The following is a 53,536-nucleotide window of genomic DNA, read 5'->3' as shown; positions in this document are numbered from 1 at the left end:
TTTTGGGAGCTTGGTTTTCCAAGTACTTTTTTTTTTCTCAAGAAGCTCACACTCCCCCATCCATTTTGTCTTTCTGTTAGGACTCTAATTACGTGCTTGATTTTATTTTTTATTAGGGAACCTCTATAGCCACTTTCTCAATAAAGCTCTATTGACTTTCTACCCAGATCCCCAAATCCCCATTCAACTTAGAAAGTTTTGTAATGTCCCATTGACCAAGATGTATTTTGGTCCTGCTATGGATTGTCCCCATTTTTAAATGTCTCTGCATTGATTCAATCTCTATCGGATACTAGGATATAACAATGTTAGCTAGTGTTTTTTTTTTCTCAAAAAAAAACTTACACATGACTGATCATCTAGCAAACTGGTGAACTCAATTCCTTAGTTCAGCAATACATACATAAACTACATATTTATATGTACAGAGACTACTGCAAAAGGTCTATGAGTGGCTTATGCTAAATACTATTTTTCACTTTTTTCATTTTTGTACAGATGAAGCTCTGAGAAGATTCAGGTGTTTTAAGCTAATAAAAGGTGTCGAGACTCGAGAGGTCGTGGAAATTGTGTGCTAGAGACTCTCTGCAGTCATTGAGGAAGCATTTGTCAGTAATTTTCTTACCATGAGTATGTGCAGCCATGTTTACCATTGTAATGCTTTTTCGTATATAGCTAGTTTTGTCTTTGGGAACGTCATTGATCATAATTGAGTGTTATTGACTACGTTGATGTCCTGCTTCTATTGTCGCCGTGTTAATTTATGTGCAACGTTGTGCTTGTTGAGGAATAATACATGTTTCTGTGTGCCTTTGATTCTCCTTATTGAAATCATATCACCATTTTGTACCAATCATAGACTTCGTCGTTCTTACTTTTCTTGCTTGTATAATAATTGAATAAGAAAGGAGACGAACAAATAGAAAAAGACAAGTGTTTAGATAATTTGTCCAGTTTTTGTTATAGCTACTATTTTTTTTGTGTATTTGAGCACCAAATGAGACTGAAATCTTCGGAGAATGTGGAACCTCTCCGAGTTAAGGTCACAATGGAGCCACCATGGAGAGTAAACCCCAGATACACACAAACCCATAGCATTCGAAACTTTTTGCTCTAATTAATTACTAATTGTTGTTGGATAACTTTTTTGTTCACATGTTCATATTAGCCTGCATGTTGCGTAAAGCATTGAAGAAATGTATTCTTTAACCAGTGGTTCTCATGCTGAAAATTCCAAGAACTTTTAGCCCATTATAGAAGTCAGCTTTCTTATCCTTCTGCTATTTAACTCTAGGAATATATGTTGGTGATGAAAAGGGTATCCACTTCACTCGAGGCACAGCCACGCAGGGCAGGAAATTGGGACAGTTTTTTTTTTGAGTAGAAGTACTAATACAATATACGACACACCATCAGATCAAGCCTATGAAAGTACAGGTGTCAACAGGACTCACGCAGGCCCACGCAGGGGCAGACTATCAAGCCCACGAAGGGGCAGACGAAGCCCACACACCTCCTTGTAAATATTCGGAGGAGGTGAGACTAGAACCCATGACCTCAGTCAGGGACATGCAAAGTCATTGCCACTCAACCAATGGCTCATTTGCAGGAAATTGGGACAGTAACTGTGCTAGATCATGTTATTTTCTGCCCCAAGTGTGGTGACCACCTGAGTTGATGGTGTGATTTCATCTTTTATTGACTGTTTCCTCTATGGTGGCGATCTCCATGGAGGAACCTGCACTCTTGCTTCTTCTGACCCGTAAGAGGTTGTTCTTCATCGTGCTTCTTTTCTCCAAAATGATTTTGGTGTATATAACATTTTCAAGAAGCGAAGATTTCAAAATATACTGCAAGACTGGTTTGCTTGTTATCACTAGTCCTCGTGTCTGTTAGAGTGGACAGGCATAGTCATTTCTAGCAACTGTTGGTGTGATTTCTTCCCCGCTATAATATTTGACAACCAGCTTTAGAAGATTGGCAGCGGTTGGTTGTGGCATGTATTACTTTAGCAGGTTGGTTTCATATATGGGCATACGTCGCCATGTCATTAAGAGTGCGTTTGGATTGAGGGATTTGGGAGGGAGGGAGGGAGGGAGGGAGGGAGGGGAAGGGAAGGGAAGAAATAATACTTTTCCCTCTCTCATGTTTAGATACATAAAAAAAGAAGGAAAGAAAATTAGTTTAATTTAATAATTTATCCTTATTTTTATATTTTAAAATGTTATGTTACAAGGGTAAAATAGTTTTTTAACATATAAACAACTTAATTAGTCATCCGGTCCCTTCAAATGACTATTTTGGGGAGGAAGAAGTTTGACTCAAATTTAATGAAATATTCCCTCTAATTCCCTTCAAATCCCTTCTCTTAATATTTTTCATAAACTATCCAAACAAGAGAAATAAAATGAAATTTCGTTTCCCTTCTTTTCTTTTTCCTCCAAATCCCTCAATCCAAACACATTCTAAAGTCTCTGTTGAAGATGTCATTAGGCTCTCTCTCTTGATTGTTTACAATGGTGATCAAATAAAATCACCCACTTATGTATTTGCTACTTCTTTATGAGTTGAATTGTAATTCAGATAAATAAACAAGAATAACTCACTATATTCTCTCTTTTTGGAGTATCACAACAATTGTAGTTCTTTCTTTCTACAACCTTGAGGGTGAAGAAAGCGTCATTCTCTCCTAGTATTTGTCGTGTAACTTATCTAGAATTGAGTGGTTATCTTCAAGACAAACTTATTTATATGCCCTTTTGCTATAGAGTTATCTTTATCTCACAAAGAGACAAACCAATTGACCTCGTATTTGGATCTAGCCCATCTTGGGTGATCCAACTACAGATGCCCAACATGAAGTATTCACCTCTCTCATGGATGGCCCTTTGTTGGTCCTACGGTTTAGGCACTCCTATGAAAAACACCAACACTTAAATATTGTTGGATTTAGACCAAAATTGCTAGAAATAATGACTCTCCTTAAATAGACAGGTATGTGTGTGTAGTCTGTAGAAATGATAATCTATAATCAAGAATTTGTTGATAAGGGCCGTCGACAACCTGTAAAAAGTAGAGAGAATGTGACAATCATAAAATCCCTGACACCGGTGGGGTGTCGACCAATAGACCTCTAACGGTCATGTCAGTATTGAGAGTAGACAGATAACAAGAGACAAAAGAAAGTAGAATGACATTACCATGGCCTTTTTGTAAGCACAACTTAGGGTGCTTTGGGGAGCACCTCCTTAGAGAGCATTGGTTAGAGTGAACATAGTCGAGAGAGTGCTAGGGACATGGCCGAGTAAGTTCAAGGAGCGTTGCGTAGACCGAACACGATTGAGCGAGTAGTAGGAGCCTCGAGTAGACCGAACATAGGCGCGAAGCCTTGCGTAAGCCAGGCATGGTCGTGGGGATGCTAGGGGATCTCATAGACTTGCATGGTTGAGGGAGTGTCAGAAACATCGCTTAGCCCGAACACAGTTGAGCGAATGGTTGCATCGTCACATGGACCGAGGGTTTAGTGTATATAGGTCACTAAGAGGTACCTTCATTTGCAATTAGGTCACCCAAAGAAAAAAGTTTCAAATTGAATCACTCAATGCTCTAATTTTAAGCAATTAGGCTACTCTGATCTAATTCCGATCAATTTCTTACCGGAATTTGTTGACATGGCACTAATTATTTTTGAAATTTAAAATAAATTTAAGATAAAAATGACGTGGAATATAAAAGATATATGGATTTTAAAATAAAAAATAAAAATGACATGTGGCATATTCAGCAAAAAAAATTAAAAAATTTAAAATTAAACACAAAAAAAGTGTCTGCAACCTTCCCTTTCCCCCTTCACGGCATCTTCTTCTTACGGACAAGTATGGCAACTACGCCATCCGGCGACAAAACGGACCACCATTGGTCTCAAAAGAAACAGTGTACCACAAGGAACGTGCCCCTACCATCCTCTACCCATGTCGTCAACCACAGTCGCAGAAATCGCGCCTCGAATCCGCGGTGGGCTGCCACTTCTGACTCTCGATCCGGCCGATTCTAAGGTCGCCTTTGGCCACCGAAGGTACCATTGGACTCAGCGTATCGAGTACTAGCACTTCCATCCACCCTCCAGCCGAAACTATCGCCGGAGGTGCCAGACCCGGTTGTGACCCGTTTAAAGTTTGGTAATTTTTGGGCATTTACCTTGGTGGGTGCTCTCCAATAGGGCTGTGCAAATGAAACCGAAAACCGGACCAAAACCGGTAACCGGACCTGTCGGTCCGATTTGGATCGGTTAGTTGACCAAGTTTGGTCAAACGGTTTCAAAAACCGAAACCAACCGAGTTAAGTCGGTCCGGATATGGTTTGGAATTTTTGTAACCACCGGTTAACCAGACCGGACCGGTATATATAATATATAATATTTAATACTATAATGTCTTTAAATATGGACCATTGAGATATAATATATAATTACTAATGTTATGTACCATTAGATTAAGTGATTAACTATGAAATATTAATATAATATATATCATTCATTGATATTTTTTTTGAAACATTTTTATCAATCCTTTAAGATTTGCTTACAAAATAGATATTTTACGAAAAACCATAACCGGACCGAAACCTAACCGGTTAGTCGGTTAACCGTAGTAACGGGTTTTGATGGTTTTGGTTTCAGAAAATACAAATCCATAATTTCTGGATTGGTGACGGTTTGGCCTCCACGGTCCGGTTAACCGGACCGTGCACAGCCCTACTCTCCAAAATGGTCCCGGTCAATCTGAGGATGGGGTAGGAAGAAGCTTGACATGCTTCAGAGAAGGATTTGCAAATCTAATGGGTTGTATTGTAACTGGTGGAACTTGAGAGATGGAGATGGACGGTTGAAAATGATCATTAAATTTTATTTTTTTATTAAAAATTACATCATCAAAGAAGCCATATTATTTGGTCCACGTAGGCGATCATCGGACATGTCAGCAATATCCGGCGTCCAATTGACCTGAATTGGACTCTCATGATCTAATTGCTTAAAATTGAAACATTAAGTGACCTAATTTGAAATGTTTTTCTTTGAGTGACCTAATTGCAAATAGGGATATCTTTCAGTGACCTATATGCACTAAACCCCATAGACCAAACATGCGAGTGGAGTGTCACATAACCAGAACATAGGCAAGGAGTGTCACGTAGCCAGAACATGGCGTGGGGATGCTAGTGTGGTCACATAGATCGAGCACTATCGAAGGAGTGTCAAGTGTTATGTAGACCGAACACGGTCGAGCAAGCGATAGGAATGTCGCGTAGATCGATCATGGTTGTTGGGATGCTAGGGAGGTCGTATGGACTTAGCATGCTTGAAGAAGTGTTAGGAACGCCGCGTAGACCGAACACGATCGAGCGAGTGGTAGGATTATCACATAGACCAAACATGAATGTAGAGCTTTGCGCAGCCCAAATGAGGGGATGCTAGTAGGGTCGTATAGATTTAGCATGGTCAAAGAAGTGTTAGGAATATCATGTAGACTGAACACAGTCGAGCTTGGAGTAAGATCATTGCGTAGACCGAACATGGGCATGGAAATGCTAGTGGGGGTCACATAAACTTAGCATGGTCAAAGGAGTGTCAAGAATGTCGCGTAGATCAAACATTATCGAGTGAGTGGTAGGAGCGTCACGTAGATCGAATATGGACATGGAGCATCACGTAGACTGAACATGGGTGTGAGGATGCTAGTGGGGTCTCATTAACTTAGCATGGACGAAGGAGTGTCATGAACGTTGCATAGACCGAACACGATCGAGCGAGTAGTAGGAGCGTCTCATAGATTGAACATGGACACGGAGGGTCATAGATAGACTGTGTGAGATAGCGTAGAGAGTGCCAGGTGCACCTCTATGTATAGCGTAGATAGAAGGTGTTTTGTTGTGGTGTACTTAGTGTGAGAAAGTGGATTATAGAGATATGAAGAGCTTGTTAACCTCCTCCCCTCAATGAAGTTTCCCCCTCTATTTATAAGCAATTTGTGGGACCCATTTGGTGATGTAAGCCATGTCATAGCCTTTGGACCTTTGAGGTGTTTGCTTGAGATGATGGACTTTGGCTCTAGGCCAAGCCTTTGGGTATGTGGAGCTTTGTGAGGCTTATGACCCGATTCATACTTGGCTTACATAGAGTTATTGAGCTAGATTTGGGCCTTGTACCAAATTTGGCCCAAACAACTTATCTCCTTCTACAAGCTAATAGGTTATTGGCTTAGAGAGTAATTACAACATTATTGTATAGTGAATAAGCTAAGGTCGAGTAGACCTTACCTTAGTTTGGTTTATGGATAAACTTCATGGGCCCGTGTTGGGTCGGTTGATGTCTAGGCCATGGTTGTGGAAAAGCTTCATGGGGCATGGCCTATAGACCGATTGTGAAGGCCATCACCCTTTGCTGAGTTGGTTGTTTTCCTAAACCATGGGCATGTTAGGTTTGACTGTATAGGCCTTGGGCCTTTACTAAGTGTATTGATGCTCAGGGCGTGGGCTTGTTGTGCTCGACTGTATAGCTAGCATGGACCTTTATGAGAAGATAGTATAGGTTGTGGGCTTATTGGGGTCGATTGTATATCTTGCGTGGGCCTTATCGAGAAGAGAACCTAGGTCTTGAGTGTGTTGGACTTGACTACATGACTTGAGTGGGCCTTGTTGAGAAGAGATCCTAGGCCATGGTCCTGTTAGGCTTGACAAAATGGCTCACATGGGCCTTGCTAAGAAGATAGCCTAGGTCGTGGGCCTGTTGGGCTCAACTGTATAGCTCGTGTGGACCTTACTAATAAGAGAGCGTAGGCTATGGTCTTATTTGACTTGAATTTATGGCTCGCGTAGGCCTTGCTTAGAAGAAAGCGTAGGCCATGGGCTTGTTGGGCTCGGCTGTATAGCTCGTGTGGGCGTTACTAAGAAGATAGCCTAGGTCGTGGGCCTTTTGGGCTATACTATATGGCGGACCATGCCAATTGATATATGTTGAATGCGAGTATGGCATGTGACATTATTGCAAATGAAGTATGCAATATATTGAATGTGAATGAAGTACGCGACATGTTGCATCGAGTCAATTTACAAGTTGATGTTGACTGGACGAGATAGTCTATATGTTGATGTAGAATGCATCGAGGTAGTCTATACCTCGAGCATTTCTTAGACCAAACATGGACGTGAGGATGCTAGTGGGGTCACATAGACTTAGCATGGTCGAAGGAGTATCATGAACGTTGTGTAGACCGAAGACAGATGAGTGAGCGATAAGAGCGTTGCGTAAAGCGAATATGAGCGTGGAGCATCACGTAGAGCAAACATGGACATGTGGATGCTAGTGGGATCGTATAAACTTAGCATTGGTCGAAAGAGTGTCAAGAATGTTGCATAAACCGAACACGATTGAGTGAGTGGTAGGAGAATCACATAGATTGAACATGGGTGTGGAGCGTCGGGTATAGACTATGGGCCCGTTTGGGCAACCATTTAGTACAATATATTGTCTTGACTCACCAAACAACTTTTTTTTGGCACGTAAACCGATACAATTTTGTGACAATATACTGTCGTTTGAAAAAAAATCTCTATTTGAATAATTTTGAAATTTTGTTGCAACGTTTTTTCATTTGTACCCTCAATTTTATTTGAACTGACCAAATTGTCCTCTCTCCTCTAACATACCCCTCTCCTCTCCCTCTCTTCTAGTGCGATCTCTCTCCTCTCTTCCCTCAAGAGCTCTGCTTCTCCATCCAAGTCTTCTCTTCCGAGAAGTTATTCATGAAATGCTGCTTCCAAAACTCACTCTCATCATGCTTCCAAAACTCCTCTTTTTCATCAAGTGCTGCCTGTGGCAATGAGTTCCCATTTGAAGTAGAGACATGTGATTGGGTTGTGAAACCTGGGTATGGAGAGAAAGGGGTCAAAGATGAGGATTATTTGACGAATTTATTTGTGGGTTCTTCTTATGTGGGAAGATCTGATACAGAAAGAAAAAAAAAAGATGGGGTCTTGGATGTGAGGCTTCACAGGAATGGAGAAACGGAGAAGAAATTCATCTATGTGAGAGAGAATGTGATATTTTGTAATTATTAAAGTAATAAAGAAAATAGAACAAAAATAGAATTGAAAATAAATCAAATAAACATAACGTCACGTGTAAATCAGAAAAGAAAAATAAAGGACGCGTGGGAAATAGTAAGATCAAAGTTATTTTTGGTTTTTTAATATTTTTGCAAAATATAAATAATTAATAAAATATTATTTAATGACTTTTTATTATGTTTATTATTTATTTAATTATTCTTTAAATAAAAAATATTTAATTATTATGTTCATTATTAAAATGCGTAATACCCCTATACGTAATTTACACAACAATATTGATAGCATAAATGTTATTAGTAAAAGTACAACCAAACACATACCAGCATTTCAGTAACCATATATGTTACAATTTATTACTACCGTTTATTATCTGTATGCTACAATATATGTTACCGTCAAAATTGTTCACCGACAGAAGGAGTGTCAGGTGCACCTCTGCGTAAAGCGTAGATAGAGGGTGTTCTGTGTTGGTCCGGTGTTGTAGATAGTGTGAGAAAATGGATGAGAGAGAGCTAGTTAACCTCGTCCCTTCAATAAAATTTTCCTCCATCTATTTATAGGCACTTTGTGTGACCCGTTAGCTAATGTAAGTCATGTTAGCCTTTGACCTTGTGAAGTGTTTTGCTTGAGATGTTGGACTTCGACTCTGGGGCAAGGCTTTCGGCTTATTGAGCCTTGTAAGGCTTATGAGCATGTCCATATTTGACCTACATAGAGTTGTTGAGTTGTGGATTTTGTCCTTCTAAATTTGGTCCTAACATAGTCCATATCTCAAATGGATGAATGACAAATAAAGGGTTTTGTCCCCTAGGATAACAATGTTAAATTAAGGATTAAAGGAGTTATGAATAATCAAATGATCTTTGAACATGCAAAGAAATACATATTATGAAACTCCATTTAATTATGTTTGCAAAATAAGTTAAATTAAGCTTAATTTTTTAAACATATGTTACATGCATTGTTAAATTAAGAAAATATTATTTTTTAACAAAAATATTAATTAATAAATCAAATTCTCTAAAACAAAATAAAATGACCGATTATGAAAATCCAGTAGGTTTCACGCCGGACTGGAAAAAAAGTTTGAAATCCACGATCAACTGAAAGATAAACCGGCGCTGGTTTCAGTTCGGTTTGGCCCGTGAAGCGATATCGGACTCTAAGCACAAGCTTGTAAGAGAAGTGTACTAATCGTAAAACCAAGGAGATTGCGAGACCGATCATTGTTTCCGTCACCTAGGCTTTGTGCAGAGTCTCAAAAATGGTCTGGGCTCTCCTTACCACCGACCCCCTCTCAGGTTTCTTTTTACAACACCATTCTAAGCTTGTTACTCTGTATTCTTGCATCTTCAATGTTTTTGTTTGTCAAAGATTGACTGTTGTTAGTTATTTGTTTATTGGGTTAATGCTGTATGCGCTAAATTTTGACAGGTGAAGACAATTACTACATCTTCAAGAAGGGAATTTACAAAGTGGGTCGAAAAGGTACTCCATATGCTGACTACCTGTTTAAATTTCCTCTTTTGACTTGTCGAATGGGAGAGGCAGCACACATTTGTTCTCCTTTATTTTCTTTGCATACTGAATTAGAAAAGCACTGATGAGTGTAATATGTGATGGAAAAATGCATAATAGGAGACATAGAACCAGACCCATAAAATAGGTAAACAACTCCGGCTCTTGGTGTGCGGGGTGAGGGATAGGATGTACACATACTCACATAATATGTGGAAAGGCTGATTCTGATTCCAGGGATTGAACATGTGCGGGGTGAGGGGTATGATGTACACATACTCACATAATATGTGGAAAGACTGATTTCAGGAATTAAACATGTGCGGGGTGGGGGATATGATGTACAAATACACACATAATATGTGTAAAAGCTGATTCTAGGAATTGAACATGGATCCTTTAGGTTGCACCCTGCAACTCTACTACACATAACAGGACCCATATATGGGAAATAAATTTCAAGGATTTGCACTTAGAGTTGCTCAAAATAAAGATGCTCTTTGTGTGATAATGCAAATTAGCAACATTATCTGTTAGTGAAGCTGCATTTGTAAAACCACATGCTGAGACTTCAATTGATTAGTTGTTCCACATACCTTTAATTTGCTTTGAAGGGAGCCTAGTGAATATTGTCCGCTTGGGGCCAGGCCCCAGCCAGCCCATACTAGAGTGCATGAATTTGTTCTTCTGTAGCACCCAACCTGAGTGGGCAGGGCCACAAGCCTCTGCAATGTCAAGCTTGGTACTACTAGGCGAGCTATCAAGTGGCGAAGGGGCTCAATGCTCTCAACCCCAAATCGCCCCGGGGAAGAAATGAAGTACAAAATATAATAGGTCAAACTTCCCAACCTAATAAGACCGGGTTTCCAGGGCTCAAAGATGGTTCTTGAGAAGCAAAATCCTACGGGCTAATATGGACTGGTCCAAAGCGGACAATATCTTACTAGGCCCAGGGATGGGCAGGCTGTTATAGCTACAATTTATGAATAATTACTTCACCCCTCCTGCACTTTGCTTTTTATTTTTGTAAATTCAAGGTTTCCTTTCTGTAGGTTGTGATATCATTATTAACAAAGATAAAGGAGTTTCTCGAGTCCACGCAGAGATAGTTGTTGATGCAATGACTTCATTGAATCCACTGCATAAGAATTCTGACATATCCTCCAAGGTTCGGATAAGAGATTGCTCAAAATATGGGACTTTTATAAACAAGAATCTTGGGTCAAGGGAAAAGGTTCATGAGTTCCCAAATAAAGAAACAACTCTGACGGATGGGGACCTTGTTTCTTTTGGAACTGGTAATGCAACCTACAGGTAGTGTAAGCCCTTTCCTGTGTTTTATTTTATTTTTTAATTTTCTGGCAGCATTTTTGATTGCATATACCTTTTAGTATATATATAGCTTGACATAGAAAGACTTCCTATGGAGTTCACATGATTATGTTCCATCTGTGTCCCCTGAATTTGCACCACTGTCGTTGAATGATTCCAAAAACATGTATTGATGCTTTCTTTTTTCTATTTGAATATGATTATTTTCTTGTTAACCAATACCTGGCAGGTTCTCTTTTGTTCTGCTGACATTTTTCGTCTGCTACCCTGAAACCTTTGAAATGAACCAGTTGCTGGAAGAAAGAATTACATCAATTGGTAAGTGCACATTACATAAATTCTATTTGTATTTGCAAATATTTTACAGTTGTTTGTAGCAAACTTAATTATTTCCAATTATTGTTGCCGATTCTGTGTGATGCTATTTTTTGTTTGTGACGTTTCATTTTCAATATCTTCTGGCAATGTTCTTCTTGTCAATGTAAGCAGACTGACATACTCTTATCTTAGACACGAGAGTTCATATTTGATCCAACCAAAAGGCTGAATAATTTATTCTTTATTAAAGGGAGAGAAGTGGCTTTTACTGCAATCAAAATTGAAACTTATTCTGCATTTGTGGGCATATGTGTTTGTGTGTGCATGTGTGGGTGTAGGCATGGATGTGTAGGCTAGATCTCCTGTTAGGATGGAGCTTTATTTCTTGATGTGTCTGTAGAGTTTTTCATGATAGAGAGTCTGATGTAGTTTTTGAAACTACCGATGTAGAATTTGTGTAGGATTGAGCAACCAAAACCCTAAATCCCAAATTAAGCCCAAAATTAAGAACCCTAGGACATAAACTCACAATTCCAGGTTTGATTCGTCTGAATATGGAACCAAAATTCTTGAATTTTTTGAATCAAACAAAAACGATCCTGAATCTCTCAGGTAGGGTTGGATAAACTCACCTTCCCCTCTCAGCCTCTCACCGAGCGTGTCTAAGGAATCTCTCCTATAGCAAATTTGTATAAAAACTCTCATTCTTATTTATTCTTGACTTGCATCCATATATATAGACTCCTAGTAATCCTAATTACATAAGAAACTTCCTTGAAATAAAACTAGGATCCCTAAAAGTAAACTAATATGACTCCAATTATAACTAGGACTTGACTTAACAAATAACCTAATAAAAGACTCTCAAAACAAATAACTATTACTAAATTCGAAATTCCAGCACACCTGGAAATTCCGACAATACCCTTACTGTGAAAACTAAAAGAAACTTAGTTAAAATAGACCCGATAATAGACTAACGTATAAAAAACTATATTAACGGTCCTCCTGCATCAGAGTCATCTGTAGACTTTTACATAGACAGCTGCTTTAGTAACCTGCAATTCGGGTGTTCTGATCTTTGTAACAATATTTATAAGGCTTTGAGTTTAGCCTCCTTGTAACTCTTCTTTCTGCACCATTTTGGTGCTTTAATAAATCGTTTTTTCTATTAAAAGAACTGCTTGATGTGTCTGATTTTTGCCTAGGAATTTGTAGTGAATATTGAATTATGCTTTCCATGTGTGAAGTTCTTGACAAATAATTTACCTTAATTGTAGGTGCCTGTCTTACTCAGTTTAGTCAAGAGTTCACGCACATGCTTGTTGATGATCTCACGCCAGTGAAAGAAGTTATACTTGATGCTATTATTGGCAAGAAGCCTTTGGTTCTTTCTACTTGGGTTGAGGTAGATTTTACAAGCTTATATAGTTTGGTTTCAGTAATGCATTTTAAGGTGAAATGTGAAGTTATCACCATTGAATTTCTGGATTTTCTTGTGATTAAATTATTTAATCTCTTAGTGGACGTTTGAAAGCTGGTTGTGATGTCTTTCAGTTAAGGAATTATCAGTATTGTTAAAAGCCCATTGTACAAAGACGCCTATTGCCTTAGGCCCCTCAAGACATCGCCTTCTATTGTCTAAGATGCTAGGTGCCATGTGCAGGGCCTGTTTGAATTGGGATTGTGCTTTATTTCTTTTCTTATTTTGAGATGGAGTTTTCTGATTTTTTTTATCAGTTATGATGGTCAAATATAATTGTGCACTCCAAGATTACCATTTTTTTGCTACCCTGTTAATGTATTTTATATTATTTTTCATTACTCATTTCTGCATTTTGTTCAGTTGCTCGCTCAAACACGCATTTGCTCGGAAATTCCTAGCTGGAGTTCGTAAGTATTATGTCGTTGTCTCGTTTATAACGGAGTTAGTTTATTCTAAACCCTTGATGATCCTTCTTCATCACTACATAAGCTGATTAAATGTGTTTCATATGTCTTTCCCTCAGATATGCTCCAACATTGTCAGTGGATGGAGTATCAGTCAAGGTTGTGGACTCAAAAACTCGTGGAAATTGTTTGGCACGATATAGTTTTCTTTTGGAGCCTGCAGACAAGGTGATACTGTTTTCTAAAGATATTTTAAAATTCTTAAGATTGTCTTCCATACTCATATCTGTTATCATTGGTTCTGGTGGTAATTTTATTTGATTTCTCACATCTTTAAAATGGGGTTTCTTGATTGCTAAATACATGCAAAGTGACGAAAGAGTAAAAAAGGTAAACAATTCCATGCACAAGGCTCCTACAGTGGCCGGTGTCGGGGATAGACAGGATGTGCGCAGACCTTACTCCCACATAATATGATGTGGAGAGGTTGTTTTCAGGAATTGAACTTGTGATATCTAGGTTGCACCACTGCAACTCTACTACTGGGCCACTACAACTTGACGAAAGAGTATTGTAGATTTTGAATGTTCTTGAAGTGTTCTGATGAGTTTATACAAACCAAAATTGTTTTATTGGAAAACCCTATTTATTCTATGGGAATATTTGTGGCTGTTTTCTGATTTTGCCACTTATTGCAGTACTTTTTTGGGCATAGGCTGCATTCACTACTGAAGCTGGGTGGTGCAAATGTGATTACCAAGGAAGAATTTTGTTTGAATAGCCAAGTATGTATTTTTCTGCTCAATTGAGAATTTGCACTTCCATTCTGTTTGTGGCATAAATATTCGTGGATGTTATAGGATGGCCGTAATAATTTGAGACTTATGACTTTGTTCAGTATCATATATTCTTTGATTGATTTCAAGTTTATGAACCATTTATGATATTCCCGCATTTTTAATATGTTTCAGATGTCATATGTGTTATACTAATTACGGTGCTATTGGCAGTCTTTTTTTGTTGTGTAGTTGTGCTGGACACACAATAAAATAGTGGGAGGGTGAGTTGACTTGAGAGAGGACTTTGCTAGGTAAACAATCCTCTTGTCACATATTTGAGGGATTAGGTAGGTTTTCATAAGCAGATCCCTCACTCTGGGGTTGGGATGTGTATGTTGGTATTTTAGCTTCATAGAGCCCTCTACTTTGCTTCTTATTTTTCTGGTTTTGTATCTTTCATGTGTTCTGAGTATGATATTTTTGACTGTTTCAGCACAAAGCCCACTCCTTTTTACAGCATCTTTACGTGAACTACGGAAATTGATCTTTCTTATGTGCAACAGATCATTAGAAAATAATTATTAATGAAATGGACTTAAAGGGTATGTTTAAGAGCTTAAGTTAGTCTAGCGGCAATACAATTTCTTGATAAATTGGCAATGATTTTATAAATTGTTCTGTGGGTTTTTATGTGTTTTTGTTGACTTGTGTTATTAACTCTCTTTATTTGGCAATTAATTCCTTCTAGGGGTTTGAGTATGGAGAAGATAATCTTGTTGTGTGTGTTATCCCTAGAGGATCAGCTGAGTTTAATAGCAGCAACAAATTCAGCTCATTATCTCGAATGAATGAGATGGATTTAGTATGTGCTATTTTGTCCGGACATCTGGATCCATCAATGTTGATATCACCATCTCGTAAGTGTTTTTATTATGTTCACAATATGTGTGCCTTGTTTGCTATAATTCTTTAAGCAGAGTCTTCTTCTTCTCGTCTTTGCCCTCCCTTTATCTTATTTTAATATCTGTGTTTGAATAGTTAATCCAGCTTGACTTGTAGAAGAATTTTTTTTTGGTCTTGAGTCCCTTGCCTTTGGAAAAGAAATCTTACAGCCCCATTCTCCCAGTCATAACAATTCCTTACAATGATTTTGTATTTGGCTACACTCCAGACTGGCTGTTGTAAATCGACATCAGGTGAAATATAAAGTCTTAAAAAGGCAAAAATATATCAACACATTGCTAATACCTAAAGTCGAATACATCTAGAAACTTCAATAATAGTTTATACTAGTTAGTATGCGAAGTGGATAACTACACTAACAAGCTTGTTGAAATTCAAGTGGGGGTCTCATTTCAAATGCTTGGCAATAGCTCTCCCCAGGTAAACACTTTAAACAAGGTGGCCGTGGCCTGTGATGCCGTTGGATTGTTACTCAGCCCCTGTTATTCATACCCTGGGGCGAAGATCATTTTGAACACCAGAAATTGGGCAAGAACATAGACCAAATCTACCTTACCGCCAGACTTATATGAAGATGATCCAGTTACCCTCCATTATCATACTAGATCATACTAGAGTTCTTTAAAACAAAGGCCTTTGCCCACTGGTTGGTGGACACCGTGTCACCTTCAGAAAGAGATATTAGCACCACGGACTCTAATATTCCACACACTTTTCAAATTTCATTGTGATACTTCTCTCTCTCTTTAATTTCTTCTCTCTCCATACTCCCTTAACTAGTCCACCTATATATTTTTTGCTCTATTGAAGCCTCCAAGGATCCCTAGCTTTCACCAACAGCCATCCGTCAAAACTTGGAAGTACCTGGCTGTTCATCTCTGTAGCCAACTTCTCAAATTACTTTCGCTGATGATTGCTCTCTCTACTATTTATCCAAAATAACACTCCTAATTCCCTGAACGTTTACCTGTTGCAGATAATTGAAGTACTCCATTCCTGTGAAGTTCTACTTTCTTCCGGGTTTAATAATTTTTTGTTAGAAGCGTGTTATTTTACATCTCTTGTAATGTCAAAAATCAATGTGTCTGTTCTATGGCATTTTGCAGTGGTTGTTTTGTCATCATGCTCGACAGATGAGACTGTGGTAGCAGATTCTGATGCTGAAGTGGAAACATTAACATCACCCCTTGCCCCTGCTAATGGACGTAAAGAAGAATCCCCCAAGGATGTTAGCAGAGTGGAAATATCAATGGATCATGCTACTGCCAAATTGGAGGATATCCATGCTATAAGTTCTGTGGATAATAGTGGTGGTATGATAGCACGAAATGAGAAGGTTGATGAGTCTGGAAGTTCTGATGTAATTTACAGTCAAGATTTAGTCGTTAGAGATTTGAATCCTGCTGTTTCCATCACATCTTGCATGCCAGATAGTGGTGCTTTGAATTTCAAAAAATTCAAGAAGGTAAATGATATTAGTAGTTCCTTTCCATAAATTAAGATAACAAATTATCTAAGTAGCTGTGTCTATCTTTTAGGAAGCGGTTGGACAAATCAATTTCTCCTACTCTTTTTTCGTTTTCTTGTTCATGGGAAGGGAGCAGAAACCACCATTCGCACAAAAGGGTAGAGGGTGAACCTGTTTGGGCCAAAAAGAGCTATTGAAAGTAGGCAAGTTAAAAAGTTAGTTTTAGGAAAAACAACCCCAACCCTCTCTGTCCTGAGAGGAATATTTGGGGTTGTGGAGCTGAAAGTTTTAAAAGCTGAGCATAAAATAGAGGGAGAGAGACATATATCAGACATGGCTGCAATAGCAAAGGCTAGAGAATAGCAGTTAGCCAAAAATTATGTTTGAAGCGGGACTTTGGTGTTATTTGAGATAGGAGAACGAAATTCAAGCAATTAACTCGTGTTTTTGCTATTGGCAGTAGGTTACTAGGCCGTATCTGGGTTGCCAGGCTCAAGAATTAGGGATTTGAGTATACTGTATCATGGAAGAGAGGGATGTAGTTTTAGGAGACTGGCAAGATTTTGAATCAAATGTTCTGAGGGCTTTATGGTTGAAATCTTTGAGAGCAGATTGAAGAAACCTTTGGTTGTAGCAACAACTTTTTGCCTTAATTGCAAATATTTGGTGTTGGATACATGAATTATTAGTCAAAAAATAAAGGGATCCATATTTTTCTCCCTTGCTTTCTCCTTCCATGGTTTTATATATTATCTCTCTTTTCCTTTGAATCTTATGCTGAATTTTTTTTATGAATTTTAACTTGAATAATCATGTTGTTTGCAACCAATTGTTTTGTCTTTCAGTTTTGTTGATTTATGAAATGACTAATATAATTCTACTTGGTTTGGTATGAATGGACCTGTAGGTTAACATTGAGTCTGGGAATAGTTTCAGCAACCTGATACCATTTTCAAAATATCCATATCAGTAAGATCTTTGCTCCTGAACTTAGCCCATTACATCATTTTTTGTAGTTCTTTTGTATCACAATTTTATTTCCACTGTTTATTGGTTATAGGGATTCTGACAACAGGGATGAGGAAATGTCTGAGTTCATGAAAGAAGAGAAAAAACGAAAGCGACTGGAAGCAACTGCAGAAGATTTATTTAATAACGAAAAGGTGCAGAATAGCTTACTTTAGCTATAAATGGATAATAATGATTAGGTAAACTTGCTTTCTTTTTATTTACAGGGGAAACGACGTCGAGCAGCTGGTTCTCTTCATGGACTTTTCACTCACGGTTGACAAAGGCGGCCTATCCTTTGCACGACTATCTTCCATACTACATAAAAGGATTAGAGTATGTTTTTCTCTTTTCTTTTCTTCTTTTTTATTCCTATGCGAAGTTGCATACTGATGAATACATGTCAACCACCTGATTTTTAGATGCATATCTAACCATAACTAATGCCATCTAGTTTAATCTAACAAAGGGGGCAACAAATTTAATGGAGGTTAGTGTTGGGTTATGCCTTGAATCCATCAAGGCAAAAATTGCTATCCACCTCCAATTTGCACTGAACATACGATTTAATCTTGAAGTGCTTCAAGTCAGCAAGTGTAATCCTCGCATGCTGCTTAACCTTTAAGGGTTCGCTTGGAGTAGAGGATAAAATTCCGTGTTGTATAAAATTATCATTTAATAATATTATCAGGGAGTTTCGATGGAATAGTTTCAGTTTGTCGCCGCTGCTGTTGCAAAAAAGAGATTAAATCAGTTGCATTCTGTCCAGTCGAAGGCACATTCAGCACAGTTGTGTTGTTGTGACCCTGATAAAATTTTGGTAATGAGACTTCACATAGTTTTGTTTGTGTCTGTGTACAACAAACTTATATGGCTTCATCCCGCATTGTATAGCCCAATTTTCTTGTTCAGATTCGTAGCAGTAATCGTCACATCAGACGTGGCGTAGAAGCTGTTATTGTTGTTGCAGAGATCGAATTGGGTGATTTGCAATCTGTCTATTGAGTATTCTGATAGTTTTGGCCTGAACACAAGGGATAGGATGCCAACAGTAATACCAATTTGAACTATCAGAAGCAAGAGGAGACTGACTATCCAACAGAAGCCATGACCCAACTCACCACTTAAACCATCAGGTTGATATTCAGGAAAAACATCAATGTATGTATGTAAGTATACATTTGAATCTTCATCTTTTAAGCAAATTAACTTGGGTAGAGTATACTTACTTGGTTCCTTCCTTAAAATGGTGAATTCATTTCATATAAAATCTCTATTAGTAATGATTTTGAAGATTCTGTACCTTAGCTTCGCGACTTGTGGGATTAACACTCGAGTCATTAATTGGAGTGATAAAAATGGTGTGTATCACCCTGGTGATTAATGTTCGAAATACTTGTGGGATTAAAAATTTATAATAATGACAAAGAAGATATTAGTGTTCAAACTTATTACACTTGTGTGATGTGGGAATTAACTTTATGTGTATTCATCAACGAGAGGTGGCTTGGTTGACAATTAATTGAAAAACTTGTCGATGCATAGAATTGAGCATTCCTAAGGTATCAAATTGGACCTTTATACTCTATTTAGTGTTCTTAAAAGTCTTAACTTGTTAGTTTAGCTTTTGAACAACGTTTCGTTAGGTAAAGAGGCCAATAGACCAAGTTAAGTTCAAAATTGCACGAAACGTGAAAAATTTGTCCATGCATAGAATTGAGCATTCCTAAGGCATCAAAATAGAACGTTATACGTTATTTAGTGTTCTTAGAAGTCTGAACTTGCGAGTTTAGCTTTTGGACGTCGTTTCGTTAGGTAAAGAAGCCAATAGACCAAGTTATGTTCAAAATTGCACGAAACGTGAAAAACTTGTCTATGCATAGAATTGAGCATTCCTAAGGCATCAAAATTGACCGTTATACTCTATTTAGTGTTCTTGGAAGTCTTAACTTGTTAGTTTATCATTTGGACATTGTTTCGTTAGGTAAAGAAGCCAATAGACCAAGTTAAGTTAAAAATTGCACGAAACGTGAAATACTTGTCTAGGCATAGAATTGAGCATTCCTAGGCATATGTGTGCTTAAGATTCGATTCAAATGAAAAACATATTTTTCAGTGATATTTCAAAAAAAAAAAATTATATGTGATTTTACTGTTTAGAGTGAAATGACGGATTTAGAAGCTGTAGTTAGGAAGGATAAATTTTCTGTTAGGGGTGAATAAAATTTTTTAGAGGGGTAAATACACAGATTTATATATTTTGTAGGGTAAAAATTAATAAAATGTAATTTTAAAGGCTTAATTATAAGAATTTAAAAAAAAAAAATTGAGAGGGAGCAATTGGCTAATATCTTCAGTATAATTGCTTTTATATTTTTACTATTTATTCAACTGCGACTTCTCAAATATAGATTTGTATAATTGTAGTGATTATGAGATATGAAGAAGTATATTTAAAATTGGATGGGTAATTAGGATATATTGGGTCCGTTTGGTAAAGCGGTTGGATTGATTTTTAATGCTTGTGGAAAAACTGTGGAAAAAAAGATTAGTTTAACGTTGTATAATATGTTGTGATGTGTTTGACGAACTAAACCCTTACGATAGTGGAAAAATCTGTTGAAATAAAAGAACAGCCATAGGAAAGGAACTTAGGCAGACAATCAAAAGCTATTTTAATGTCCTAATACCCATCTAAGGTCTGAGGTTTTTTTTTTTTTTTGAATTCTTTATAATCAATGGTCAAGTAGAGCGGGTATGAACACCCTTTCAGAGCATGTCATGTGGCGCGAAGTCCTCAGGTCCGAAGGTGATGAGTAGCGGAGCGGTCATTAAGGCTATTACCTGCTATAGTCCTTTCTCCGTAGTTACACCTACTTGCTCGACACTATACTTCGATTCCGCCCTTCGAAAAGGAACATCGGCTCTAACAATCCCGTCACTGTCTACCAAAACAACTGGAAATGCTATTTTAATGTCCGAAGGATGATTTGGAATTATCAATTAAAATATAATGCTATTTTTATTGCAGTTTTTTTTTTTTTTTTTGGCCTGGGCTGATATTTGTTTTAGGCTTCTTTGCTATTGGTTTTCTTTGATGCTCTTGGCCTTCTCTACTGTTTTAGGCTTTGTTACTGACCCATAATGAACTTGTTCGAATAACGCCCGCTGGAACCTTGTGTTGTTAATTGAGGTCATTTACTCGGTAAAACTGTGCAGAAGAAGTTGTGTTGTAATCGAAGAAATTTCTGCGCAATCCTATTTTCCTCGGAGTTTCGGCCTCCATTTCTAGGTTTTTCATGTGTTCTTTTGACACAGGCTGATCAACAACAAAAGAAGCAGTAATGAATCAAATATTTGATTAAAACGAGCAACACTGAAATCAATTAAAAATTGAGAAAACTCTTTTGATATATTTCATTTCATAATAGTAGAAGATAATTCAAAATGTTATAAGATGGTCTTTATATAGATCCGTAAACTCGACCTCCAAATAAATAACTTGACACCTAATACAACTTAAGTAAACTTAAAAACGTAGTTATCAAGTAAACTTAGTTTCCAAGTAAAACTTAGCCACCAAATAATCTTGATGTGCCTTCTAACATTGTGGACTTCAACTAATGGGACTCTTATTTGTTCCATTTAGTGATGTGTCCTACATCATCTTCGATTTTTCTTTTTGTTTTTGTTTTCCTTGCAAATTGCAGTGTTCCTATTCTTGGCATTTAAAGACGGGATTACTATTTCCGTGATCCGTGCTCTCTCTTTCTGTTTTGCCTTGAAAGCAAGATTTAATATATATGCTTATTATTGGGGGTGCGTTTGGTGCACCATATATGGTAGCGTACATGTTACTAATGCACCAAACAATCATTTTGCAATACAAATTTTTAGACAATTTTGAGACAATAATTCAACCCTTTCGAAATTGTTTTCCTGTGGACAATTTCATATTTCATGACCAATATGTCACTATCTTATTAATGGAATGTTGAAAATAACCCTGTCTTATTTAATTTCAAAAATTAGTAAAATTTTACTTTATTTTCTAATTATGTAAAACTATGAAACTGTTAATTTTAAATATTTATAATTATTATAATTATTTATCTTCATTTTCTAAATTGTCTGTTATTTATTTTGCTATTAAAATGCATGATACTCTTACACGTAATTTGTATATGCTACCAACAAAAATTGAGTCAAACATTTTCAACATTTCAGGTAGCATATACTTTATCATTTTTTACCAACATAATATTATCACCATATATTCTGACATATATGCTATTGACGAAATTGTTTGCTAAACGCACCATGAGTTAAATTACGATGACCAGTTCTCATATATTCTAGATTTTTGTTATTTCACTCAAGACTTAATCATGTTGATGGGAGGATAACTACTTTTCTTTTGAAGCTAGATCATAGAGTGATTTAAATGCTAGTTTTTTACTATTAAATTCATTTACCTGACTTTCCTTTTCCTTATTTGATTTGTTTACTTCTGTAGATTTTCATGAATTAAAATATTTGATTAAGTATTTTGGTATTCATAATGTTAAAATATAATAGATTTTGAGAATTTTTTTCTAAATATTAAATTCTAAACCCTAAATCTTATACTCTAAACCCTAAACACTAAAAATTAATTAAACCCTAAACCCTAAAGCCGAAACACTAATTTATAACTCAAAAACTCTAATGTGTCATTCTAAAAAAAATCATGATTTAACATGATTTTCGAAGGAGAATTGGAGTCCAGAACTGGAACCCCCTCCCATTTTGGCAATATTTTGGTCCCAAATGACATTGCTTCACTTAGAGACCGGACTAAGAAGCCCCTAGCTTCTAAGTCGTATAGACATGGGTTAACAAATAACAATAAAGAGGCTTTATTTCTTTGAAATATAACCTATACAAGGTACTTTTACATTATAAATGAATGAAGTTGATTGAATCAATGCTTCTTTTTTATTTCACATTTTTTTTTATCGATTTGATTGTTCTTGGTTGATTTAATTGTGGTTATTATCTTTTGTTAATTTAATTATTCTTTGTGTCATTGATACAGTTACATTTGCGATATGCAAGTGAATATTCTGTGGAACTCTAATTGTGTGGAATTTTTTCGGCCCCTGTGTGGGGTCCACACCCACTCAAGGAATTGTCCACTCTGAACACTTGTGCACTGGTTAGTCCAATCCTTCATGGGATAGATAGGACGGCCTACAAGCACATCAACCTCATATATTTAATCAGGATATCCCGTCTCCTTCACTGCTAGAACTCATGACCTCTTGGTGATGGAAAAGTAAAGATATTAAATTATCCTGAAATTAATGTGTAAGGGAATTGATGGGCCGTAGAGGCTTGGACCAACGGTTAAGGCCCAAGTCACGACCTTGTCTAACCAAAAGATCCACGATACCTTGATGTGAATTGGATAGGTCCCCAAGTCAGGAAAAAGCCCCCCACTGTCGATGAGAATCAATTCTACACAATTGTCAGACAGATATCATCGATAAATTAAGGAGAATTAGGATCACAATGAAAGTGGGTTTAGCATTGGTGTTTCTTATGCTGCATTGCTATAAATATATGAATGGTATATTTTTGGAAGACCTAAATTTGGTTGATAGCTTATACTAAATTATAAAAAATTTACCATATTTAATTAAAGTACAAATTATAAAAATTTACACGAATAAAATTGAAATTATTACTAACAAACTTTACAATTTTTTTTTGTAAGTTTTGTTTATATTATTAAAAATATTTTTGAATTTAAGGTTAAAGGAAAAACCGAAAAAAAAGAAAAAGAAAAAAAGAAAGTGGTGCACCACAGCTTTGAAGCTTGTGAACCGTTAGTGGTACCGCAGCGTTTAAGCTAGTGGTACTGCTAGCTTAATGGTGGTGTTTGGCACTGCTAATGGTACCGCTGTAGGCACTGCCAAACAGACTAATTAATATATTAATGTCCTTAAGAACATTGTTAATTAATGGCCGACTTCTATATAAAGCCTGTAACTTTGTTGAGCATGCATCATGTGCCTTGAAGTTATTTGAGAGAGAGAGACTTACTTGTGAATGAGATACATGTCAATGGGAACTCATACTTGCCTTCTTTCATGGCTTCTCCTACTCTGCCTCGCTTTTAATCTCACTCTTTGCTGCCATGGAATGTCCAATGATGATGATGACCGGAAGGCAAGCATATATATATATATACACACACACACACACATTACTCTCACATATCTCTTGCTTCCGCTTTTGTATATTAACTAATTGCATGCCCAAGCTTCGAGCGGCACATATTTTGGTTGGAAAATAGAGATGTGTGAAAATTTTTCGATACTTTGTTAAAATGAAGAGCAGTAAAGCTTTAATTGTAGAAAATAGAGATGACTGTGAGATGAAGATAAAATATGTACAATACCTTTTTTTTAATTTGCTAAGAAAATTTTTTTCTAATGGGGTGTAAGAAATTTGATGCATAAGAAATAAGTACGCTAAGAGTGTATCAATTATTATTTGCGTCGCTAGTATCTACAAAGTGTTATAGGTCACCAAAGACATATTTATGAGACAATATTGTATGGTTAGTACAACATTCTCTACAAACTAACATTCAATATCGAGAAGTATAATCTAGCATAAGTAGTATTTTTGAAATTATATTTTTAGAATAAGATTCTTAATATTTTTAGAATAAGATTTTTGAATTTATATTTTTGAAATGTTATGTATGACTGGTAGATTTATGTCTATAATCACTTTGACCTTCAACAACTCATTGAATTCTACCATACTTTCTTGTCACCACTTACATGTTCCAATACCAAATGGGCTGAGTTTACTTACACATTAGAACAATATAGCATGAGAAAAGCCTCTCATGTTGTGTATGTTGCAATCCAAACAAACTACTAAACTTGACCTAACTCTAAACATGCACAATACGTCAACTAAATACTACAAAAACACACAAAATACATCAAAAACACACTAAAATAATGATAAAAACACACTAAAATTCCCACAAAAATGATGGTAATTAATGCCAAAAACACACAAAATGTTTTCAAACTAAATACTACAAAGGAATTTCATTAATTGAGTAATATCAAAAGACTCTCATAATTAACAATACATGGCCTCTGTGAAACCGAAACAACATCAAACCACTCCCATGAAACATTAAATTCCCATACAATTCAATATGATTTTAAAATTATTTGAATATTATTAACCGTATGTAGTTATGGGTCTTAAAGTTTTTCAATATATTTTAATTTTTTCGTTTGTCCGTTACATTTTGTTTTTTTGAATTAATTCTCATCACTCAAGTTGCCAATCATTCCCTTTTATCATGTTTGATTAGAATGTGTAGGCTTTTTTGTAGAGACATCCACGTGGCACCAAGAATTAAGGAGAAGCTTTGTGGATCCTCAGTTATATATATATATATATAGATTGACGAATTTTGTCCCTTTTTTGGGTCTCATTTTTCATTTTCCATTGTATTCAAATTTATGGGTTGTCCATGGTAGGTCATCAATCCATTTTTTTTACATAAATTTAACCAGCTGATCGGTTATTGTTAGTTTTTCGATTTTTCGGTGTCGGTTGTTTAAAGAAATATGTAAATTTTTTTGAAAATAGTCGACCGATCGATTGGTTCGGACATCATCAGGTAATTTTGGACAATCCTAGTTGGGTTTTGTGTTGGGGGTGAGAATTTGGATTTTTCTTTTCCCTTTTGATGTGGAAATCTAAGGGTTTTTTTTTTCTGGTTAAGAACTATGTCAGGTGCGCGTCCATACACACACCCAGTAGGTTCATATTTTCCTCAAACAACCACACAAGCCCAATTACTACCCACACATGAGTTGGTTGTAGCCAACAAACCTAATAGGCCACTACTTAAAAAATTTGTTGGCTAATTGAAGAAGACATTTGTCTTCTTTATCAATAGATCACAAGTCCCCTATCTAAAGCAATGTGGGATATTCGCATCAGTGATTACCTAGACTGCAAGGAATTAGGTCTGAAGTAGTAACATATCTGGGTCTGGGCCTGCAATTTATTTGGGCCTTATTCATGTGTGGAGGCCCATTTTGAAGCCCATAACTTGATTAATTTTTGATGGATGCAGGGTTATGTTGTGTACATGGGTGACCGTCCCAGTGCTGATTTCACTGCATCATCCCTTCATGCCACCATGTTACAACAAGTTGCAGGCAGTGGCAGGTCATATAGAAAATACTTCTATAATCATATTAGTTTAGCTTTTTTGATCATTTTAAACATGGTTTTATGTTTATCAGTACTGATAGGGATCTCAACGGTTGATATCTCAATTATCTCAATTGCTGAGTTGTATGTGGAGCCCACGAATTTATTTGGATCTTGTGTATCCAACTCAACAACGATGATAAATGGGATATCAACTATTGGTATTTTTATCATTTTTCTCAATGATGGAGTCACATGGGGACCAAGAGGCCCGGGGCCCTTGATTTTTTTTAAAAAAAAATATAAAATACTAAGTCATTTATTAATACAGGGTATCCATATATTAATACAAAGTATACCATACATTAAGTCTACACTTCGTACTTGTTATATAGCTTGAGTATATTGTTGCAAAATAGTTTATTAACATAAGGTATACCATATATTAATACGAGGTATATCATACATTAAGTCCACACTCAATACTTGTTATATAATTTGAGATTGTTGCAAAATTTTAATTTTTTTAACAGATAAGGAAAAATATTTGATTAAAAGGTCAATTCTGATGTGGATCACAAAATATCATGTGTGGAATGTGGAACGTGTGGTGATTATGTTGTTCTTGTAAGTACATGGTTGCATTCAGAGATACTTTTATTTTTCACATTGATTTTGATATAATCAATGAGAAATTGAGTAATTTTTCATTAAATAGCCTTAATTTTTTTTTTCATGGACTTTATTCTCAAACCCCGTCAACCTCTGAGCCCCCTCATATAAATTCTTGGCTTCGCCCTTGATTTTCGTATGTTTATTTAAGAAGGAAAATAATGATGTTATTTTTGTTCATTTCTTATATATATATATATATATATGTCGTATATTTATAAATAAGTTATCGATTAATTTTTCCTTTTCAACGTCCGGAACAGTGGTGCATCAGAATCTATGATAATTCACAGCTACAAAAGAAGCTTTAATGGTTTTGCTGCAAGGTTGACAAAAAATGAGATGCAGAAAATGGCTGGTGGGTTTACGGTTTTATCATATTTTCGTTTGCAAGTGTAAGTGTTTCAGCCAAGATTGTCAAAATCGATATTTTACCTAAGATCGATAGAAGGCAGGCAAGATCGAATCATAACATCAAATCGATTTTGATAACCATGGTTTCAACTTTGATTAATAATTCCACTAATACATTGGGATTTTGTCTGCAGGCATGAAAGGAGTTGTGTCAGTGTTCCCTAATGAAAAACTGCAACTCCACACAACAAAATCATGGGATTTCATAGGTTTTCCCCAAAATGTTAAGAGAGCTGCAACACTTGAAAGCAACATCATTATTGGAATGATAGACACTGGGATCTGGCCTGAATCTCAAAGTTTCAGTGACCAAGGATTTGGTGCACCTCCAACAAAGTGGAAAGGCAGTTGCCAGAATTTATCAAATTTCACATGCAACAAGTAATCAAATCTTTAATCACACAAATATATATATATAATTTGCTAAATCAAGTTTATTATTAACTTTCAGAAGCATGTATACCAGTGTTACTAAAATTGGACTGTGCTGGCCGTTTGGACCGTAAAATTGATAATCAAGTCGGTACAGTTTTATCAAAATATCTGTTACGTAAGTGACCCCAAAAAATGGTCAAATCGGTCGATTTTTCTTAAAAACCATTGGACCATGCCGGTAAACCCAGACAATTTTTCAAAATATGTTTTAAATTTTGTATTTTTTATTATATATTGGTAATTTATGATGTGAAACTTGATTTTTATATATATTGTGTGTGTTGTTCTATATTAAATATGTGATATGAATTTAACCTTCTAATTCTTAAATTTTTATAGATGAACATATAATATATTATGGTACTTATTTTTAGCATTGTTAATATTAATATATTTTTATTTTTAATTAAATCTATGGTTCGACCAATGATCCATTGGTTGAACCAATAATCAGTGACCCCGTCCCTCCTCCGAGTCCATGTTTGACACAATTTTTATAACATTGATTTACATATACTACAGTAAAATAATTGGAGCGCGCTACTACCGAAGCAATGAAACTATTCTTCCAGGAGATATTCTATCTCCAAGAGATACTGATGGCCATGGAAGCCATACATCATCGACGGCTGCAGGTGTCTTAGTTAGCGAGGCAAGCTTCAAAGGCTTTGGGTTTGGAACAGCTCGAGGCGGGGTTCCATCAGCTCGTATTGCTGTCTACAAAGTCTGTTGGGTAGATGGTTGCTATGCTGCTGACATTCTTTCAGCATTTGATGATGCAATTGCTGATGGTGTAGATATAATCTCCATTTCAGTCGGAATGGAACCTTCGAATTACTTTCAGGATCCAATTGCAATCGGATCCTTTCATGCAATGAAGAATGGTGTTCTTATGTCGGCCTCTGCAGGGAATGATGGCCCTAAACCTGCTACTATCTCGAATAAGGCCCCTTGGTTGCTCTCCGTGGCCGCTAGCACCATCAATAGACAATTCGTGACCAAGGTTCAATTAGGCAATGGTGAGATTTATAAGGTAAGCTAGTTCAACAGTCTCACGAATTCCAGTGTTTTTTTGTCCTAGTTATCTCAAAAACAGAGATGAATGCATACGATTTTAGATGGATCATGTGAGAAGTGTAGGACCCACAATTTCACACAAATCACATACGTTCATCTCATTATTTTGTATAGCTGGGACAAAAAAAAAATACTAAGATCTTTAGCATTTTCGAAGCCAATTTATCTGTGATCAATATGCATGTTTCATCTCTTCATTTTAATCAAAACGATTTTACACTTTTTCTTTTCTTCTCTAATTTAGGGAACATCTATAAATACCGTTGCACTTGATAAGCAAATGTATCCTCTCATTTATGGTGGAGATGCCCCAAACACTATAAAAGAATTCAACTCCTCTTTATCCAGGTAAAAGTATATGTCAGTAGATTCTGATAATTTATTTCACATATACAATTGAGAAGGTAAATGTAAGCAATGTATCAACAAATCCAGGTTTTGCCAAGAGGACTCGTTAGATAGTACGAAAGTGAAAGGGAAAATTGTGATTTGCGATGTGTTGACTAGTACAGAAGCAGTAGAAGCTGCAGGAGCAATTGGTGCTATAATGCGGGATGAAGACAGATGTAGCTTATCTATTCAACATACCAGTTTCTCATTTGGATTTGAGTAGTGGAAGTCGCGTTTCAGACTACTATAAATCAACTAGGTATATACTATTATTCTAGCATAAAGCTACAGCGTATACTCTATCTGCGATACTGTGTACCGAACAGATCCTAAGATAACAATCTCTGTTTGAAATGTGAACAGAAACCCAACAGCAATAATATTCAGGAGTATTGAGACTGGAAATGAACTTGCTCCATTTGTAGTTTCCTTCTCCTCAAGGGGGCCTAATAATATAACATGGGACATTCTCACAGTAAGTTAAATCAAAGCTTTTCTTCCTTAGGTTTTGATCAGTTGAGTAATGTTGACTTACTATATATATATATATTCCAATATTGTAGCCGGATATAGCCGCTCCTGGAGTGCACATTTTAGCAGCTTGGCCTTCAATTACAGGAGTAGTGCCATACAACATAATCTCTGGCACTTCTATGGCTTGCCCTCACGTATCTGGGGTTGCAGCCTACATCAAGACATTTCGAATACAGCTTATATTGCCTGTCCAGACACCTACTTAACTTGTCAAACAAATTGCTCTCGGGAGTGATTTGGGACCAAACTGTCCTGACGAAGCCCTAAGGTGTCTGGACAGAAAGTGCAGAAAGCATCTCCACCTAATAAATTCTTTTTTGTTGGAAGGGATCAAATTACCTATATTTGGTGAACGACATTGACCTTCTAAACGCATGTATTTGTTGTCTCTTCAGCTTCTTCCATGAATGGCAAAAATATTGATGCAGAGTTTGCATACGGAGCGGGCCATATAAATCCTCTAAAAGCTGTCGATCCGGATTTGGTATATGACGCTGGAGAAGTCGATTACATTAAGTTTTTGTGCGGGCAAGGATACAATACTATAAATTTAAGAACCATTACTGGAGATAGCAGTAGATGCAACCTAGCAACAAGGCCAACTGTATGGGATCTAAACTACCCTTCCTTCACAGTCTCTACCTCTCTTCGACAATTCGTGACTCGCGTATTTCATAGAACTATCACCAATGTTGGTTCAAAGATGTCCACCTACAAAGTAATCATCAATGCTCCAAAAGGGCTAAGCATCCAAGTTAGTCCTAGTGTCCTAACCTTCAAGTCTCTCGGAGAAAAACAATCGTTTATTGTGACGGTTGGGGCGAATCTTAGTACATCTATGATCTCGGGTTCATTGATTTGGGATGATGGGGTACATCAAGTGAGGAGCCCCATTGTTGCATACATTCCCTTGAAATGACTTTAGAAGTTCTAATTTGTTATACACCAAAAGATATGTCCTTTTTTCAATAAATAAGACATTCACATATAATTATGTGATACATTGTATACAATGTGTAATTCAAAGGTCACATATTCAAACTCTGAAAAATAGCCCTGCATATAATGCAGGGGAAGGGTGTATACTATTGCAAGAGTCCGCGACCCCACCTATGCGAGAGTCTTGTGCACAAGAGTTTAAACTCTTTTTATATGACATTCACAGATAAGGAATCTCCATACCAAACTGAAGCGGTAGAATTTAAAACTTTTTATTCTACCATACATGAGTATGAAATTCTAAAACACAATATCAAATAGGAAATGACATGCTTGAAAACTCAGAAGACGACACTTAATATAAGAGAAACATGCATTCATGCAACTTTCTTGCAACGCAGACACCCTTAAGTAAAATGGGCATAACCCCATGTACAAAACTCCAAAATAAGAACTAGGGTTTCTATTCTTTGTTGTGTTTATTTAAAACATATTTATTATATTGTAAATAAACCCAAAAAAAATACAAACTGTACGGGCTCGGTAGTTAAAAGTTTGCTAAACCAAGTAACAACATACTTCTTGGATTATTTTAAAAGATAGGTTGATGCAGGGTAGCGTGATGAAAGGAATGATCTATTTGGACCTATTGATTCGACTTACGAATACAAAGAACAAGTTTACTTAAATCTATTGATTCGACAATTGAATACCAAAATTAAGACTTCAAATCTTATTTTTGCGAATACTAAAGAATTGAAAAAAGACTAACAGTCTCTTAATTTTATTCAATCAAATTATTCTCTAATGAGGATTTCTAACCTTAAATAGAAATATAAAAAAAACCCTAAGGGCACCCTAATTGAACAAAAGAAGACTTTAATTAAATAAAAGGAAAAAAAATATATAAAACAAAAAATCTCAAATCACGTTCAGCACCCAGTCTTCCTCGAGCACCAGCTCTAGGAATTGAAGGGCAATTTGCTTTAACAAGTGTATTTAAATTTGTTTGTATCTTCAAGCACAATTGTTTTATCATCTTCGCTAATTACGTTTATGGTATATTTGAAATATCCTTAAAAAATGTGGGCTATTCTGGATATTTGAAGGTTAACAATCAAAATGCTCCAAAAAAATATTACTATTTCAAGTGAGACTTTTGGTTACAAAGTAGCATATACTTGAAATGCTATACCAAACAAAGCCTAAAAGCTCTTAGTGGAGCATGGGTCGGATGCTAGTTATGCTTGAAGATTAAGAAAGAAAATGTCAATGTCTTGGAATTCATTTGTTGGATAACTTCTTCTTCTTTCTTTTTTTTATTTTTTATGAATTGTTGGATAACTTTTTAGTATAGGAAGAATATAGTTTGTTTACTTTTTAAATAGGTAAAAAAATTTTAGCATTGTACATGTCCGTAAATTTCTTGAAATGTTAAATAATTTGATAATTTATTATTTTTGTTTTATAGTGATTAATTTGTCTAACATTTTGAATAGCATGAATGCTATCAGTAAGAATTAAATGAGTCACATAATTTTAGACAGAATATATATATACTAACATTTAATACAATATTTTAAAACATGTATACTATTTTTCAAATGTTCTACCACATTGACCACCCAAGTCTTTAACATGGTCGTCAACAATAATCTTAAAAACTAGTAACGAAAAGCCCTCTTTAGTTTTGATTCAAATTTTTTTTTCCATTATTGTTTTCGACATAAGTATCCAGAGTCGATTTCAATCAATTTTTGTTGTTTTTGATATAAATTTAACCTATCGTTCCATTTTAATCAATTTGTTTTTTGGTTTTTCGATCATTCTTCACTAATATACATTTGATAATAACCGAACAAATGTTTGGTTTGCCGATTAATTAGATTTGACACGATTTTTTTTAACCGCACCAAATAAAATATAAAAGTAATGCACAACAATCTAATAAAACAAGGGAAATATTTATTTTTTTAAGTAACAAAATGGGAAAGTAGGTGGCACGTACGGAGGTCAGAGTTAGAGGACCCAACAACATAAGAACTAGATCCCATCCAACGGCTCTCTGTCTCTCTAACGGCTCTCCTTTCTCAAATCAAACACATAAACTTTCTTCCCCTCTTTGTCCTCAAAACATTTGAATTCTGTAACCTCTATCTCTTCTCTGTCTCTCTCTTTCTCTCTCTATTCTCTCTCTCATACAAAAACGCATTCAATTCTCCCCAATCCAGAAACCCCAAATCGCTAGTGCGTGAACTGAAGTCTGTATGCCATTTGGTTCAAATGGGTTGTTGTGTAAGCAAGAAAGAAGTTGTTGGTTCTTCAACTGTTTCATCCATACCACCAACAGCATCACATTGTTCCTCCTCGATTGATGCCCATAAGTTGGAGGCTCAGATTCAAGTCCAGAAGAAGAAAGTTCAGCAACAAGTGGAAGAAATCAAGGAAGTTCATGAAGTGAAGAGACCAGAAGCAGTAGGAGGAGGGGAAGCCAGAGTGAGGAAGGAAGTGTTTCTGATTAAGCACAGGAAGAGTCATGAGAAAGAGAGACCTAAAGAGATTGAAGATGAGGTTTGCAATGTTGGTAAGGTGAGGACATCAAGCTGTAGCAAAGACGAGGTGGATGCGATTCTTATACAGTGCGGGAGGTTGAGCCGGAACAACTCGTCCGGGAAGGCTAATTCTTCTGGTGGAAGAAAGTATTCCGGATCGAAGAGGAGTTATGATTTTGATGTTGAAGAAGTGAAAGGGAGTGATGAGGGAGATGGGGAAGAGAAACGCCAGCATCGTCAACGCGAGCGCAGGCATAATAGGCCTTCTTCTTCTTCTCCGAGTGGGAGGAGGAGGACACCTAGTAGAGAAAGAGACCTCAATCAGCAGCAGCAGCAACAGAGGTCTGGAAGCAAAGAGAGAAGTAGCGGCGGCGGCGGAAGTAGTAGTAGAAGGGTGAGTCGATCTCCGGGGAGAAGATCCGACACCAATAATACAAATGCTAATGGCGCCATGGGTATTGCAAATAGGCCGGGGAAGATGGTCTCGGTGCCTCCTACAGTTTCTTCATCGTCTCTGGAGAGGAGCAACAATGGTGGGGAATCGGCTGCAATTAGCAGGATCTCGGTCAAGAGAAATGTCGGTAGCGAGGCAGCGACTAGACGTGTTGTGTCACCGCGCTCTCAGTCCCCTGCAAGAGCAAATGCCAAGGAAAATCAACAGCAGCCATCATTGAGTTGCATCTCTTCTAGGAAAGCAGAACAATCTCCTCACAGGAGGAACCCATTGAGTGAGATTGATCCCAATTCACTTGCATACCCACAAACATCCATCAACGAGGCTCCAGGTAGCAATATCAACAAATGTAAAGAAATTGAAGCAGAAACTGTCATGAAACAGGTTTTTTTCTTCTTCCTTTGCCCTTGCTAATAGTTGCATTATAATGGGTGTTGAATGTTCTTCTGTTTCATTCAATTGCCACTTTGCTTGAAAGTTTCCATTTATGATTAATGATATTGAATGTGATCCAGAAGCTGAATTTGAAGATGAACAATGATAGAGTAGTTGGTCAAGGGAATAATCATAAGAAGGGTAACAGAGGGACACAAAACATGAAGGATGTGAGTCCAGATTGCTTGGTGAAAGAACAGCAACAGGTTATGGAGGATGCTACGAGACAGACTTCCAATATTACTTCTACCACCACCACTGTGATACCTGCAGGAGCTGCTGAGAGCCTGAAACCCCAAACACTAACGAGAAGCCGGTCATCTCGTCAGTCCCGGGACCTAGACATCAACCCTGAAGCTCTGTTGAATGCTGAATCTTCTTATACTAGGCTGTTGCTTGAAGACATCCAAAATTTCCATCAGAAAAACACAAACATTCCTTCATTTTCACTACCAGCATGTGTCTCCAAGGCCTGTTCCATCCTTGAAGCAGTTGCTGACCTAAACTCCACAACAAGCTCCAATCTGTCATGTGCTTTGTCTGTTAACAGAAGAGGCCTTCCAACAGATCAATCCAACTCTAACAAGGCAGCTGGCTACAGTTTTTTGGGGAAGAAAGCATCAGAAGCTAAAGACCCTTTTGTAGAATCTGAGGTTGTTGTTGATGATGACCTAATGGAGCCAAGCTTTCATAAGTATGTGACAATGAGAAGGGGTGACACGTTAGGACAGGAGGATGATATGGAGGAGCAAGAGTCCTCCGGCAGCAACAGCTATTCGGGCACCGGTGCTCAACAGAATTGGGGGATGTCTTCCTCTTCCTGGGAGCCAAGTTCAGTTGACTCAAGATTCAATGGCAGAGAGAAAGATCACATTAATGCTCTGGCATTTCAAAGGCAAGGGTTCTCCGAATCAGACCATGAGGCTAGGAGGGGTGTCAATGGTAAAAGGAATCGCGGAATTGGGCGTAACATGGTTGTTTCTGGTGATGGTTTTCTTGCAACTCCTATTGTTGCTGCCACTGCTTCAATGTAGTTTTAGGACATGAAACTATTCATTCATGTGTAGCTCTTCAGTTGCATACTTGCAACCATTTTTCTTTTCTTATTTGAAGCAATTTGATGATTGTCTAACGGATTAAAGGAGATTTCTTCAGCTCTTGCATATATTCATTTTCCATATTAATTGTTAGCTCCAATTCTTCATGAAGAATTGTTATTGAAACTCTTTCTCGCAAAAGAAAAACTCCCAGATAAAACTACATTACATATAGAAAGCCTTTCAAAATCTCTTTAGTGTACCACAGGAAGCAAGATCTGTGATGACCCAAGATTTGATAGGAGTGTGCCAGAGAAAGTCTCGCTTGGAAGATTGGACTTTCCATGAATCTGCTTCAACACTTTCCAAGAACTCCACTTTCTGCGAGAGTAACACAGAGAACACAAGCAAGGAAATATATTAGGTCCGTTTGACAGTGTCTTGATGTTTTGACCACCTACGGTGAGGCGAGTTCTAAAACTGTAGTGAGGTAAAGTGAGTTGTAGTGAAAAAGATGTTTGGCACGTCACTAAAATATTGTGGTGATGTGAATAAATGTTTTGATGAATTTATTTTCGTAAGAATATAAATGAAATAATAAAATTGATTGAGCGTAAAATTGAAAAAAATATATATCGTGTTTTGATATGAAAATATGGTCTAATGTGTTGCGTCGAGAGTGGAAGCAACCTCCTACAACTTCAGTTTCAAACTCACTGTAGTGCGGTGATATCGTAACATACTACTCGGCCAAACACTTATTTGTCTGAATACGGTGCGTTCAAGCCAAAAATGATGTGTTTGGCAGGTACAAATATACTGTCAAGCGTGAAGTTATACTAAAAATATTGTCAGATGCCTCTTTCACCTGTAGAAATCCACATTTGCCATTCCCAATCTAATGGTAATGGATGAACTAAACTACTATCTGCACTTACAATGTGAAAAAACTTCAATTTGAGCTCCAATCTTCTCATTCAATAAACAATCAAAAATTTTCAATCATAAGTTGCTTATGATTGCCATTCCCAATCTCTTGTTCTCACTCTATATCCTAAAGTGAAAATTGTTTCATTATGCACTCTCAGACATATTTTCGATCTTTCGGGTAGTCAAACTATTGATGTGTCATAAAAGGTTAACAACATTTTGGTTTTCTTACTGATGTGGTCTGATATTGAAAGCAACTGTTCCAAATTAGTTATTAAAAATCCGATTTCCAAATCGAGACAATTAAAAATTTGGTGATCGAATTAGATCTGATCAACTCTTTCAAACCAAAAAATACACTAGCCCCTCTTTTTCTCATGCACTTAAGTTTTCTCTAGTTCAAATGCTTCAGTGAACAAGGTCCGCCCATTAGGCCCAATACGCATTGTTGGACTGCAGGCCTTCTCTAAATTAAGTGGGCCCGACTTGTGGACCCAGTACTATTAGCATTGTTGGACTACGGGCCTTTTCCAAAGTAAGTGGGCCGGGTCACAAGCCAGGCCTTCTCCAACATAATGGGTATATCCATATGTTACAACACTCGTCCTTTATTTTTCTTCGACGGTGAAAGCCTGAAAGGTGCTGGAGCTTCTAGCGAGACGCCGACTCAATCGATACCTATCTCTGCTTCTCTCGATTCATGCGTTCTCTTCTTTGGCATAGCTGCGCTGCCTGAATTCAATCAATTACTGGTTTTAGGCTTTGTACTTCTATTGCTGGTTTCAATCTTCGATATTGAATTTAGGGTTTCGATTTTTGATTGTCTGCTTGTCTGAGATTCGTTTCTTTTTTTACTGCTGTTGTAACGCTACGACTGGAGAGATATTTTAATATGGAGATACAAACTAGTGGAAAACCTATAGATTCATTGTTAGAGAGGGTGCTGTGCATGAACATTCTGTCTTCTGATTATTTCAAAGAGCTGTACCGGTTGAAGACTTACCATGAAGTGATTGATGAAATCTACAACCAAGTCGACCATGTGGAGCCGTGGATGACCGGGAATTGCCGTGGCCCTTCGACGGCAATCTGCCTTCTGTACAAGTTTTTCACTATGAAGCTTACTGTTAAACAAATGCACGGCCTGTTGAAGCACACGGATTCTCCTTACATCAGGGCGGTGAGAACTAGCTACTCTGCATTGCTTGTGCATTTACAAATCCTATTTTTTGCTATTCATGTTAATGTTTTCTAAGAAATGTCATTGTTATAGATCATTAATCCAAGAGCAAGTGTAGATGTCTATTCATGGCAGGCACCGTGAGGATTTTAAGCACAGTTTTCAAGGGGTACATAACTTCTTGCCGAGCTAATTTGAGTAGAAAGGAGGAAAATTTGAGTAGCTGCAATTATCTTTATATACTGTCTGATCTCATCTACTATTAATAAAATATGGCAGCCCTTATATTAGTTTTTAGTTTAACGTTGCATATAAAATTTTGTTATTACCATTAACGTGAAAATTTGTGGAATTGATGGAATTAGTAAGACTTGGGGTCTTATCTAATTCATTTACTGATATCCGCAGTTGTACTTTTATAGTATTTCAATTGTAACCCTTTTAGTCGTGGCTTTATATTGCCATTGATAACTTAAAAACCTACATGATTTGATTTATGGTTCTTTGGAACTAGGATCAGACCTTTCATATATGATTTGGCAGTTGGCACCAAGGCTTAAATTTATTTCCTGCATGTTATAAGTCTTTTAAGGTTATGATGCATTCATACTATGAAATTTATTTCTTAAAACTTAATTGCAGATTGGATTTCTCTACTTGAGATATGCTGCTGATCCAAAGACACTGTGGAATTGGTTTGAACCATATGTTAAAGATGAAGAGGTAGGTATATTTTGGAAGTACCCCACTTGCTTTTCAGTTTTTGTCAATTTATCTGTAGTACTTTGGCCTCTACATTGGGTTTGCTTGAGTTGGGGGTTATTGAAGTCCTCCCCCACTTTTTTTCCCCTTCCTTTTCTTTTAAGCAAGCAGTGAATGAGACATCCATGTCTCTGGTTTTAGTTGAATATCTTTGATAGCAAAGCATTATTTAATTTGTTGAACGTCGCTTCGTGCTTCTGCAGTAAAGCTTGTATTTCCTGCCTTATATCTGGAAAAAGTCCTTCCTAGTCTAAAGCTATGCACGTATCTTTATATAGGGTTACTGTGCACATAAAGTGTTTTTTTCCCCTGTAATACTTAATATTAAGCTTATTTGGAATCAATAACTAGCTGAAGAATGTGAAATATCAGATTATTTTCATGTGTACTCTTAAGCCAATATGGCCTAGTGGTGGAGTTGCATTGTTGTCACCTAGAGGTAACAGTTCAATTTCCGCCTCTCTACGGACTATGTGGGGGTATGGCTTGTGTACATCCTGCTTGTCCCCGGCCCTGCCCAATGCTGTAGCCTTGTGCATGAGAGTCATTTACTTTTTTACCTCTTAGCCAAACCCATCACGATTTGCTAATTATTTTCAAATTGTCTGATTGTTTGTAGGATGCGATGCTTTTCTGAATCACTTAGGACTTTGAAGGATTAATTAGTTTAATATTGTTAGAGATTGATTTTCCAACTGGGGGTTGATTTGATGATAAACGAGAGGGGAAGCAACATACATGAATCAAGAGAAATCAAGAATCTAGTTAACAGATTAACATTGGGTTACCTAATATTTATTGAGTGCCTCAACTTGACATGATTGATTGAGCTAACCACATGATAAAGCTAGTATAATAACTTAGAAAGATAGGATATAAGTTCTTGTAATTGAACTTGGAAATGATGAAATGGCATTCTTAAATTGGCTTGCCATTATTGGTTAGTTATTGATTGTCATGACGGTGGAGTAAGATCTAGAAGGATGGAGCTTGTGTGATTGGCAAAAGTTTGGAGGACTGCAGTTAAGGCTGATGTTTGATGAATGATACTGATGGGCACTTTGGTATAGATGAAGCCAAGCTCTTGAGAGATGCAGTGCACATGCCCCCAATATGTCATGAGAATTTGCGGTGAAGTAGTCTTTATTTGCAAATAAGGCTGCATTCTGCAGCATAGTTGATGCAGATAAAAAAATGAATGAATTCATCGATCGTGATATTTTTAGGGTTATGGCATTTGTCTGACACTTCAGAGGCATTTTGATAAAACATTATGCAAGTCATTAGTCATGCTATAAACTTATAAATGCAGTAAAATGTTATACTTTTGTCTTGGATCATGTTCTTTTCTCTAGTGCTTATTAAACCGTGTTCAACTATTTTGAATATTTCCCGACTTGAGTTGGTCCACAACCACAAGCCACGTACTGAGTTTGTCATTTTTTTTCAGGAGTTCTCTCCAGGATCTAGTGGACAAATGACTACAATGGGAACATACGTGCGTGATCTGCTTCTGGGACAGGTTGTTTTTGCAAACCATCAGTTCAATTGTCGTATGAGTTTGTTCCTATTGCAAGCTTTATTTTGCAAACCAAAAAAGAAGGGATCTTGATTAGTTGATTGGTTTGTCTTTATGTTTCGCTTATTCACTTATGCACGTCATTCTACATGTGGTTTTTGTGTTTGCATCGGAACATAATCACCTTGTATATGGGTTATCCCCCCTGGGTCTATAGATAAGAGAGTAGCTTGGTTGCAGTATAACATCCCCCAAGCTGCAAAACAAAAGACACACACACACACGCGCACATAGGCCAGGGAGATGACAGATTGGGAAAAGTGAGGGTGACTGGACAGATATTAATGTAAGGAAAGGTTCAGAGAATGGTATGGGGAAGATCCTTGTGCTCCTTCCAGGATAAGTTAAGAAAGCCAAAATTTTGCAAGAGGATTCAGATGTTAAGGCTCTATGTCTGGGCTATCATTGCAAGTTGTGTTTAGACATGAACCTTATTTTTCCATGAATAGCAAATGATTTGGATGCTATAATCCCAGAACATAAATATTTGGATGCTCTCTTTTGCTGTATATTTCCTTAATGGTTAACAATATGCTTGCAATGCCAGGTGCTTATCAGGGATTCTTGCCCTTGTTCCCATGCAAAGGGGAAAAGGGGGAAGTAACTCCATGAGGTTATACCTGAATTTAGATACAATCTCAATTGTTCTTATAATTTCAGTAGTTTATTATGTTTTCCAAACATATGAATGTCATATCAAATAATTATCTCCTCTACTGAGAAGCCTTTTTATGTACTTAATGGAGAGCTATTTTTCTGAAAGCGAAGATATGTAAAAATGGGTGAATTTTTTTTCCAATAACATCGTGTCTGAATTTTCTGCATCTGCGCATTACCTTCGCTATTTTGATTCCAATTTCTTGCTGTAATAATTAGATTATTTATGTGATGGATGTTGTGTTTCATTCTCGTGTTATTTTCATTGTATTTTATTTGACTCTTACGTAAAATAAATTTTCTGAGAGCTCTTCTTGCTTTGTATTCGCTATGGTAGGTAAGAAAACTATGAAAAGTAGCTGGGATTACTATTAATTGAATAAAATTGTCTGATTGGGAAATATATATCATTATATCTGATTGAGATGATGATGCCTCATCCAGACTTTGGTTAGGTGAGAATTTCCTATATCGAAGCCAAAACCTAAAGTCATCAGTTCTACATCATGAAAGAGTGTGTTTTGTCTAAGATCAAGTAACCTACTCTTTTTGGTAGTGGTCTAGTTCTTGATGTATGGCTGGTTTAGTTTATTTTATTGTGTTATAAAACCATTGGTATTTTGCTATTGTATTTATTTGCTGGAAAAAGTTTTTAGTTCGGTGAATTAGGTTTGTGTCAAAGAGTTCTATCAATTTATGATTCCTTGGGAAGAGTTTACTACTCATCATGGTAGAATTATGTGTTCATGTTATCTTTTGGGCTGCACCCTCCTGGTGCTGATTTCTCTACTTGTTATTGAAATATCTAAAGAACAGGATATTGAAATTCCATTTTTCTCAGCTTGAAGCATGCATGACCAAGGACCAGTATAATTTTTTGTTGCTGAGTTGCATTTCCTGATAATGTTTTTCATAGCTAGATTTCTTGGTCTTATGTTTCTTAGATCTTAGTATTATCTGAACTGCAATTGAATGTTCATAATCATCTGCATTCTAGGTGGTTGTTTTATAGTGAATAGCTGTGTATTACATTTGTTTCTTGTTTTCGAGTTTCAGCACATCAATATGGAATGATCAGATAGCATGCTGCATTTATTATCTGGCTTATTATCAACAATTTGATGCTCTTCAATCATCACTGTCAGAGAGAGGAATTAACACCATGCTTCTTTTTTGCAGTATTACTTTGACACACTCTTTCCTCGCATCCCTGTTCCTGTAATGCGTCAGGTTGTATCTAATCTTGAAAAGATGAAGCTTCCTAGCAAGCATGCTGGTGTGACAGGAGATACCACCCGTCATGGATCTGAGGAGACTGCTCGCCGGCCACCTTCAGTAAAGGCTTCTCTTTCAGTTTCGTTTGGTCAACGTGCTCCACATCGTGCATCAACCAGGGACTCATCACCTGTTCGTCGTACCCTACCGCCACCCCCTTATCACAGATCCAGTGGTGATGATGGACGAAGATCTCCTAGCCATAGAAGCCAGAGTTTTGATAACTCTGACAAACAATATGTAGACAGAGACCGGGGTCGAGACAGAGATCGAGATCGGGACCGGGAGAGGGGAAGGGACAGGGATCGTGGTCATGATAGGAACAAGGGCAGGGATCGGGATCATGAAAGGGAGAGGGACAGAGACCGAGTCAGGGAGTTGGAGAGGGACAGGGAGCGGAGGCATGATTATGATGGGAAATACAAGTATTCTGACAGAGATAATGGAAAGGATTATAAAAGAAGCAGCCATTATAAAGAAACTAGTTCTCATAGAAGCCGCAGCAGGAGTAGGAGCCGGAGCAGGAGCAGAAGTAAGAGCTTGCAAGCTAGTGTTCCACACTTTGATTCTCGTTCAAGTCCATGGAGAGATGGAAACAAGGATAAGACAGATGCATCTAGCAAACTGGCAAAGCTTAAAGATATCTATGGTGATGGGGGAGAACGGAGAGGAGATGGTGGCATGGAAAGGGTTCCTGGAAGAGACAGCGGCGAAGAGGTGATCAGACTTGGTGGTTCTACATGGAAGTAATGAAAATGGAGGTCGGTCAGATGAAATCCATGCATTTTGAAATGCAGCATCACTCTTGAGATGCGGATTCTCTGTCATCTGAACCAAGAATACAAACTTCTCAACCTACCCTTTCTCTTAGCAGGCATGGCTTTTATGCATGATCTCTGTTCCACAACGTTTGGTTTATTTGCTCGTTACTCTTCTGCATGTGTATTACTGTAGTTGTTCTTTTCTGTCCTTTTGCACTTGGGAGGAAAACAAAGAGGGAATTTGGTTGTTTTCATTTCTACATACAATTCGATATTTATCAGGATAAATTGTGCGGGAAATTGACAGAGAAACATGCATAATTACTTGTTATGTTTCTTTTCTTTTTATCAATCATTTCTGCTAAGTATCAAGTATCTCAGTCTGGTTCTGCCATATCATATGATGTGGTCTCGTTGGCAGTACGCCTTTAAAGTTACTTGCCAATGTTCTCCATCCTACTTGTTTAGCCTATCAGATGATCCCACTGTTATTTATTTTCTTTGCATAAAACTAAATAGTATAATACATTCAACACCATTGTTGGTAACTAATGGTATACCAGTTCCCTTCAAAAAATCTCTCTCTCTAAACTCTCTCAACTACTCCAGCAAAAGTGCAGCCGTGGAGGAGGACTCCTCCCCCACTCACCTCCACACCCACCCCCAACCACCCCCACTCCCTTTCTCTAACCACCTCCATACCCACCTTCACCTCCACAACCACTTTTCTCCAACCTCCAACTCTACTTTTTAAATTTTAGTCTGTTTTCCTTTGTTCTGTGTTTGTCCCTCTAGATCTGATGGATTTTCCTTCAGATCTAAGGGTTTTCGTCCACCTATATGGTGGTTTGGCTCCTCTCTTGTCCAGATCTGATTTTCTTGGACAACGATGAGGCTTTATCTGGCGGCGGCGGCGACGATGACAACGACGTCCGTCTTTTGACTACTCTGCATCAGGTTGTAAAGAATTTGTCTCAAGACTACAGTACATGCTCATTCTCTGGCGAGGTTTCAAGGCAATCTTTAATCGGGCTTTTGCTGCTTTCAGGCTCCTGCCTGCCTCTTCAAACGAGTTTAAACTCTATTTTAGCCTGTTTGTGGCATTTGTTGTTGTCCTGAGTCAATCATTTACCCTTGATGTAGTGGGAGTGTTTTTATTTTTATCTTGTAATCGAGGAGTCTACTCCTCTATGTATGGTGCTGCGATGTTTTAATAGAAGTTCGTATTTCTCTCAAAAAAAACAAAAAAAACACCATTGTTGGTATTTTGGATTTGACCAATAATTGAGATTAAAGACATTTTGAAAATAATTTCAAAAAATTATTGTCGGCGTCAGGACACCAAATATTACCGTTTTGACAATTAACAAGCCAAAAAACTTCCACCGGCCTCCTTAAGCAAAACTTGGCCATCCCCGACCATCAGTTTAATTGGAATATTACTTGAAAATCGCAAACCATCTAAATTGAAAATCGATAAATGATCTAAATTCGATCGATTATCGTTTCCAGCAACCAACACCATCAATAGGTTGGTGTAGGTGTTCGAATCTGCAATTGTTGAACAATCAACATAAATTTATTTGAAGGTCTTTTACAACGTGATCTTGAAAAACAAAACAAGGTTGAAATCAAAGGACTTGGGCATCGATTGGGTACCTGTCAAAGAGCCTCCGACTATCAAGTCAGTCAACTGAAAGAGGTTGACCAAAGCAAGTATAAGAGAATCGTAAAGCATGAATGCTGGTATGAAAATGGTGGATGCAAGGTACAAGGAAGCTATGAACGAGCTGGAGGTTGAAGAATACGAGAGCACAGGCCTCAGAGTGCTGAATGTCCAAGTTCGCGTCCCCCGCTCCTGAGGAGGAGAGGGATTTTTATAGTGGAGTAACTTGCCGACCAAGACTGACATAACAGGTACTGAAGTACAATTTGCAGGCAGATATGGGAAGGTGGTGTCGAATGTCAGAACACGCGGCCCATTTTGATTGGCTGAGATCAGGGTTGTGTAGTCATTAGGAGGCTCGATGTCAGGAGGTGGCTACATACTGTCTGATATGACGTGCTAGGCTGTTTGATTTGTCGGGGTTAGGTTCAACAATGATCTCAGATGACCGTTGCCTTAGGGCGGCCAAGTGAGGATAGGAGATAGTGGTTTAGGTGTACGATCAATATGGTGTGGAACATATGTATGTATGAATATGGTGTAGGATGCATACCTGAGGCGTACGTGGTCTTCATCCGTTGACGATTAATGGCGTTGAACGTCTCTGGCTTGAGCGCCCTTTCATGGGCTGCCGAAGGCGTCGGATGTCCTCAGCTTGAAGTATGTTGATTGTTGGTTTGACTGACATGTGTCATGTTGCCCATTTTACCATTCACCGCCCAAAAATTCATTGGAAACCGAAGATTCGATTGTTACCCATTTTTATTATCTTTAATCTCAGTAGTTGTTGAATAAATGGAACGTCCGTTAAAGTTTATGGGCGTTGGAATTGGAGCACAATATATATACATAATACATTTAAGGCACTTGCAATGGTAAAGTGTTATTATTGGGCCAACAAAGATGTTACCTTTTATTGATGTGGCTGTATTGTGAAACGTGTTTTGCTTATGTGGCTATATTGGGAGAAGTGTTTTGCTAATGTGAATGTATTGGTATTTTTGTGTTTTGATGTAGTTTTGTTGTGGATAATATGGAGGAATGAAATGTTATTGACCTCCACATTGGGTAGAAAAGGAAAATGTATAGGAATTTATGTTTTGCTGATGTGATCATATTGAAAGATGTGTTTTACTGATTTGAATGTATTAGAATATATGTTTGACTTAATTTTTCTTTATAATAAAGATGAGACTTATGATTAATTTTGTTGGGAATATTAGCACTTGTAATAGTGCAAATGCCCTTGTATGTTATTACGCAGAAAAAGATGCCATCGGGTTTGAGCAATCATATTGAGCACGTTGGGATCTTAATAAAATGACCGATGGCATTTTGTTGATTCTTTCAAAAAACCATCTGTACCAATCACATGTCTTGTCCCAACAAAATAAGATATTTAGTTTAAAAAAGCTCATTATTAACATACACACGTAACATTACATGCCACACTTTCCTTTCACTTTCCATCAAACCAAACACAAACACATATCCAAATCCAAATCCAAATCCAAATCCAAATCCAAATCTTCATATATTTCATTTCCAAGCTCAACACAAGCACGCATCACTACATTCTGCAAAATCCAATCGTCAACCTAAGTTTTCCATTCCAAAATGACGTCGTCCTCGCAGGAGAGTACCGGCACCGGACCAAGCACTCACCATACTCGGCGACGGAAGCCGCCTCGGCCTTCCCGCCAAGCTTCTTTCAGAGGAGATTTCGGCCATGCAGCAGCTGAGACTTACTTGGTCACAGGCCTCGCCATCAAGCTTCTCCGATATCTCGGGTATTACATCTCTTTTCCACATTTTTAAATGCAATGCTCTGCATTTCTTAGGGCGCCAAAATGGGAAACTTCGAGAGGCGTGAAAATTTGATGTTAGTTTATGCCTTTTGTCGGTGAAAATGGAGCTTAAACTTGTTAATTGAAGATTAGAAGTTGACGCAGTTGGTTTGAAATCGAAGGAGAAGATATTATTCTGATAGTATATCCCTTTTATTTCTCTGCATTTATGAGAAATAAAAGTGATTCCATAATGTGTGAGGCTCCATTTGGATTCCTTTCATAAAATATGTTCCAAATAGTGGTTTGACTTTCCAGAATCTAGATTCTAGAGAGTAGTTGATGAAAGAACTGTATTCTTTGTCTTACGGATTACGTGCATTTCGAGATTTACTTATTTGTGACATATCTGTGAAATATCTTCTTCTAATCATATATTTCATTCAGGATAGGCTACCGGTGGATGACAAGATTAGCTGCACTTGCTTGTTATGCTATGCTGCTTATGCCAGGCTTTCTTCAAGGTTTGTCATCATCCAGTTTATGTATTACAGTTACTGATGACTACTTTTGAGCTTCTAGGTGTTAACTCTACTGCTATTTTTTTTGTTGCCTTTGTGAACTATAATATGTTAAGGTATGATAAATATGAAAGAAAGCACAAGAGATATCCCTCTGTAAATTCATGAACAGAAAAAAATATGAATTAAACAGTTGTGGAACAACTGTGTTCCATTGTTTATATTTAGCAAAAATTTACGAAAGGAAACTCTCTTGGATCAAAGTGGTTTATGATAACTCTAGGATGGAAGTTTAGTGTGGGTTGTTCAACATGCTCATCGAAAAAGTTGGGTTCTTTGGCCACAGCCAAATTTATTAAGGTTAAAGCAGAATGGTAACTTGGCATGATGACCCCTGCAGTTGCGTATTATTATTTCTTCTCAAGCCAGGTCCGCAGGAGTATTGTTTATGGAGATCAACCAAGAAACAGGTACCATGATTTTTTACTCAATATTCAAGGAACTTATTCTCAATATTCAATGAACTTATTTTTGTTACAAATACTAAATGCCAGTTGTTGCTGTTTCGATGGTGATGTCACAGGTTGGACCTTTATTTACCGACAAACATAAATGGACCAAAGCCAGTTGTGGTATTTGTAACTGGTGGCGCATGGATTATCGGGTGAGTGGTTTAAAACTACCTCCTTTCCCTTATTTTCTTAAGGTTTACCTTGAATTTGCTTTACATTAGCTGTATTAACTTGTTTGACTTAGTATGCAACCCAAGACACCTGATATATGGATATCTGATGACCGACTCCTGCGTATGCACAAGTGTCTCATGATTAAGACAAAAGGTCCCAAAAGAGACTTGGGTCAAAGATATGATCTTCCGCTGTCATTCTAGTTGTTATCTTGGATGACATATTCAAGTGTTAATGATATGGTAGTCAATCCAAATCCATTAAGAATGGATATTTGATGTTAAAATGCTGCTGTTTTGTAACTTTAGGTGAGCAAGTTAGTTACATCATCTATGCTATTGTTAAGAATAGTGCAAGTATTATTTTCTCAAGGACCTTTCTTTAGCTAGTAAACATGGCTCAAGGGGCAATAAATAGGGTTTTACCACAAAGGCATAAAGACCAAGGTCTTAAATAATCTCAGTGGAAGCTTATTCACTTCTGAAATCTGTCACAAAACGCTGAAGTAGGCCTTGTGCACATTCAAGGCTAATGAGATTGATTCCGTGTCTTACTTTCCAATTGCTTTCATGTAAGACTACACTTACTAATATCCTAAGGTTCTACCGAATAGTGAGGCATCCTCTGTAGTCATGCATCTCTTTTTGGCAAGTACTTTTTGCAAAATAAGTCGAAGGCACCTACTCAATTTTTTTTGCACAATATTTAGGGGCCTAGACTAAATTGTATTAGGTGACACATGTGGCAACGTGGGTTATTTTTTCTGTAGTGTTGAAATTGATTTTCTATGGTTTCATGTTTATTCAGGTATAAAGCATGGGGTTCTCTTCTTGGAAAACAGTTGGCAGAAAGAGACATCATAGTTGCATGTATTGATTACAGGTAGTGGATTATTTTTATTTTGTTTCTGCACATGCTTTCTCCCCTTGTATAATCTTGCCAGATAAGTACTCTGTCAAATGAAGGAAAGAAATAATAAAAAATGAAACTTATTTTCAATTTTATATTAATTGAAGTACATCCTAGCTTTTCCGTCAATGAAAGAAGTCGTGTGGGGATTTTATTCCAAGGAATCCCGATCCTTATAGTTGAGTGGGATGGAATTTTATGATTTACAGTTCTAAATGCTTTGATTTTCTGGTTGTACGTGATCTTAAATAGCTTATGTCTTGGAAATGAAATGAAACGGGCTCCCGGCTTTCTTTCGAATCGACTCAAATAGTGTGTAAGTTTATATAGCAGAGCACTCAACTTGGTATGGGTTCTTGCTTTTAGCTGTCACATCTACTGCTGATAGTTTTGGAGTTTGATCCTTGAGATGTCATGCTCCCACTAGACCTTTACCTGACCTCAGCTTCCGCTTCTTATCCCCATCATATGAATTTTACTGTGGATTTGAAGTTGATGCATATTGTCAGCTTTATTGAAGGATATACATCTCTGAACAATGTTTTGTTGCTTGATTTTTGTCTTGAAAACCTTTTAGAAAAACAATTAAGTATATCTAGATAATTATTTCTCATTGGTATGTTTACATATAATGATCACTCATTGAAAATCAGGTTTGGGAATTTTCTTGCACTCATAAGTTTGCTTTTCAAGTACTCGAACATTTATGTGCTCTCAGCCTGTTGTCATTTTTCTTTTTTACATCGTCTTTGGTCGACATGTGTATCCAGAAATTTTCCCCAGGGAACCATCAGTGATATGGTGAAAGATGCATCACAAGGGATTGAATTTGTCTGCAACAACATTGCTGAGTATGGAGGTGACCCTGACAGGTAATAGAATCCTCTGTTCTCCTGTTCCTTTCTTCCCTTAGAATATGCCACTTATTTCCATGTACCTATTTGAGTAGGATTTATCTGATGGGACAATCAGCTGGTGCACATATTTCTGCCTGTGTTCTTTTGGACCAAGCCATCAAGGAATCTTTGGGAGAGAGCATATTCTGGAGTGTTTCCCAGATAAAAGTTTATTTTGGTTTATCCGGAGGGTAATTCTTTTCCTGCTGTTTTGTTTAAATTTTCATTTATCACGTGGTTTAAATGTATGGTTGACAATTTGGAAGAATTTCCCACATCGTATATATTTTGCACTGATCAGTTTTGCTTGTAATGAGAGTTTGGGGTTCAACAAAAGAGACTAGCTCTGCTCTATTTTCTTGTTGCTAATTGGGATCTTAGGTGGCGTCTGCCTGTTTTTTAGAAATCATTGGTTTAAAAAAAGTATTACCTCTCCTTTGCCATTCTAGAAGACACAAATGAAAAAAAAAGAAGTATTCTGTGTTATGTTATCCTTGTTGGAATTAGGAAATTGTTACGAGAATGTTAATCCAGCTTAACATCTAGAAAAATCATTAGAAGGTGTTGAAGATGCTACTGCCTCTATTCTTACACGAGCAGGCAAGAGAAAAAAGAATTTGTTTTGGTCCTTAACGAAAGATAGTGTGTTTATGAAGCCATAATTGTTCTTTCTCACATAGCAATGTGGTGATTTTTACTTTCCTAATTCATACATCATAAAATTTTCAGCAAAAGTTTAAGAAGTAGCAATCAATATTAATTGTCCAGTTTGAATGTTGTGGGAAATTAGATAGATACTAACACTATAGTTTGATTCACTTTTAAATGATTCGTTGGTTGAAGGGTGCTTGCATCTCCATTCTTGATCATGTTTCCTTACAAATTATGTTGACAGGTACAATTTATTCAATTTAATTGATCATTTTCATAACCGTGGCCTATATCGTTCTTTATTCTTAAGGTATTCACGTCTAGTTTTCTTTTCCTACTTATTACACACTAGTCAATTCTCTCTCTCTCTCTCTCTCTCTCTCTCTCTCTCTCTCTCTCTATATATATATATATATATATATGTGTACACACACCTATATACATATATTTTTCTATGCCTCATATAAGATGTTGATTTGTTGCTGCAGCATAATGGAAGGCACAGAGTCCTTTCAAGAGTATTCTCCGGAAGTTAGAATTGAGGATCCGAGCAGTAGAGAGGCTGTTTCTCTCCTGCCTCCTATTTTTCTTTACCATGGAACCTCTGATTATTCAATTCCATCAGATTCCAGGTTGGATGGCCAGAAAAAATGCTAACAATACAAAGTTCATTCTTAAATGAATTATGGTTTCGTGGTTCGGAGTTCTTCTTAAATGCAAAAAACATTTTCTTATGTGTTTGATTAAATTTATATGCAATTGAAAGGCTAGTATGTCAAAAGCCTTATAAGGGAAACGATTTTCAACTGCATAAACGGAAGGAGAAAGCATAAAATAAATCGTCACTTCAGTAAATCCTTCTATCGGGCTAGTGTATCATTGTTAGTCTTTTTTAGTTCAAAAAGTATCCTACTCTGTTTCTTTGTTACTAGATACTAGTATAACAATAAAGCTATCGAGTTCCTGCTATGTTTTTTCTTCAACATACTTCAATTGCATCTTTTTCGGAGGTCACCATTACCCAACTGCCACTAACAGAATGTCATTAATGTTTCACATTTTGATACCATATTACCATATCATGACTGCTGGAATTAAGGTTTTTAATTGGAACAGGGTTGGCATATGATGTTTCTGTGAGGTGAATGTAATTTACTTGCTACATTGGATGACCATGCAAATCATTTTTAAATTATTTCCTTCCTGCCAGAAATATCTTAAATTCCTTCAATGTCATGAAGATACTAGGAAGCTTGACATGTGCGAATGGACTATTTGGAAAAATGCTAAAATGTGCCTACGGAATCTTCATCTGACGCATGATGTTGCATTGCTGCAAGATTGACACAATTTTTCAGTCTAATTTTCATTATGGTAATTATTATGCAGTAAGTCTTTTGTCGATGCACTTCAAAGGGTAGGAGCTGAAGCAAAGCTATTTTTGTTTGAAGGAAAAACTCATACAGATCTCTTTCTACAGGTTAGTGAGAAATGATCAGATTGCAGCTTAGATTGTCGCCAAATATCATTGTAGTTTAAAATAAGTGATGTATGATATTAACTGCAATATTCTTGTAATCCTATAGGAGGTTAGGTAGATTAGCTCCATTTCTTGCACCTTAAACTAGATGCCAATTGAGTTTTCCGAGATACTCTAGTAAGAATTAACAGCTTCTCTGCTTTGCATTCGCTGGATCAGTAAATCAAATTCCTTATTTTCAGACTTTGATGTTCATATTAGCTGGTTCAGGATTATCTTAGGTTTTCTTGTGCTTATATGAAGATGTTGTATGTCTTGCTTGAGTCTCATAATCTAATGAATTTGCTTGGTTGTAAGAACTTTTATTTAGGGATTTGCAATGTCAGAATGAAAACTGTTCAAACCATGGTTACTCTAAGCCATTGCATTCAGGCTTCGTAGTTCCTGTCCCAACTTGTGAGCCTGAAATAGGGACTTGGTCATAATTTTTAGGACCAGTTTTGTATTACTATATTATGTTGCATATACTGAAATTATTTCCGCTTTTCTTTATCTTTGGCCCTTTTGTAATGATAATTTTTAAAATTGCTGTAATAGGGTGTTTTTAAATGCAAGTGAGACAGAGAAGTCGTTTTCCAAAGTTGTCTGTGCTTTTTTATGTTTTCCATTCCAAGTGCATCCGTCAAGTTTATAGAATAGGGGAACCATGTTAGAATTTTAAGTACCATGTCATCCCTGAATTCCTAGGCTCTCGCTTTGCCCATGGGGTTTATAGTTTGCTAGGGCGAGTCAGAACAGGCCTGACCCATGTAGCCCCATTTGGCCCTCCACAAGGATAAAGGGTCATATCTTATCTTAAGTTACTGCTACTGCAACCCCTACCCTAGATCAACTAGCTACTTGAATTATTGTAATCTCTCGAAAATCACCTTGGAATTAATTACTTGAATTATTTGTATCGCATTTCAAAGGGCCACCAGTCCTAATTGTTCTCGCTTTTGTGCAGGATCCTTTGCGAGGTGGCAAGGATGAATTGTTTGAACATATAGTTTCAGTGATACACGCCAATGATAAGGATGCTCAAGCGAAGGACGCTATGGCACCTCCAAGAAGACGCCTTGTTCCTGAGCTACTGTTAAGGTTGGCTCATGATATCAGTCCGTTTTAGACGACTGGAATTTTCATCTCTTAGTTTTGCTGTAGCTTTGCCTATGCTCCGTAGCCTTAGAAATTCCTCCACCGAATAGTTTCGAAGGCCATTGTGTATGTGCCATTTTATTAAAGGGCAGGTATTAATCCCCCATTGTGTTTGTGTATGTGCCATTTATGTTCAGAAATGTTGGGACCTTGATTTGTAGGTGATATTGGTTCGTTTCATTTGATTCATGATTTTTGAGAGAACTGTTGTATATTAAGATCTGGACTTGTAATCCTCAGTGCATACATATATGATTTCTACACCAGCACTCTCAGGCTGGGAAGCTGGGCTTCCTCAAATGGGATTTTCCCTTCAAAAAGATTGTAGCTTAAATCCACAATCTTCTGCTTTGACATGGTGAACAGGGAATGAGGGATGGTGGTGCCTTGGAGTCTCATGTTAGCAAGATTTAAGGCAGTGACCCTTCTACCATTGCTTGAATCACTGCAATCCCATTGACACATTGGAGTGGATGTTGACCAATTTTTTTATGATAAGATATTGAGGGGGCATGAAGTTAGAGCAAAATATAAACAAAATGTTATTGTTAAATAAATGCTATTGCAAAGGGATAAAATCCAAAATGACCCCTCTACTTTGGCAAAAATGTCCTTTTGGCCCCTCTATTTTTATTTGTTAAAAATAAGTCCTTATACTATGCGAACCGGAACATTTAAGCTCTTGTCATCCATAACCGTTAACTTAGATGATGACATGGCATAAGAATTGTGATGCGGATTTTATTTTTTAAAAAAACGTAGAAAATGAGTTGGTAGCTTAAAACGAAAAACTTAAATCACTCTTTGAAAGTTTAAAACTCTAAATCACTCTCTCTTCCAAATCACGCTTCTGCATTCATAAAGAGCAAGCCTGCTTCGACACCTACTTCTTCCCCTATTGGTATGCACCCTTGATGTGTAGTCATTGTGTTTTCTAGGTCTTTTTTTCTATGCGAGAGCTTCAGTTTCCTTTGCAAATCTATTCGATGGTTTTCATTCCGTTTTCGGTTACATAATGTTACGTCGACGATCGCCTCATTTGTTTTCTCTGGACTGGTAGCTTTTGTTATGAAATTTTTTAATTGACATGATTTTTTTAAGTCGTAGAGAATCTCCTTGTATAAAACCTGATTTGTATGGGCCAGTTAAAGTATCCTTTTAATTTGGTATAATTTGATTATTGAGCTTTTGGATGGGGCATTCTAGATCTACAAGCGAAATTACTTTTGGGCATGCCCATGTGTAGGTCCCTGAGCAGCTGTCATGCACATATATTGAAAAAGACAGACATATCTTTGTTTATGTATTATGTATTATGTGTACGACTGGCTAGTTACAGAAGGTAGTGGGACCTAGAATTAATCATTAATGCTAATTTTCTTCTTTGATTTGAACTTGTGTCAGCATCATTATGCAACTTGTGATCATATCATGATGAATATTATTATTGATTCAAATTGTTCAGGTTTAGGGAATGGATAACACTGATAGAATACTCCTACCAGAGGATAACCCATCAGAAGATGATGAAGAACTGTTTGATGCTAGGAGGGATGAGAGGAGGTACAGGAAGTCTTAGGCTTTGCTTGAAGAAAGCGATGGTGAGAAGGAAGATAATGCTGATAGTGATGATGAGTCTATTGATGAAACTAATGAGGAAGAGGGAGAGACAACATTGATGGAGGATCATGAATCCTCAGATGGAGTGAACAGTGACTATATTGAATCCTCAAACCCTAGTAGTTATAGGGAGAGTATTGATGAGGATCCAGAGATAAGGGATAATGCCATTAGAAAGAAAAGCAGGTTTAGAAAATACAAGAAAACAACTATTGGTGTTCCTGAATTTGAGGTGGGCATGTTGTTCAACAGTAATAAGGAGTGTAAAGAGGTTGTTATTTTGTTGGGTGTGCTAACTAGGAATGATATTAGGTTTGTGAAAAATGAGCCTGAGAGATGTAGAGTTAAGTGCTTTGGAAGTGTAGATTGTCCATGGCTATTGTTTGCATCTGT

The 53,536-nt window shown here is 37.1% G+C and overlaps 5 protein-coding genes and 1 pseudogene across 10 annotated transcripts in view; all 6 read left to right on the top strand.

The window, feature by feature from the left end:
* The window catches only part of LOC119998680 (2-hydroxyacyl-CoA lyase-like), a 4,475-nt gene extending 3,622 nt beyond the window's left edge, over positions 1-853 (top strand). The window contains exon 3 of the mRNA XM_038846047.1: positions 499-853. The gene's annotated coding sequence lies outside the window, so the exon portion shown is untranslated. The remainder of the gene's footprint in view (positions 1-498) is intronic.
* An 8,327-nt stretch (positions 854-9,180) lies between these two features.
* Positions 9,181-18,710, top strand: LOC119998177 (nijmegen breakage syndrome 1 protein). Of its 2 annotated transcripts, XM_038845425.1 has the most exons (15): positions 9,181-9,428; positions 9,562-9,615; positions 10,698-10,959; positions 11,207-11,295; positions 12,576-12,703; positions 13,142-13,188; positions 13,305-13,413; positions 13,884-13,970; positions 14,713-14,881; positions 16,034-16,392; positions 17,303-17,364; positions 17,456-17,558; positions 17,631-17,739; positions 18,095-18,223; positions 18,316-18,710. In XM_038845425.1, exons 1-13 carry the CDS (start codon positions 9,392-9,394, stop codon positions 17,682-17,684), a joined length of 1,560 nt encoding a protein of 519 aa, XP_038701353.1. In that variant the 5' UTR covers positions 9,181-9,391; the 3' UTR covers positions 17,685-17,739; positions 18,095-18,223; positions 18,316-18,710. The 2 variants fall into 2 exon arrangements, with proteins under 2 accessions (XP_038701353.1, XP_038701352.1); XM_038845424.1 differs by lacking the exon at positions 18,095-18,223.
* Positions 18,711-26,595: 7,885 nt separating this feature from the next.
* LOC119999014 lies at positions 26,596-30,147 on the top strand (annotated as a pseudogene).
* A 2,119-nt stretch (positions 30,148-32,266) lies between these two features.
* Positions 32,267-34,739, top strand: LOC119998478 (uncharacterized protein At1g65710-like). The gene is made up of 2 exons (XM_038845822.1): positions 32,267-33,498; positions 33,630-34,739. The coding sequence occupies exons 1-2, from the start codon at positions 32,392-32,394 to the stop codon at positions 34,581-34,583; spliced, it is 2,061 nt and encodes a 686-aa protein (XP_038701750.1). The 5' UTR covers positions 32,267-32,391; the 3' UTR covers positions 34,584-34,739.
* A 1,399-nt stretch (positions 34,740-36,138) lies between these two features.
* Positions 36,139-42,067, top strand: LOC119998876 (pre-mRNA splicing factor SR-like 1). Of its 4 annotated transcripts, XM_038846351.1 has the most exons (5): positions 36,557-36,696; positions 36,790-36,865; positions 37,339-37,419; positions 38,909-38,980; positions 40,874-42,067. In XM_038846351.1, exons 2-5 carry the CDS (start codon positions 36,815-36,817, stop codon positions 41,717-41,719), a joined length of 1,050 nt encoding a protein of 349 aa, XP_038702279.1. In that variant the 5' UTR covers positions 36,557-36,696; positions 36,790-36,814; the 3' UTR covers positions 41,720-42,067. The 4 variants fall into 4 exon arrangements, 2 of the variants coding, with proteins under 2 accessions (XP_038702278.1, XP_038702279.1); XR_005468307.1 differs by lacking the exon at positions 40,874-42,067 and having other exon boundaries at positions 36,139-36,696; positions 38,909-38,969; XM_038846350.1 differs by lacking the exon at positions 36,790-36,865 and having other exon boundaries at positions 36,139-36,696.
* Positions 42,068-44,904: 2,837 nt separating this feature from the next.
* Positions 44,905-51,818, top strand: LOC119998383 (isoprenylcysteine alpha-carbonyl methylesterase ICME-like). Of its 2 annotated transcripts, none has more exons than XM_038845702.1 (11): positions 44,905-45,186; positions 45,631-45,707; positions 46,105-46,174; positions 46,288-46,368; positions 47,198-47,272; positions 48,070-48,171; positions 48,249-48,386; positions 49,091-49,156; positions 49,335-49,478; positions 50,236-50,326; positions 51,333-51,817. In XM_038845702.1, the coding sequence occupies exons 1-11, from the start codon at positions 45,014-45,016 to the stop codon at positions 51,492-51,494; spliced, it is 1,179 nt and encodes a 392-aa protein (XP_038701630.1). In that variant the 5' UTR covers positions 44,905-45,013; the 3' UTR covers positions 51,495-51,817. The 2 variants fall into 2 exon arrangements, with proteins under 2 accessions (XP_038701630.1, XP_038701631.1); XM_038845703.1 differs by having other exon boundaries at positions 44,980-45,186; positions 45,636-45,707; positions 51,333-51,818.
* Positions 51,819-53,536: the final 1,718 nt, after the last annotated feature.

Source organism: Tripterygium wilfordii, chromosome 5 (assembly GCF_013401445.1).
Source record: "Tripterygium wilfordii isolate XIE 37 chromosome 5, ASM1340144v1, whole genome shotgun sequence".
In the NCBI taxonomy this organism is placed as follows: Eukaryota; Viridiplantae; Streptophyta; class Magnoliopsida; order Celastrales; family Celastraceae; genus Tripterygium; species Tripterygium wilfordii.
This window is presented reverse-complemented; position numbering and strand designations above follow the sequence as displayed.

Excerpts from the sequence above, each read along its gene's own strand:
- LOC119998177 (XM_038845424.1), top strand. The coding sequence starts at position 9,392 with ATGGTCTGGGCTCTCCTTACCACCGACCCCCTCTCAG. Across the intron at positions 12,704-13,141 it reads TTCTTTCTACTTGGGTTGAG|TTGCTCGCTCAAACACGCAT; the intron begins GTAGATTTTACA and ends CATTTTGTTCAG. Across the intron at positions 17,559-17,630 it reads ATTTATTTAATAACGAAAAG|GGGAAACGACGTCGAGCAGC; the intron begins GTGCAGAATAGC and ends TTTTATTTACAG.
- LOC119998478 (XM_038845822.1), top strand. The coding sequence starts at position 32,392 with ATGGGTTGTTGTGTAAGCAAGAAAGAAGTTGTTGGTTCTTCAACTGTT. Across the intron at positions 33,499-33,629 it reads CAGAAACTGTCATGAAACAG|AAGCTGAATTTGAAGATGAA; the intron begins GTTTTTTTCTTC and ends AATGTGATCCAG.
- LOC119998876 (XM_038846350.1), top strand. The coding sequence starts at position 36,409 with ATGGAGATACAAACTAGTGGAAAACCTATAGATTCATTGTTAGAGAGG. Across the intron at positions 36,697-37,338 it reads ATTCTCCTTACATCAGGGCG|ATTGGATTTCTCTACTTGAG; the intron begins GTGAGAACTAGC and ends ACTTAATTGCAG. Across the intron at positions 38,981-40,873 it reads GTGATCTGCTTCTGGGACAG|TATTACTTTGACACACTCTT; the intron begins GTTGTTTTTGCA and ends TCTTTTTTGCAG.
- LOC119998383 (XM_038845702.1), top strand. The coding sequence starts at position 45,014 with ATGACGTCGTCCTCGCAGGAGAGTACCGGCACCGGACCAAGCACTCAC. Across the intron at positions 45,187-45,630 it reads AAGCTTCTCCGATATCTCGG|GATAGGCTACCGGTGGATGA; the intron begins GTATTACATCTC and ends TATTTCATTCAG. Across the intron at positions 46,369-47,197 it reads GGTGGCGCATGGATTATCGG|GTATAAAGCATGGGGTTCTC; the intron begins GTGAGTGGTTTA and ends ATGTTTATTCAG.